Source organism: Gossypium hirsutum, chromosome D06 (genome assembly GCF_007990345.1).
Source record: "Gossypium hirsutum isolate 1008001.06 chromosome D06, Gossypium_hirsutum_v2.1, whole genome shotgun sequence".
NCBI lineage: Eukaryota > Viridiplantae > Streptophyta > Magnoliopsida > Malvales > Malvaceae > Gossypium > Gossypium hirsutum.
Genome location: NC_053442.1, coordinates 21,011,492 through 21,067,014, shown reverse-complemented (window position 1 = coordinate 21,067,014; position 55,523 = coordinate 21,011,492). Strand labels below are relative to the sequence as shown.

General features: G+C 31.8%; 2 protein-coding genes and 2 long non-coding RNA genes across 7 annotated transcripts; 2 read left to right on the top strand and 2 right to left on the bottom strand.

The window, feature by feature from the left end:
- Positions 1 to 3,732: 3,732 nt before the first annotated feature.
- On the top strand, positions 3,733 to 6,510 carry LOC107901534 (uncharacterized). Its single transcript, XR_001685289.2, has 2 exons — positions 3,733 to 4,014; positions 4,182 to 6,510. It is a non-coding gene; the product is annotated as an uncharacterized lncRNA (long non-coding RNA).
- Positions 6,511 to 17,488: 10,978 nt separating this feature from the next.
- LOC107901532 (probable glycosyltransferase At5g03795) lies at positions 17,489 to 21,707 on the top strand. 4 transcript variants are annotated; one of them, XM_016827584.2, is made up of 6 exons: positions 17,489 to 17,872; positions 18,140 to 18,207; positions 18,483 to 19,383; positions 19,475 to 19,605; positions 19,715 to 20,063; positions 20,637 to 21,707. In XM_016827584.2, exons 3-6 carry the CDS (start codon positions 18,598 to 18,600, stop codon positions 20,982 to 20,984), a joined length of 1,614 nt encoding a protein of 537 aa, XP_016683073.1. In that variant the 5' UTR covers positions 17,489 to 17,872; positions 18,140 to 18,207; positions 18,483 to 18,597; the 3' UTR covers positions 20,985 to 21,707. The 4 variants fall into 4 exon arrangements, with proteins under 4 accessions (XP_016683073.1, XP_040951715.1, XP_040951714.1 ...); XM_041095779.1 differs by having other exon boundaries at positions 17,512 to 17,872; positions 18,525 to 19,383; XM_041095781.1 differs by lacking the exon at positions 18,140 to 18,207 and having other exon boundaries at positions 17,511 to 17,872; positions 18,525 to 19,383.
- Positions 21,708 to 24,397: 2,690 nt separating this feature from the next.
- Positions 24,398 to 25,942, bottom strand: LOC121218513 (uncharacterized). Its single transcript, XR_005914799.1, has 2 exons — positions 25,426 to 25,942; positions 24,398 to 25,332 (listed from the first exon to the last, which is right to left on the bottom strand). It is a non-coding gene; the product is annotated as an uncharacterized lncRNA (long non-coding RNA).
- An 8,881-nt stretch (positions 25,943 to 34,823) lies between these two features.
- On the bottom strand, positions 34,824 to 36,951 carry LOC121218390 (zinc finger BED domain-containing protein DAYSLEEPER). Its single transcript, XM_041095565.1, has 3 exons — positions 36,282 to 36,951; positions 35,089 to 36,078; positions 34,824 to 34,897 (listed from the first exon to the last, which is right to left on the bottom strand). The coding sequence occupies exons 1-3, from the start codon at positions 36,949 to 36,951 to the stop codon at positions 34,824 to 34,826; spliced, it is 1,734 nt and encodes a 577-aa protein (XP_040951499.1).
- Between the last annotated feature and the right edge of the window lie 18,572 nt (positions 36,952 to 55,523).

Below are 55,523 nucleotides of genomic sequence, written 5' to 3'. Positions count from 1 at the left end.
GGACCCTGTCTGTTTTCCAAACTAAAAGTAATGTTACTAAGTAAATTCCTTATTCTTTTCTCTCTTTCTCATTTTTTTTGGTAATCATTTTTTTCTCTCTTTCCATAGTTCTTGTTTCAATTATCCTTTCTATATCGTCGTTATTGTTTACCATAGATCTTTGAGAATTTTTACTTTAGTGTTCATCTTATGGCTTTCATCCATTCATGATGCATTATTCTTATTTTTTATGAAACTATATTATTATATCTAATTATATATTTATGGTTTTATGTCGGTTGACATTTAAAATCAAAATAATAATAGATGGTAAAGACATGGAATTTTGTGGAGGGAGATAGTACCTTAGCAACAAAAGCTATTTGGGATGATGAGCTGACGTTGATATTTTGTGAACTTTACATGAATGAAGCCAATGCTGGTAATAGACCGACAACTCATCTAAACTCAAAAGGATGGGAAAATGTCATTGCTCTTTTTCAAGCAAAAACATACAAAAAAATTATGGAAAACCTTAATTGAAAAATAAGTGGGATACATTAAAAAAGGAATGAATGTTATGGAGGGAGTTGCTTAAGGAATCTACGGATATTGGATGGTGTCCATCTAAAAAGACGGTCAATACTACCGAAGAATGGTGGGCTGAAAAAATACAGGTTAGTGTTAACTTTATCATTATTTTAATGCATAAAGTTTATTGAAATTAATAATTTACAATTATAAAAATCTTAGTATAACATTTAACATTTAACATGTTATGTAGGAAAATCCTGATTTTAAAGGATTTAAGAATAAATGAATTGAACCACGATTGAATGAGTTAATGTGGCAAATGTTTGGTGACATTGTAGCCACTAGAGAGAAAGCATGGGCACCTTCATCTGGTGTTCTTCAAAATGGGGTTCCTATGGGAGATGATACACCTAATGAGGGATTTGGTGATTCAGATGAACATAGTAATGAGAATGAAAGTATTCCTCCTAATGAGGTATCATCAAACCCTTCTCATGAAACTCCTAATCGAAGAAAGCAAACACTTGGGGTTGTACACGGTAAAGAAAAAAAATCAAGTTCAAGTAGAAAATTATCAAGAAATACATTAACTACTCATATTGAGAAATTGTGTGAGAGTATGGCTAGTCCAAGGAAGTTAGTGAATGAAATTATTTTTCCTTACTCTCAATATACTATTTCAAATGCAATGGATGCTTTGCGTGCTTTGAGAGATGAAATTCCAAAAAAAGATGAATTGTACGTACTATTTTGCCATCAAAATGTTCCAAACACCGGTGAAACAAAAAGTATTTTTGAACTTAGATCCATATGATAGGGTTTGGTGGCTTCGACGTGAGTATGCTGAACAAAATCCAATTGCATCCTTTCCATCCTTGGTAGTAACATCCTCATTTCCCTTCCAACCATACCATCAATCACCTATACCATAAGCTCCTTAGAATTATTATTGTAATATAACTATACTATTTTTTTATATGTAAAACTAATGTATGATATTTTTTATGTTTGGTATTTTTATGCTATGCTTTTAATCAAGTTTCTGTGTTGTATAGAATGTCACGAAATATTAATTTATTTTCATTTGATTACTTTTTCAGGTTATGGATGAATTTAACAATATGTATAATAGTTTTGATATGAATTATATACCCCTGAATTAAGTGAAGAAGCTCAACGAGGAATAGCCACAATTGTTACCCAAGTTGAGCACGACAATTATCATGAAGAGGAAGAATATGTGTTAAGCAGTGTATTGGTACACCATGAAACTTATTTCACTATGCAACCGCATATGGATTCAAATTATACAGGTCAAATGTGGGTGGACGAAGTATTAAATGGGCATGATGATCGTTGCATGAATAGTTTTAGGATGCCAAAAAATATATTTCACAACTTGTTACATGATTTGCAAACAAATTATGGCTTAAAGCATGGGAAAGTATCGACGATGGAGAAGTTAGCATTATCATTGTACATTCTTGGAAATAGAGAATCAAATTCAAATGCAACAGAGCGATTTCAACGATCTGGGGAAACTGTTAGTCGAATTTTTACGATATGTTGCATATATTTGCTTGAATGGGAATAGACACGATTAAACCCACTGAAGGTCAATTCGAGAAGTACCGAACCATATGTGATTAAACCCACTGAAGGTCAATTCGAAGAAGTACCGAACCATATTTGACATGATACAAGATATTGACCTCACTTTAAGGTAAAATTTACACAATGTTTATATTTTTAAAATATAAATTATTTCTAACTTTTATCTCATTACTTGTATTTATTTTAAAGGATTGTATTGGGGTCATAGATGGAACACACATAAAAGCATGCATTTCGCTTTCTTGTCAAATACCTTATATCGGACGGAAAGGTGAACCAACTCAAAATATTATGGCAGTTTCTGACTTCAACATGTGCTTTATTTTTAAATTTCCTAGTTAGGAAGGAATAGCACATGATAGTAGAATTTTTTTGCTAGTACTTAGAAAACAAGAGTTAAAGTTTCCACACCCTCCACCAGGTTGAACTTTAATTTTTTAATTAATTTTTACATAAAAAATATTAAAATTTTTAATTTATTTTTAAACTTGATATTATGTTTTACTTTTTTGTAGGAAAATATTATCTTGTGGATTCAGGATATCCACAAATGACATGTTTTCTAGGTCCATCTAGGGGGAACGATATCATTTATTTGATTTTCGTCGAGGTAATCATCAAGTATCTGGAAAAAAGAAATCTTTAATCATGCCCATTCTTCGTTACGCTCTGTGATTGAACGAACATTTGGAGTGTGGAAAAAAAATGGCCAATATTAAGAGATATTCCAAGTTATTCATTCAACAAGCAAGTTTTAATAGTTATTGCAACAATGGTTTTGCATAATTACATTTGAAGACATGCTTAGTCAAATGATGAGAATTTTCGAGAATTTGAGAATATACCCGATATGTCAGTCTCTTCAAGCCATTTTGATAGAGGTGAATTGAGTTCTTTTAACAGAGAAAGTGACCTTGAAATCACGATGTTAAGGGAAACCATTGCAACTAGTTTAATGAATCCATATTTGTAAAAACATTTTGTATCATAACCTAATTTCTAGTAATAATGAAACTTGTTATGTCTTATGTTACTATATTTTTTTATTAAAAATCATCTGTTTAGATACTTCAAAATTTGATCCAAATATAATGTTACTATTTGTGAAAATAATATTTATCATTATTATAAAAAATATTTAACTATAAAAAATTAAAAATAATTATCATTTTATCTAATAAATAATTTAAATTGATTAGATAATTCATTAAAATATTGGAAGATACATTTTAATATTTTATGAAATGAATTTATAAATTCACATATTTTAATAATTTTAAAAAATTAAAATAATTTAAAAAACTTCTATTATATATCAATTCTAATCTGATGTCATTAATAATCATTTTTTATTCTCACATCACCGTTACAGCTGCGTTTGAATTCAAACACACACTCTAACATTATTTCTGATCTCACTGTTACAATATCCAATCTCACCGCTGCAATAACTAATCTCACCACTATCGCTATTTTTAATCCCACCGGAGGTAAACACACTGTCCATCCAAACTAAGGCTTCCAGTATGTCTTGTTGGGGAATAGGAATGTATTATCCCCATTTCGGTGGGCCCACCACCAAACATTATTTTGTTGGCTGTAATGGTATTACAGCCTGAATCCATTCCACCAAACATTAATTTGGTTGGCTGTAATGGTATTACAGCCTGAATCCATTCAGGCGCTATTACGGGAAAACGTTGAACAGTCATTCCCTTCCTTCACCAGTGAATAGCCATAGCCATTCCATTCCACGGGAGTAAATTTTTTGCCCTCAGCTTCATCTTCTCCTTTCCTTTCCATCTCTGCGTTTCCCTTTTTTTCCTTCTTATTTCCCCATCTGCTGCTACTGTTTCTGTTCGCCTTCTTATTGCCGTTCAGAGCACGGTAGGAATGCTGAGAGATTACCTTCTTTCTTTTTCATTTTTAGCCTCATTTTTCATCATCATCCTTTCTGCAGTTTCAACTACAGCCTCTACGTTCATTACCTTCTCCATTTATAAAGCTCTAAACACCATTGCCCCTCACCAATTTTTTCAATCTTTTCCTTGTAGCAATCGAGATCGTAGAAATTTCCCAATTAAGGGCAAAATCTTCAGCAAGGGAAAAAATCCAGACTTAATTGAAGAACACATTACATTCTGGTTTTGAGTTCAAAGCGATTCAAGATAAGGTTTCCCTTCATTTAAGACCTTGGCATCGTTCATTTCAGTTCTGGGTTCGAGCAGTTGATATTTATGGGCTATAAGTTCTCTTCTTTATCTTCTTCTTCCTTTGATTCTTCTTCTTGTTGTTAATTTGATAGTTTTGCATTGTTGGGTAATTGTTGAAATGATAGGTGTTTCAACTTCGAGTAAGTTTTGTGAAGGATCCACAAAAGCAATAAGCAATAAGCAATGTGGGATTTATTATTGGTGACTATTGTTGATTGAATTCAATGTCTAATTTGAAAATTTACTTATATTATTGGCACGATACTTCTTTATGCAAATAACTTTGTTATATTTTGGGATTTTCTGAGAGTTCCTATGTTTCCTGCTTGTTTGCTTTCTCTTTTCAAGTGCATGGTTCTTTGTGTTATTTTTTAATTCAGTTTTTAAATTATGACCTACTATATCTGTAACTAGAGTTTTAGTTTCTACATAATAACTTAATAGTCTAAAACTTTCACGGAACTGCCAAGATACTCGTACTGTCATGGTAAGTTTTGATAATGTGAAATTTTATGTTGTTATTGAGGAATAAATGTAAGCTTTTGCAAGTGATTGATAATTCAAGTAAATTTTTACATGAATCTTTAGGCAGAGCAATCCATTTTTCATTGGTAATTAGGTGAAGCCTGTTTAAACCTGTGTTTGTTGCTTCAAAATTGGTTACTTTTCTGAGCTGCATGTTGGTTCACCATTTAGTATCTGCCGCATTTTGTTAAATTTTGGATTTTCTGCTTAGTGTTCATATGATGTTCTTGTCTACATGCCCCAAAATTGATTATTTGCTTGATAGTTTATACCATGGTTTCATTAAGACTGAAGACACTTTCTTCCGTGTATGCTGATGATGTTGATGTTCCTCAGGTGCAACACTATCGGCTTTTTCTGAAAGAACATGTTTTTAAGGAGGTATTGTATTCTTGAATGTGTCTTAATGAAATGATGGAGGTTTAGACTTGGAAGAAATTTAGATCAGGAAGAAAATCCAGGAACTTTTAGAAAGAGTTCATTTTATGATATTTGATTTTTACAGGCTATTCCAATTAAAAATCCCCTCGCCCTGTCAAAGATACACCAGACATACGGAGTTCATTTTCTTTCTATAAGTACTATCATAGGGATATAATTATTAAGGTTCCAAATGCTTTATTAAGGTTCCAAATGCTTTCATCCTTGTTCCTTGCTGTGGCATCTTTAAACACTATTTGTGCTAATTCTTTTACTGAAAGTTGTTTCCCCTCCTTATATCTATAGATGAGGTTTTTCCATAATTAATTTTGTAGGAATTATTTGTTGCATTTTTTTCATTATTTATTGCATGAGGTTAATGGCTTGCTTGAGTTTTTCCAAGGTTCTTGGTAGTTATATCAATTTTTGGTAATTATTTCTGGTTTGAAGCTGGTTATATATTATTGGATCACGGTGATCATTATATGTGTGCTTTGACTAATCAAATCTTGGTGGTAATACATTCCACGCTGTGTAAGTAGGAATTTTTGTTCATTTCATCAAATCTAGGTGAAATTTGTAAATTATGTGCCCCAACTCTTTTGCAAGTGAGCTGTAAATTTGTCATTGATGTTATTTTGTATCATTAAGTTTCTATAATTTCAGGAATGATGGATTTCATAAGGTAAGTTTTTATATTAAATTTTTGCTTATGTGCCAAGAGTCAAGAGTGGCTCAGATGCCTTGATCAATGGCTGAGCCATAATAATGGTCTCTATACTGTGACGGTATACTGAAAGTGTGACTTCCAAGAACAAGTTCTATTTACTGCATTATTTTCAGGTACTTTGGATTATAAAAGAATTAGACAAATGTGGTTGCTCTTTCAGAAGCCTAAGATTGTGCTTCGGATGCACCAAAGGAAAATTTACGATGAGGAATGTCTGAAGATTGATAACAGTGAAAAGTATACTTTGAATAAGCAGTTATTCGAATCAACATCAAAGTCTCTCAATGAAGCTGAAACGAAGGAAGAGATTGATGGCGTGGATACAAAGTATACTTTGAATAAAGCTGTTATCTGGGTTCAACATAATCTGCACAATCTACGATTTATGTTATTTGTATTCATTCGATTGTAGGTGTTGAGTAGGGTATGTATGATGTATCTAGTGTAGGTCTATTCAATATTTTTGAGATTTTTATATACAAAATTCTTAAAAGATCCATGTTTAAATGTTAATAATACTATATGCTATTTGCTCCAAAAAATAAATTTAACAAAATGAAAAAAAAAATGGTAGCTCCGTATAGAACCACTAGTCCATCTCTCTAGCATGTTATAATTTTGAGAAAGAAAATACTGGTCTTGTTATTGTTTTATTTTTGTATTCACATGTACGTATTGATCCAAAATTTTTAATATTATTCCATACTAAGATTTTTTTAATAATCTTTTTACTTTTTCTATTTTTAATGAGTTTCTATAATTTTGTTGAAATATAATTTTGTAAGTTTTATAATTGATTGGACATAATATATTCCTCGTATAGATATTATGCAAAGGTATTCCTTTGAATAAATTCAATTTATATTGTAATAATAAAGTCATGAAGACTTGACTGGTAAATTTGTTATAGAAACCTTTTAAATTTTATGAAATCATAAATTAATATAATTATAAAATTATAATTTGATCTCTTATAAATTAATTATTCATTTTTAACCTTTAAAATAATTTTTTAACTTTTTCTCTGCTTTTAGCACATAAAATTGTAATGCAGTTTAAAAATAATAAAGTAAATTATATATTATTTTAATAATATTATATATTATGATTTTTTAATTCATATAATAATTATATTAAGAGTGTTATTAAATTGTATATTATTTTATTAAATTATATTTAATAATAATTATGTTAAAATATGATTAAATTATTTATTATTATTTTAATAAAAATATATTTAACAATAATTTTATTAAAATTTAATAACAATAACAATAATCATTTACCTAACAAAAATTTTGCTAATGGTATTCTAGTCATTTTAGTTTTTTTCCTTATGCTATTACAACATCATTCCATTCAACCAAACACAAGAATACTATTACAGTTCTATTCCATTCCATTCAACCAAACAATTGAATTACTATTACGCCTCTATTCCATTACAGTTCTATTCCGTTTCAACGAACCAAACGTGCCCTTAGTGTTTAGAATTGTTGTCAAAAAGTACTTTTAAAAAATAAAATATTCATTTTAGACATGGTATTATCAAGTAACAAATATGAGTTTAAATAATGTTCAAATTAGTTACTATTATTATATTTTAGTAAGAATATAAAAAATAATTTATTATAACTTATTGTTAATATTTTAATATATGAAATATAAATTTTAAATATTTTTTAAGCAACAAATATTAAATATTTATAAAATTTAATTAGAATATATAAACTATATTTTAAATAATTAAATATAACCATTAAATATTTGTAATTAGATATTAATACATTTGTAATTAAGCACTAAGAACAAAAAGAAAAAAAAAAGAAGGGAAAGTATCTTGTTGTTAGAAGGGTAAAAAAATAATTAAGCACCAAAAGTGCTTTTAGCATGGGAAAAACTAAAAATTTTAGCTTTTCCTTTTCAAAAGTCAAAATTTTCAGCAAAAAAAAAAATTTGTTTAGCACAACCTTTCTTCTAAAAATATTTTTTTTAAGCAATACTAAACAAGTTCTTACAATATTTTGTTTCAAAGAATTTTCAAATAAAAAAAATATTGTGATTGGAGGACCATCACCCAAGCAAAGAATGTTGATGCTTTTCAAGTTTGAGGGTGATTTAGGCATTTTTTTATTTAGATGGTTAGGGTGTTTATCGCTTTAGATATAGCCTGAGTCGAGTTGTGCTAGTTGGGTTGTTGTTAGGGCTTTGCCCTCATCTTATAATTCACCAAAAAGAAAAATTATATTTTAACTTTAAAACATATTTTGAATTATCTTATTTTAATTTTGAGAGTCCAAGATATAATTGTGTTGTTTTAGTAAATTTGTGTTAGCAAAACGTTCTAGATGTGTTTATTACGGGATTATTAGAGGGTTAAATTTGTTATTAGATCAACAAAAAAAACTTACATTAGCACTTCCATTACTATTCAAACGAACGACGATTAATGTTCAGTGATCAAAATATTTGATTTTGTACAGTTTAATGAGTATAATAAAAAATTTAAAAGTTCAGTGACTAAAATGAAACATGAAGAATAATTTAATGATCGTTTTTGTATTTTATCTTTTATTTAATTGATTTTAATGTTTTAAAATTTAAATTTTCAATATAGAAATTTCAATAATGGATAAACTAAGTAAAAGTTAAGGCTTTTCACCTAAATAATACAAAAAATAATATTAATAATTGAAATAGTATGCCCATAAGATTATTTACCAAAATGGTATAGTTTTACTGGTGCTGCCTATCAAATTGGCGGCACTAGACTGAAATGTAATGATCTAAAGTATTTAGGGACCTATTATGAAAATTTCCCATTTAGAGTGGCTACTAGAAGAAAAGTGAAAGGGTGGCGCCTGACGTGTGCCGGAACCAAACTTTTAGAAAAGTGAAAGGGTGGCGCCTGACGTGTGCCGGAACCAAACTTTAAATATGGTTAATTGCCTTGTAAGCCCTCCTTATTTATTATTTTCTTTTTATTCCCCTTCAATTCACTATATTGTTTTTAAACAAGCCCTTAACCTATTTTTGTAGTTAAATAATCCATTAACTTATGGTTTTTACTCATAAAAGCCCTTTATTTTAATATTAAAGTAAATATATTTTACCCAAAGTAAAACTATTTAAAAAAATATAAACTAATTCACATTTTATGTTGATTTGAATAATTTATTAAATAAAAAATAAAATTTTAAAATTTCTTGAGAGTGCTTATATACATGATATTCTTAGCTACTCTTTTGAAAATTTTGATTATTTTTTTAGATTTTATATTGATGTTAAAGTGTATATAATTTTTATTGTATTAACAAAAAATTAAGATAAATTAATTCATTTCTCAAATATTATTTATTTAATTTGCCAGCAATTCGTGATTAAGAATTATTTTTTGGCACCTCAAAATTTAAGGTTAAAAATCTAGCAACATTATTCTCTCTCCCAATTTGTAATGTATCAAAAAAAAAATGTAATGTGAACCACCTTAAACAATGTTGGCATTGTATATAAATAGTGTTTGTAATTGTTTATCTAGTATTTAAAGGTGTTCATACGTCATGTTTGGGTTTCTATTTCTCAATCCAAAATCAATTCAGTCTAGTTTATTTTATTATTTAAAAATAATCCATATATATATATAATTTGCATTAATATTATATATTTTTATAACTAAACTTTTATCAGAAAAATTGATTATTTAAGTAAATCAAGTTTAAGCTTGAATTTTTTAAAAAAATCTTACCTTAATTTGATCCATTAACACTTCTATCCAAACCTATAAATATAGTGTAAAAATTGAATGTCGATAATGATAATATAGAACGGTCGTAAAAAAAAAAGAAAAAAAAACGTACAAATTTTATGTGAAAACTCTTTTGAGAAAAAACCACGAGTAAAGAAGAAGAAAATTAACTAAGGTTGAAATTTGAATGATACAAGAAGAGTCTTAACTACTTCTATTTATATATTGAAAAATTTATTCTAATAAATTTCAAATAGAATGAGAGAAGTTTAATACGGATTTACGCAGCTCTAACACATTATAAGAAATTTTCTCCTAAAATTACTCAATAACAACTCAACTATAAAGTAATTCTTAAAAAAATTGAAGCATGTTTAAAATAACTCGAAGAGTTCAAAATCAAAGAAGAAGAAACTGAAAATGCTATGAGATTGAGAAATTAAAAACGCGAACCTTGTGGTTGGAACGTGCTTGTAAATGATAGTGACATAGAAAATACAAAATTTACCCATCCAAAATTGAACAAAAGGTTAAACAAGCTCGTTATTTTACGAAAGAAATTATTTTATGTTCCTGCCCACTAAATAGATCATGATCCAAAATTAATGAAATAGGACTAAAATTAGGAACACTGTGCTATAAATTGATGGGGAATTTTTCTTTTGATGATGATGGAGTCGTGTAACATCCTCAAAATCCCTTTAGTGAAAATAATATGAGAGACTTTTAATGAAATAAGATATAAAGAAAGTAAAGGATAAGGGATGTTAGAGAAAAATGAAATAAGAAGTATGTTGTGAAATACAAATTTAAGTTAGAGACTAAATCGTAAAGATATGAAAAGTTTTGTGGTTCAAGTGTAAATATTAAAAATGTGAGGGGTTAAAGTATAAATATAGAAAAGTTAAAGGGCCAATAATAAAAATATCTTAAGGATGGAAGAGTCTAGGAAATAAGGAAAATGGATGAATACGGACTAAATTGAATAAATAAAGAATTATGAGGGACTAAATCATAATTTTATTAAATTAAATGATGATTTAAGGATGAAATTTTTAAGGATTATAAAGGGCAAATGATCAATATGAGGGACTAAATCAAAATTTCATTAAATTAAGTAGTGATTTAAGGATGAAATTTTTAAGGATTGTAAAGAGCAAATGATCAATTAGCATGAGAGAAAATTTTAGAGTATAATGATGACATGCCAGATATTTCAAAGATATTTTAAATTAAATAATTAGATAAATGTTATAATATTAATGTTATAATTAGATTTTTATTAATATTTTATTATGAAAATATTAGTATAAAAAGGGATGAAAGATGAGAAATTATCATCCTTCCATGCTCCAACGTGAGAGAGAGCTAGAAAAGGGAAAGTTTTATTTTTTTTGCAATTTGATCATTTGCCATGAAAATCCACTTTTTCATCCAAAGTTCTTGAAAAATTCCATAGACACCAAAGAGAAAAGATAAAGTAGAGATTCTATAGAATATTTTCATCAATTTAGAAGTAAGAAAATAGTAGATGAAAGTGAAGAAAATGAGAAGAAAAGGGAAGGAAAGCAGTGAAGATGAGAAAGGAATGGAATGAAGAAGAAAGGAAGAAATTCTTGATGAAGGAGATAAGTTTCATACTAACCCTACTTGTATCTTAATAGTTGAGTTAATTATGTTGTGAATGAGGAGTATGAAACATATATTTTAATCTAAATAGTAGAAAAAGAAAGTATTTGATGAAGTATAAAGACTTAAAACAATAAATTGATAAGTAGGAAAGAATGTGATTTGTATTATGAAAGTACTAAGATTAAGAAATGAATATGTAATCTACATATAAACATAAGTTATTAGATTGAATAGTAATCAAAAGTATGATGATTCTGCATGATTGAATGAATGATAGTGCAAAGAACCATGGAAAGAAAATATTTTCATTAAAATAGTTTGGATAGTAGCAGTAGCTTAACTTTGAAAATTCACCGAAAATCATATAAATTTAGTTAGAGGTTGAATTAAATATTAAATTAAATATTATTGAGTCTAATTTTTTTATGAAAGAAACGGTGTAAACAACGAAATTATAAATTTTGAGATATATTAGTTTTTGTAGGACAAGGTCAGAATGGATTAGGGTTCCCCTATTCTAACTTTGAAAAATCATAAAAAATTGTAAAAAAAATATTTAGGAGATGGAATTAATATTCCAAAAATATTAATGAGTCTTTTTCAATTGAAACAAATAGTAACATGATACAAATCCCGAACTAAAATATAATTAATTTTTAGTGAAGAAGCGTCAAAGCTGTTAAGTAGCAGAACATGGGCAAATTTGAAAAATGAACTGTATTAATTGGCTTATGTGGAAATTCTGAATTTTTTATGGTGAAAAGTTCATTGAGTCTAATTTCAAATATAACAAACAGATCATAATTTCGAATTCTTTAACTCAAGATATAATTAATTTAGTGACTATGACACAAATTGACAACTTTGATATGAACACATAAGTAAATAGTGAAATTATAGTTAATGTTACATATAAGCATATCATACTAAAAGCTAAAGATTCTAATGTATATACATAAAGGGTGTGGAATAGAGAAGAGGAGGAGGGCAAAAAATAGTAGATGAATTTCAAATGTTACAAAATGGTTACAAGTGATGGAATGATTAAAACGTGTGATAATGTTTAAACGAATTGATAAAATAATAAGTGAGTAATTGTTAATTGATATGATTTTGGAATCTTGACTAAAACTTTATGAATAATTAAATTAATTGGCTTAATTTGGAAATAAATATGAAATATACATAAAGTGGGTAAACTATTTTAGAAAGTGCAAGTCCTCCTATGGACTTATTTGTAAAACTTTAATAATTGTGTTAATTTTATAAACTTTGTTATCTTTGATTGAATATCATGTTTTAATGAGCTCCTTTAACTCATAAATAGTTCTTTTAAAAATTCATTTATTATTAAAATGAGTAAAATAATTTTTTATAATCAAATAATATGATAAATCGATTTGAAATTTCTATAGTTGCTTCAGCAACGAATGTGACATTCTGGTACCTTGACCCGATGACCGAGTCGGGTATGGGGGTGTTACAAACTGAGCCATGTTCTAATGAAGATCGAGGCACTAAGAAAGTGCAGTTCAAGGATGGTATGGTAGTAATAGCCATAGATATAGCCGTCGACACACCGACTGAAGCAACACTATTGTGGAAAGATAAGTTATTGGGGTAAGGTATTGTTTGAATCTAGGAAGTCAATTAACCCGAAGGGGCTTGACGATGATGATGATTTTGAACTTTTAAAAGGGGATGTCACAAGGTCAGTTGTTAATGGGATCCCCTAGATCAAGTGATAGGGTGCTGATGTGTCACTAAATCAACTAAAAATACAACGAAGGTAATTACACCTATCGATAAATAGTATAACTATGGTGAATAAAGATATCGTATCCACGAGGACTAAAAATATTAGTAATTACCGTTTTCCTATTATTTACCTCTCGTATCTCAAGTTTTGATAAATGGCATCACTCAACGTATTGAGTATGGACTGTTACCAATGGTGTTTTTGTTGCGGACGTTACATACACTTGAAAGAGTTGTGTCTAAGGACTCCCTTAGTATCAAATCAGCAGGCAATGAGGTTTTGCCGAATGACAGGTCGTCGATGAAACCCGGTGTGACGGAGAGGGAGGAGGCATACGGGCCTTAGATGTTAGATGTTGGTCGAGGGAAAATCGTGAAGGAAATCACGAGACTCCAAAAAATAGGGGCAAAAAAAATCAAGAGGAGACTTTTCTGGGATTACGATTTAATGCGTTAGTTTTTTTTTTTTGATACAAACACTGGTGAGCTGGTTTCGATTTCTGGGAAGGAAATGGGGGTTTCTAATAAAAGTAAGAAAATCATGTCAAATTTGAGTTCGAAAGGAATTAATAGAAAACATCACCAGAGTTATGGGCCATATGGGAAGAGGCCTGTTCAGAATAAAACTGCGAAGCAAGGGAGACTGGCTTGGGTGGGATTAAGATTTTATTTTCCAAAATAAAATTACATTTGGTAGTCAAATTTTTATAATTACAAAAGAAGAAAAAATTACTTAGAAATTACACATGTGATGTTACATATGGTTCAATCATGAATCTAAAAAGTTAAATATCTTAAGGGTGCGTTTGGTTCGCTGTATTGGATTAGAGGTGTATTGGATTAGAGGTGTATTGGGATTAGAGGTGTATTGGATTAGAGGTGTAATAGCTAATCCACTGTTTGGTTGAATGTAATGGAATAGAGGCGTAATAGTAATCTTGTGTTTGGTTGAATGGAATAGAGGTGTAATAGCATAATGGAAAAAAACTAAAATGACTAGAATACCCTTAGCATAAAATTGTTTTGGTAAATGATTATTGTTATTGTTATTTAAATTATAATAAGATTATTATTATCAATAATAAATAATTTAATCAGATTTAAACATAATTATTATTAAATATATTTTAATTAAAATATATAATTTAATAAAATTCTTAATAATTAATATTCTTATATTAATTTACTGAAATCATAATATATGATACTGTAAAATATAAATTAACATAATTATTATTAAATATATTTTAATTAAACTATATAATTTAATAAAATTCTTAATAATTAATATTCTTATATTAATTTACTCAAATCATAATATATGATACTGTAAAATATAAATTAACATAATTATATTAAATATAATTTAATAAAAATATATAATTTAGTAAAATTCTTAATATTAAATATTCTTATATGAATTTTCTAAAATCATAATATATAATACTATAAAATATAATTTAACATAATTATTATTAAATATAATTTAATAAAAATATATAATTTAATAAAATTCTTAATATTAAATATTCTTATATGAATTTTCTAAAATCATAATATATATAATACTACAATACTTACAAATTCTATTAATCTGGTCCTAACTTTAAAAAATTCAATAAACTTAACCTTCAATTTTACATATTATATAAATTTAACCATTATTCTTAAAATTCAAAAATAAAAATTAAAAAACTAAAAATTTAAACATTTATTTTTCGATAAAAATACATACAAAATTCTAAAAATATTTATAAATAAATGAATATCTATTTTTCTCATTTTTTAACATGACATTTATTTATTAGAATAATAAATTTATAAATAAAACAATTTAAGGAGAAAAAGCAATGAAAAAGAATTAGACAAATTTAAAAAAATATTAAACATTAACTTGGCTGGATCTTGTACAAGGAAAACAAAGCCATTAACTTGGCAACCATACATCTGAAATAAGCATATGAAATTGAAGTTCAAAATAATCAAAGAAAATGAAGCTTCAAAATGTGTGACATTGAACACATAATCAATTACAGAAAAGTTGCTATGTTTTGGCACTAAAAGCAACCGCAAGCCACAACTACCAGCATGTCAAGGATTAAATTTGTTTTGGCACCAAAAGTAAACCACAAGTCACAAGAACCAGCATGTCAAGGATTGAATTTGTTTGGGCACTAAAAGCAACCGCAATCACAAGCCACAAGTACCAGTCCAACCCCTTAACCTACAGCTTAATTGTAGAAACCTTATGAGCCCTCAAACTGATATATATTGCCGAATCTTGGTAAGAAGAAGCAAAGGAGAGAAAAGGGGTTTTCCAGGAATGAAAGAAAATGAAAATGAATACCTTGAAAACGGCATAATTAGAAAACAACATGCTCAGTTAGTAAGCAATAAAGAATATTTAGTTTAAATGACAGGAAGGAAGTCTAATTCATTATGCACTCCTTTGTGCTAATAGGAACCATTTCATAGTCGAGCATACGAACAATCAGAAACAGAAACTTATATAATATCCAAGGCAACACCAATGTTCGTGAAGAGAATTCAGAATTACGAACAGCCAAAAACAAAACTTGAAAATAACCTACATAAAAGCGTTCAATGGTATATTTCATATTTACTCCAGGCTAATGTTATTTTCTCCACCAATTTTAAAAACATTGAGCATGACTAACTATCCATAGAAGCAAGTAAGAAAACGAAATTCTAAATTCCACAAAAGAAACCAACTACTGCAAAACTTGAGAGCATCAGGAATAACCATTCTCTTGTCTTGTCATATGGTGCAAGAATCCCCTCATAAGCCTTCAATTCACACCAGCGAAAGCTGCCACCCCATGCTTAGTCTTTGCAAGGAATCATCCTGCAATCAAAGAAAATATCAATTACCATAAGGACAGTCAAAATGAAGCCCAGTTATATACTCCATATATGCTGAAGCCAAACACATTGCCTTTGCACCATAAGATTCATAGACCTTGTCAGCTATTGGTTTTCTCTCAATCCAACAATAATAACCTGAAGCACACTCATTCTACTCTCTTTCAATTCGTCCCTACATTTTACCTATAACCAACTATAACAAACACACAGATCTCTAACAAGAAAAACCAATAGCAAACTCTCATTATTAAACATAAAGCCAAATTGATTAGGAAACTACTTTGGAGGAAGATTGGCAGTAAGTTGCTCAAGTCAAGACTAGGAAACGGATCTCTAGATTCAATTTTGTAACACATGCAAGTTTACCAAGTCTACCACTCATTTCACTACACAAAGACACCCTGAAAATATTGCATTCGATCATTTCACAAGAAAATAGATTGATAATCTGAACATCCATCAGTATTGCAAATGATAAGCTAGAATTGGCAGAGATTTACAGGTCCACGATAGAAAGTAAAGCAATCCAGTATAATAGAACCAGAAAGCCTTACATAGAAAAGAACATATATGATATTAAAATCAATAAAAACCTGGGAGGAGTTTGTCCCAGCGAAGAGTCCTCTTCATCACCAATCGAGTACAAATTAGTAAAATTTGACTCGAACTTTTCATCATCCACATCGACTCGTGGTTGCACCTCCAATTCATCCATCAATTCATCATCGGTCTCCTTATGCTTCCCAGCCAACTTTCTCCGCAAAATGGCCTCAAGAACTGAAGGGAGTGCCTCTTCATACCCTTCAAAGTACTTCTTGATTCGGGTTTTCAGCTCTGGCACCAAAGAACTAACAAAGTTTAACAACATAACAAAAAAACAAATTAAAGACTTGTTCAAAGTCGGGCAAGTTTTAGGGATTCTGATTTGGGGAAAAGGGGAAACGGGAAATGGGGAAATGGTTGTTAAAGACTTGTTCAGAGAGGGAGCTGGAAAGAGTCGAGTTTTCAGCGTTGGTTGAAAAAGACTGGGAGGGTAAAACAGGGCATAGAAATTGGGAAGACGTCCGTAATAGCTAATCGTCGTTTTGGGAAAGGAATACAAAAGCAGAGATTTTGGGGAATAGGCCGGTAATGTAATACGCCTGTAATAGGCATACAGCGAACCAAACGCCGGATTAGGTGAGGCGCGCGGAATAGATGGGTAATCGCATACCCATTACAGCGAATCAAACACGCTGTAAATTTTTTAGGGCAATCTAGATGGGTCAATAGTAACGACTAATTCCTTTATTAAGAATGTAGTAACTAGGTGATTGATGGAAGAAGTTAGCAAATAGTCATGGTATGTTAAAGGAATCGGTTAGGCACAGCGAAGTCAAAAGTTAGCTGCGGTAATAACGAAATATAATAATAAACGACTGTCCTTTCTCGTCCAAAAACATTTATCATTTACCAGAGTAAAAATAAAAGCCGACCAGGAGAGGTTCTTTGTTTCCAACTTATTGGTAAAGCCAAAAGAAAAAAAAATTTCTCAGTAACAAGGAAGCTGCAGGGCATTGAAGCTTTTAAATTCCCATTCAAATTCTCAACATCTTACGGTTTGGCTGCTCAAGAAAAAAGAAAAAGAAAAAGAAAAAGAAAAGAGTTCATCAAAAGCAAAAGCAAAAAGAAAACGGAGTAAAGAGGAAGAAGAATTTGATCTCTCTAGTTTTACAACTGCGCGCCTCTTGGAGAAGATTCCTTGCTTCTTTATTTTCCTGAACTTTAGATTTCTCGCTTTCATCATTAGCTTCTTTTCCACCAAACTGAAGAGCAAGAGTTCGACGAGCGAAATTCGTAAGCATTTTTTTCTTTACTTTCTTGTTTTAGTTGAATTTTGTATTCCTGATTGTTTCTTCGCTTCTCTCTGTATTTTCTGGATTTGCATTTTGATTAGTGAAATAATTGGGGTTAGATCTGCATTTAATGGTTTAAAATACGAACCGGTGATTTGTACTCTCTACATCGTTGACTTCTTTTTGCTAGTTGATTAGTTGACCGCTAAAACAGATGTACAATTATAAGTATGCTGATTCTTTGCTTCTCTATTTTCTTGAATTGTAGAGTTTTCGTTTTCTTAATTGGATTCTTTTCCACCTAACTGAAGAGTGAGAGTTCGACGAGCGAAATTCGTAAGCATTATTCTTTTCGCTTTCTTATTTTAGTTTATTTTTCTACTTCTTGTTGCTCCGTCACTTCTCTCTATATTTTCTGGATTTTGATTAATGAAAGAATCGGCGTTAGATCTGTATTTAATGGTTTAAAATATGAACCGGTGTTTTTGTACTCTCTAATTTGTTGACTTTTTTTTCCTACTTGATTCATTGACTGCTAAAATAGGTTCAACAATTGTTCATGTATGCTGATTATTAGTTTTTTGAATCATTTTACTCTTTGCTTGAGTTAGGTTCATTAATCGGTGAAGGACTTTCATTGTGACTAAATTCAGGGGCTAAGGAACAGAATGCAGGGATGATATTTAGCATTGGAACTGAGCTGACAAGTAGTCAAGTTGTTACTCAATGGGGCATGAACTTAAATCTTGGTTTCAATTAGATGCGAGGAAATTGATATGGCTTATATGTGCGATCACGGTGATTATAACATTCCAGTATCTTGAACTTTTGAGCGAGAATGTGTTTTCGGCGGTAGTTCCTTCTGGTAAGATCTCTGTTGAGGGACAAAGTAGTTTCTTAGCCAGTGCTCCATCATCGACTGAGCTAGATGGGACAATACGTTACGTGACTCATTCAATTGGTTTGGAGTGTAATGGAACATATGCTGGTAGTGAGACAGTTCATGGTAATGAGGTCTCTGAAGAAAGGGACATGGATTCTAATGATGATGTTATATCAGAAACCGATGTGGACTTGAATAAATCTTCTACATTTGAGGAAGGCAGTGAATCTCCAAAAGAGTCTTTAAGTGAGGAATTGGTAGATTTAATTAAGAATTCTACAGTGTATGATGCTGAAAGTTCCAAAAATATGACTACAGCAGAGGTGGAAGGTGGTCTATCATTGGAGTTAAGCAAGGAAAATAACATGGCAACTCTAGATAGCTTGAACCAAACTAGTGCTGTTAATGAAGCAACTAATGATTTTGGGACCTATGAAGTAAATGACAAAGATCAGAATAGTGATTCCATATTAGATAATGATAACAATTCTGGTAGGAAGTCTTCATCAGAGGAATTTGAGGACTATCCTGAAAGTTACAATAATAAGACTGTTGCAAAGGAGGCACCGACTACTATAGCTGATATGAACAATTTGCTTTATCGGAGTCGTGTTTCATATCATTCCACGGTATGCTCAAACATCTATTTTCCATTCTTGTCAAGGAATAAATTTGTTTCTGTACTTCAATGTTCTTTTTCCTCTGTCCATTTGTTTGTAGACACCAAGATGGGCTTCAGCAGCAGACAAAGTGCTATTAAATGTAAGATCGCAGATTGAGAAAGCACCTATTTTAGAGAACGATCAGCAACTTTATGCACCTCTTTATCGGAATGTTTCTATGTTCAAAAGGTATATTCTGCTCGCTCCACTAAAAAACTCTATTATTTTGTGGTAGCACAAAATTAGTTACTTCTACTCAAGTGCATAATATATAAACAATTTTCATCATAAATTACAGGAGCTATGAATTGATGGAAAGCACACTCAAAGTATATATCTACAAGGAAGGAAAAAAACCCATATTCCATAAGCCGGTTCTCAAGGGTATTTATGCCTCTGAAGGATGGTTCATGAAACAACTGCAAGCTAATAGAAACTTTGTTACTAAAAAACCAAGAGAAGCCCAACTGTTTTACTTACCTTTTAGTTCTAGAATGTTGGAAGAGACATTATATGTCCCTGATTCTCACAGTATCCAGAACCTTGTAGAGTATTTGAAGAACTATGCGGACACGATTGCAGCAAAATATCCTTACTGGAACAGAACTCAAGGAGCTGATCATTTTCTGGTCGCTTGCCATGACTGGGTATGGTTTTCATGCTTTCTTGGGTTTTACTTGGCTATTTTTTCCTGGAATTTGAAACCACTTGAGCTCTTACTTTGTTGCAATTTGCATGATAAAACTGTTGATTTTTTCTTCAGTAGTAAGTTCTTGCTACGATTTTCAGTTTTTTTCTTAGGTTAAACTATCTAGAATCCATATATTCCTTGCATATTTAAATTTTTGAGCAAATAATTAAACTATCTAGAATCCATATATTCCTTGCATATTTAAATTTTTGAGCAAATAACCATAAGGTTGAACGTTAAAAAATGCTGATTTGTTGCGTTTTAATAGTATAATGAAAAAGGATAGCAAATGTTGAATTATGGTTTTTCTTTTAAAAAAAATTTCATATCATTTTAAAACATTACACTTGAGCGCTTTTTTTTTTTTTTAAAGATCAAGTTAACTGCCATATAAAATATTACCTTTTTGCTTCAAAATGATATGTATAATAGAGAGACTAATTTATTCTTCAAGGCATGGTATAAGGACATGTTAGGTAGTTTAACAATTTGTTCTTATACTATCTTCTAATAATCTCTACTTTCTCAGGCAACATCTGAAACAAAGGAATACATGGCCAATTGCATAAGAGCCCTCTGCAATTCCGACATTAGAGAAGGTTATATTTTTGGGAAGGATGTCTCTCTTCCTGAGACCACCATTCGGAACCCTCAGAGACCCCTCCGAGACCTCGGTGGTGAACCTCCTTCGAAGAGATCAATTCTGGCTTTCTTTGCAGGAGGCATGCATGGTTATTTAAGGCCAATTCTATTACAACAGTGGGGAAACAAAGATCCGGACATGAAAATCTTTGGTACAATGCATAATGGTAAGGGGAAACTGAACTACGCCCAGCACATGAAGAGGAGCAAGTACTGCATTTGTCCTAGAGGTTAAGAGGTTAACAGTCCACGCGTGGTGGAGGCCATATTTTATGAATGTGTTCCGGTTATCATATCTGACAATTTCGTTCCTCCTTTTTTCGAGGTTTTGAATTGGGAATCATTAGCAGTCTTCGTTTTGGAGAAGGATATTCCTAATTTGAAGAAGATCCTCTTGTCAATCCCAGACGAGAGGTATAGGCAGATGCAGCTGAGCGTTAAAAAGGTACAACAACATTTTCTTTGGCATCCTAGACCAGTGAAATATGATATATATATGATTCTCCATTCAGTTTGGTACAATAGAGTTCTCCAAATGGAAAAGCCAAGGTAAGTTCCTTTTTTACAAACCCACAGAGTCATCAAGTTTTCAATTAATATCAATTTAAATCCTTTTCACAATGTTTGAGAGAGGTACTTTTTGAGTACAAAAAATTGTTTCTTTCACATTATTTTAGGTGTACATAGATTTGAGTGAATAAGGTCGCATCGACTAGTGGAACCCCGTTGTTGGGTAGGGGAGTTCACTTTAAAATTCATGTCCCAAGTTTGAGTTATAGTGATTACTTGTGATGTTTGGGTGTGTCGGTAATAATTTGTTCCTACCTGGAGTTATAAAAATTCTTTTCACAAGTGGTTGTAGGCTTAGCAACCAGTTCTTGAGTTGGCGATGTGGCCTGTTCATTTATTTATTTATTAATAATAGTAGTTTATGTAAAAAAAAAAATTAATGTTGAAATTTAAGTATAAATTTTATTGATTTTTATTTTTAACAAGTTAAACCTCAATAGTTTTGTTGGATAGTGCCAATTTGTGCCTATTTGGCCCGTTTTTCTTTGGATGATCAGTGTGATTAATTAACTTTGGTGAGATTAAAAATAGAAGTGGCGGTGAAATTAGTTATTATAGTGATGAGATTAAAACTAGTGATAAGATGTGTTTGGATTCAATTGTAACGGTGATAATGAAGTAAAAGTATAAAATGATTGGTAAAGACATTATATTAAGATATATGTATATATATATATAAAATACTCCATATTTATATTAAACGGTGAAATAAATTTAAATTAATATTAAGTAATAGTATAAATTTTGATTAGTAAAGGATTAAATCGCATTTTGGTAGTAAGAACATTATATTGATTTTCTTGGTTTCTTACTCAACCCTAGATGCGATGAAATCCAAAGGGGCTTACAATCCAGTTATTTATATTTATATCTTTTATATATAAAAGAGGAATTTATGTATCTTTTATATATAAAAGAGGAATTTATGTATCAAAATGGGAAAAAAAATTTAAACCCAAAATTCAATTTTAAATATTTTATTTCACCATTTCAATAAAAGCCTCATTTATTTACTTAAATGGGAATTATCATTCCTTTTTAACTAAAGCCTCGTTTGTTTACTTAGTTGAGAATTATTTTTTTACAGTTGGAAAATTACCATTCTTTTTACATTAGAAAATAAGTTATATTATTATAAGAATTTTTTTTATATTTTCATAAATCAATAAAAATATATATGATGAAATTTAAATTAAAATTACTATAAATTTCAACTTTATTATGTTAACTAAAATATCATTTAGTTTATATAATGTAATTATATATTTTTTCACTGAGTGTTCCGTAAGTTAATTTTAATGGAAAAACAGTATAAAATATAATGTCAAAGTAGTTCAAAGTAATTTCAAGTCAAAAGTCCCCTATGTATATTTATAGGAAATCTTTTCATGAGTGACAAAGCGGAGCAGATTATAAACTCAAAAAACAGGTTTCCTTTTATAAGATTCACTATTATAAAAATAATATTTACCTAAGACTTATATTTAACGCCTCATTTGATTATTAATTTAATAATTTAAAGAAAAAAAATTATTTAATATGCATGTATTAATAAATAACCCATTATTTGTTAAGTGGATTGAAAATCATGTACTAAATATATTTTGCGATGTAGAGGAAGTGAATCGTACAAACATAGTGCTTATTCCAAAAGTGGTGACGCTAAAGAATATGAGCTAGTTTAGACCTGTTAGTTTATGTAATGTAATTTACAAAGTGATTTCAAAGGTGATTGTTAATAGATTTTGAGGGGTCTTTAGTGTATGTATCGATGAAGCATAAGAGGCGTTTGTGGTAGGAAGGCAAATCACTGATAATATAATTGTGGCTTACGAAATTCGACATTCTTTTAATAAGAAAATGGGGTTCAACTAGTTCTTTTTCTCTTAAACTTGATATGAGCAAAGCCTATGACAGGGTTGAATGAGGTTTCTTGAAAAGTGTGATGGGTGCTCTAGAATTTTACGAAGCATGAATTTCGCTTGTTATGAGATGTTTCTTTAGTGTGTCGTATTCAGTGGTGTTTAATGGGTTTCAGGGAGATAAGTTTCGGCCTACACGAGGGTTCAGGCAAAGAGACCCTCTAAGCCCTTATTTGTTTATACTTTATGCTGAAGGCTTTTCTAGGTTGCTTAATATGGCTAAAGGGGATAGGAGGATTAAAGGGGCCTGGGTGGGCAAGAGTAGCTTATCAGTTACTCATTTATTTTTTGCTGATGACAACATCTTATCCAGCGATGCTTCAGTTGAAAGGGCAAATATTATGAAATCAATGGTGTTTGAGTATGAAGGAGTTTCGGGGTAGGTTGTTAATTATGATAAGTCTCTCATATATTTCAGTGGGAATGTGGAACATGGGGTAAGGGAACAAGTAGGAAGAGTCTTGGGGTGTGGATTTCAAATAATCCAAAAAGGTACCTTGGTTTGCCAACGATGGTGGGTCGTAGAAAAAAAACATGCTTTTGTGGATTTAAAGAAGTTTATTATGAAGATGAATAGCTAGAGTGTGCGAAACTTATCGTTGGAGGGGGGTAAAGAAGTGTTCATAAAGTCAATTCTGCAAGCTATCTCGTGCAATGTTTCATGCTGCCTATTTCTTTGTGTCGTGAGTTGGAAAATATGATGATTAAGTTTTGGTGGAGTAATATGAAGACTACGAAGGGTATACATTGGTGCAAGAGCACTTTGTGAACTCCTAAATCGTAAGGAGGGTTGGGTTTTAAGGAGCTTAATAAATTTAATATAGCCCTGTTAGGAAAGCATGGATGGAAATTGCTTACGCAGCCTAATAGTTTGTTTGCACGAGTAATAAAGGCGAAGTATTTCCCACGGGGGGATTTTATGAGTGCATGCTTGGGATCTTACTCTTCGTATACCTGGCAAAGTATCTGGGGAGCCCGTAGGTTGCTGGAAGAAGGTTTAGGTTGGAGGATTGGGAATGGCACAGTTGTGAACATCTGGAATGATGTGTGGCTGCCAGGTCTTGGAAATGGCAGAGTACATGTTCAGAAATCGACATTAGATATAGTACTGTTGCAGATCTAATAGATGCGGAAATATTTATCCGGAAGAGAGAGGTAATTAAGAATTTATTTGGTGATGAACAATTGGAGAAAATGTTATTGATTCCACTGGTGAATAGCGCACAGAAGGACCAAGTGGTTTAGAAGGGAGATAATATAGGGGAATTTACAGCAAAGAGTGGTTACGGATGGCTCATTATAGAGGAGGACAATTTGATGGGAGGTAATCATAATTTACAATCGATTAATCTATCTAATTTTTACAAAAGACTGTGGAGCCTAAATATTCCTAGCAAAATTCGTATACAATGCTGGAAGGTAGCAAATGAATTTGTGCCTACGTTGTGTACGCTGAAGTCACGTAACCTTGCTGTGAACACACTTTGCCCGGTCTGTAAGACGAAGGAAGAGACAATGTCCCATTTGTTCCGATACTATGTCTTTTTGAGGCAAGTCTTGGAGGGAGTAGGTGTGGTTTTCTCAACAACCAACATGGAACACAATTGGAAACAGTGGTTAGCAGTGGAATTTATAACAGAAATATGGTGGTATGCATAATTTTAGCCATTTCTTTTTGGGCTTTATGGTATAATAGGAACAAAATTTATCATGAAGGGATTAAGGAACGAGATCAAGATATAGTGGGGTTTATAAATGCATATAACCTAGAAATTGAGCAGTTGGGCAAGTTGTCGATTACTTTGGATAATCCAAGCGTTTCTGTTTGGGAGCCATTAGAGGGGGAGGTTATAAAGTTTATCTTTGATGCTTTTTATAATCACTAGGTACGAATTTCAAGCTCGGGTATTATAGCACGTGACAAGGTAGGAATGGTAATGATGTCTTGTACCTATCTGTAAGAGAATATTTTGGATTCGACCATGGCAGAGGCTTGAACGTGCTTGCAGGCAGCTACCTTCATAGAGGAGTTGGGTTTTCGTGAGGTTTGCATCGAAGGAGATGCTTTAATTGTTATCAAGAGTATAAATGCTGTAGAAGAGGACAAATCTAGAATTAGCAATCTGATAATAGAGATTAAGGGAAGAACACCCAATTTTAGAAGTTCATAGTTCAGGTTTGTACCCCAAGCGGCGAATGTGTTAGCGCATGGAATGGCGATGGAAGGTAAGAGGAACGACTACCCCATGTACTGGTTGGAGGAAGTCCCAAGGGAGGTGGAAAAGCTCGTTGACAGAGATAGGAGAGGATTTGTGGAGAGCGAGTAACTGTGAAGGCTGAGTCCAAGCTCGGAAGTGATTGATAGTTCGAGGAACTCGATGGCTTGATGAAGAGGCTGATTACCAGTGTGATCAACCTGATATGATGTAAGGATCTGGTGGCCTCTATGTTTATTGATGCACAGGGGAGGGTTGGAAGGCTTTTGGAGATGAAGGGATTTTCAGATCTGGTGACGTTTCATTTTTTATTTTTTACTTGCTTTGCTTCAGTTACTATTTTTGTTTGTTAGGACTTGATTTGTTTTTAATTTTTTAGGCTGTTTTGTGATTCCCTAGGCACCGTTTTCTGGCCTTTAGTTGAGCAGCAAATGTATGGTGAAGATGTAACTGGTTGTCTCCAAGCATTTATGGCATAAGTTGGCATTTTCAAAAAAGAAATTTAGTATTTATAAGCATAATACAAATAAACATATATGTTAGATAAATTACAACATAAAATTAAATTAGTACAAAACATAATGGATGAAGAACCAGAACAAACTCACACAAAGCATATGCACATGGTAGGATTGTTAAGGATGACAATGGAGTGAGGCAAGAGTGGATGATGTCATATTCATTGTAACGACCCGAATTCCAATGGTGTCAGAAAATATGATTTCGTAATCACATTTTTGTAAACTGAGTTCGTAAATATAAAATAAGAATATTTATGGAGTTAATATAAAAATATATTAAAGTTCGATTAAGTAATATAGTCGAAAAAGTAATTAATTAAAGGTTAGGGGCTAAATTTAAAAATCCAATCGCTGAGAGAAAAGCTTTGAAATTCTTAAGCATTCGACCACTATTACAAGTAAGTCCCTAAGTCATTTTTTTTATAGATTTATGATCATGAGAGCTTGATTTAGTTGGCCCATGTATCAACTTGTTCAATTGTTGAAATTTTAGCAAGTTGTCATTGTTGAGAAATTGACGAATAAGCTTGAAATTTATAGAAATTAAGCTTAGATTATGATAATGACTAAATTGTAAAGCTTAATAAGCTTGGTCGTTAACTTTCTTACATTACGGGTCAAATTGAATAAATTGAAAATCTGTCATGAGATTTCATTATAAATTGAAAATATAGGGTCCTTAATGAAAGAATATGGAATTAGATTTTGATCCGAAGTTATAAATCGAAAGATATACATATCCCGAGTTAGGAACTAAATTAAATAAAATGCAAAATATGCTTGACTTTGAATTTAAATGTGAATTTGATGAAAATTGATATTGTTTATTTGTCGTATTATTTTACGTAACTAAAGACAACGTCAAGCCATTGAGAGGGAAAGGAAAAGCGAGCGTCGTTGACGAGTGACTCGAGATTTTAATTTGTACTTTTATTATTTGAGATCAATCTATTTATTTGCATATTCATCTTAAATTGCATGATTGAGTATCGATGTGAGTTAATAATGGTTGTACGAATTCATTTGCTATGATTAGTATTGAGTATCTAAATAATTGACTAAATTGAATAAAATAGAAAGTAGCTTGATTTAGTTGAGACATGAAAATGGATTGAAACATACTATATGATATGGGATATTTGTGTATTGATGTTGAATTGTAATGAGATTATGAAATTGAATGTGAACTTATATATGAAATGGATTGTATAATGAAAACTGGATTATTGATGCCCTATTAACTGTTCAGGTAGAGCCAAATATAGTTGGCATGCTATAGGATAGACTGAGTATAGGTTACCTTGACTATATGTCGATGAGCGCTGGGTGCATTTTCCTTTAGACGTTTCGATGAGTGCTGGGCACAACTTTTACTTTTGATTATACCGATGAGCGATGGACTCAATCTATATACTTCAGACGTTCCAATGAGGCACTAGGTGCCAAATTGGTGTGTTGGTTGGAATCTGTGCATCTATTCGAGTCATGTTTATAGGGAATATAAAACATAAGTTGATTAAATAATGCTCATATTAATTTGATAATAAGTAATGATACTACAAATGCATATTTGCGATATACAAATATTGATAGCATGTGAAAGACCATGGGAACTGGTTCTACGAGCTCAGAGGACTGATATGGAAATATGATGAATCAATGGATTCGATACTGAATTTGAATAATGAAATGAAATAATGGTTGGTATTGAATTAAAATTGAATGTATTGTTGATAAATAGATGCAAAAGTATGATATGTTACGTTGAAATGGTATAAGTGATTGATTATGGAATTGTATTCAAATGTGAATGTACATAATCTCGGATTTGATATATGATTTGTAACTATTTTGGTTGGAACTAGTTGTAGCAATGAGTTGTGTTCTATATATAATGCTATTGATGTTTAATTGACTTGAATCATAGAAGTAACACTGAGCTTTATCGCTCAACGTACGGTTTGTTTATTCTGTGTGCGAGTATAGGTGAATCTCGAGGTTACAAGCTTTATCGCTTAACGTACGATTTGACATATATCCTGGATTCTAAGTTGGTGAGGGAAGACTTCAGACATGTACCAATTATGAATGAATTTTCTAATGTCTTTCCAGAAGAATTTTGGGGATTCCACCAAACAGAGATGTGGAATTCTCTATTGAGGTGATGCCAAGAACTACTCATATCTCAAGTGCGCCTTGGCTCCAATAGAGTTGAAGGATTTGAAAACTCAGCTGCAAGAATTGTTGGATAAGGGGTTTATCAGACCAAGTGTTTCACCTTGGGGTGCGCCAATACTATTTGTTAAGAAGAATGATAGAACCCTTCGGTTGTGTATTGACTACAGGCAGTTGAATAAGGTAATCATAAAGAACAAGTATTCGTTGCCCAAAATTGAGGACTTGTTTGACCAGCTTAGTGAAGCTAAGGTGTTTTCAAATATTGATCTGCAGTTTGGATATTATCAGGTAAAAATTAAAGGGGATGATATTCCAAAGACTGCATTTCGTATGTGTTATGGTCACTATAAATTTTTAGTGATGTTCTTTGCTTTGACCAACGTGCCAACAGTATTTATGGACCTATTTGAACAGAGTATTCTAGCCTTACCTCGACCGTTGTGTTGTAGTCTTTATTGGCGACATTCTGGTTTACTCAAAGAGCAATGCAGAGCACGAGAAACACTTGTAGATAGTTTTAAGTGTTCTTCGATAGAATAAGTTGTACGCCCAATTCAACAAGTGCAAATTTTGGCTGAAGGAAGTCCATTTCTTAGGCCATATTATCTCCATAGAAGGAATTAAGGAAGATCTTGAAAAGATACAGACTATACTTGATTGGAATCCGCCGAAAAACGTTACCAAGGTGAGTAGTTTCCTTGGATTGAAGGGTTATTATTGAAGGTTCGTGAAAGGGTTCTGTATAATGGCAACACCATTAACATGGTTGCTAAGGAAAGATGAGAAGTTCCACTAGTTTGAAGAATGTCAACATAGTTTTGATGAGTTGATGAAGCTCTAGTGTTGAGTCAAACAAAATTGGGAGTGGAATATGTTGTGTTTACAGATGCATCCTTGAATGGCTTAGGTTGTGTACTTATGTAGAAAGGAAATGTGATTACTTATGTGTCATGCCAACTCAAGCTTCATGAGAGGAAATACCCAACTCATGATTTAGAACTAGTAGTTATGGTAGTCCTAAAGATTTGGAGGCATTATCTCTATGGGGAGATATGTCGTATATTCTTTGACCACAAGATCTTAAAATATCTGCTCACTCAGAAGAAGCTGCACGTATGTCAATAAAGATGGATCGAGTTGTTAAAATATTATGACTTGACCATCGAATACCATCTAGTAAAAGCTAAAGCGGTATTACGTGGTCGGATCGTAATACGGAAAGACAACTTGTATTAGTAGATGAACCTAAACATATCCTTAGTCTAATCGAAAATGAGCAAACCATTTGAACAACTAATATTCCGTCTATCAAGTCCAATTGGGGAGATTCTTTGTCTTGGACATCGAAGCGAATGACTCCTAGAAGATAGTGACATAAATTTGACTGACTGGACTAACAATACATCGAACATGACCCAAGCAAAATATATCCTGAATCTGTTTATGGATTTATTCACTTGTGATGTTCATAGTGTGGCATACCTAAATACTGAATGGATGGTAGATTATGTATGCATGACTTGTACACTTTGATGTAAGTAAAATCCTGAGTTCAAATAGATAAAGAACCGAAAGCTGGTGTGTTGGGTGTATGACTTTTGCAGTACATAGCGTCATTCACAATAGTAGAATTCATAGCTGGAGACATGGGTAAATGATATCCTATCATTGACATTACATGGTTGATGAAAAGTAAATGTGGCCATGGGTCGTTCGTCTTTCTGATGAACGACTTGATTACTATTTAATAGTAATTGACTTTTCATGAAGGAAGATGTAATGGTTACCATGAGATAAAATAAGATCATATTGGGAGAGCAGATATTATCCTAAAGAGATCAAGTGTATCCAATAAGGGTAACGCACTTATGACAAGGTTATTGGACGAGCACTAAGTAGTTGCTTTCCTGATGATATGTCGTTAGGAAGAGTTTAGTCACAATACTATAGTGGAATGAGTTCATGACTAAATGAGTTTATAATTAATAGACGAAAAGTCGAAACTTAATTATAAATCATTTGAGCCCTAATTATATATTTCCAATCGGTCCCTCAGTTAACTCGTTGAAACTAGAAATGAATTGCGACTTTGAATAGAAATAAACAGAATGAATAAGAAAAGAGAAATGGAAAACATTTAGGAACGATTATGGTTTTTTTCGAAATGGAAAAATGAAATCATTTGGAAATGAATGTAGGTTTCAGAAAATGAAAATTGACATGATCCATTTGGAATTCTATATGGATTACTTAAAAATGATCAGAAGAATGAGTTGATGTTTTTGAGCTATTTTGAAGCCCGAAAATGAAAATAAATCATTCAGTCATAGTGAACATGTTGAGTTATGAAATATTGAACATATTTTCTAAAAATTTTAATAAGGGTAAAATTGTAAAAAAAATTATCAAGGGTAAAATCGTTAAATTTTTAATAGGGGTAAAATAGGGATGAAGAAATTGTTTAATATAAAATATTAAAGTTTATTTTTGGAAATAGAAAAACTAAATCGGGTTGGATTACGTTACAGAGTACTAGGTCAAAAGGCCCAAGAAATACTCGTAATTGGACCTGATGTGAGTGAGGCCCAAACATATGACATGAAGGGGGCAACAACCCTAGTAAGAATATTAGGGTGTGCCATCCACCCCCTTCCTACTTTAAGTAGGAAGTTGGTTTTCTATTTGAAATAAACCACTACAACTCAATAAGGGTTCTACCTTCTTTCCTTATAAATAGATGGCATTGGTAGAGTTATTTACGTAACTTTGAGAGATTGTTACTCTACCGAAAATAGAGAGAATTTATTCTCAACTATTAGATATATTTTTTTCAGAATAACAAATCTATTTGTTTCTATTAAAAAAGAGAAAATTTTCGTTTTCACACCAAATAAAAGAGAGAAAACTTTTTCTAGTTCTATTTTTCAATTCAATTGGTTCGAGCCCATATTCAAAGTACTTTGTGGTACGAGAATAGCAAAGAAGATCATTTGATTGAAAGTTAAGAACAACAAACGTTCTCTAAGACAAAAACATAAGTATGTCGGTTGGGTTTATTGTTATAAATATCACAAACCGGGTCGATTTTCAAATTTTCAATTTTCCACAGTGCAAGAAGATTGTTTTCAAACTAGATTTTTTTAAACAAGCTAGTTGGCCCAGATCTAATTCACGAAATGGAAGAAAAAGTAATGGCCATGAAGAATCAATTGAAGTTGGCCCAAGACTGCCAAAAGGTATACATGGATAAAAGGAGGAAAGATATATATTATTAAGTTGGCTACAAAGTGTTCCTTAAAGTTTCGCCCTAAAAAAGTTTATTCATTTTATATTAAAGGGGAAACTTAGCCCAAGGTTCATTGGACCTTACGGAATCTTGAAGTGTATTGGGCCAGTAACATATCATTTAGCTCTTCCACCAGAACTATCTAAAATTCACGACATATGTCATGTGTCAATGTTACGGAGATATTGCTCTGGTCTAGATCATGTAGTTCAATTGGAGATGTTGGAGGTGGAACCAAATTTTCCCTACAAGGAAGAACCTGTATGTATTATAGGCCGAGAGATTAAAACACTCAGGAATAAAAAATTCCTTTGGTTAAGGTTTTCTAGTGGAACCATAAGGTAGAAGAAGCTACATGGGAGAGAGAAAGCACCATGATAGAGCATTATACGCATATTTTGATAGGTACGAAATTACGAGGAAGAAATTTTTTTAGAGTGGGGAGTTGTCACACCCTGGTTTGGTGAACTGAATCGGTTCGAGAGACTATGCTAGTGAAGACCGCCTAAGTTACAAAAGTTAGACCAGATAAGGTGAGTAACTTTGTGGGGGAGTACTTCGTAGAACTTCACTAATAATGAAAAATTCTATATCGCGGGATGACGAGTTCTAGCTAATGGTAAGATTATAGTTAGGTCGAGAACCTTATTAGGCAGACTTTCCTGCAAATAAGATCACCACCCGTGTTTTTAGTGTCGTTACTAAAGTAAGTACGATGACTTGTAGGATACGTTTAAGTCACCTAACATCCTTGTAGAGGCAACGTGTCAGTAACTAGGACACTTGGAGAGCCTTATAGGATGTAATTAGAGGTAATCTTGATTGAGATTTGGACGTAAATTACCTATAAATAAGATAGCGTGATAGTAGAGAGAAGATTTCTAACGTGATAGTAGAGAGAAGATTTCTAATTCATCTTCTCTACTAGACTTTGTTATCATCGAAGAAACCAAGAGAGTTCTTCTTTACTAATGAGGGTGTTAACGAGCGAAGCTTAAAAGAACTTTTGTGCTAGTAGTCTGCTAGTAAATTCTTAACCTTCCTTTAACCTTTACTAGATAGATAGAAACTAACATAAAAGGGTTTGGTAGGATTTCTTTGAATGTTGGGTAGGAAGGAAACTTCTATTCATAAATTGTTTGCATGCTTATAGATTCTTGTTATATCTTAAGCTTTTGGTCATTTTTTATGTTTAATGAAGTTTTTTTTATTGTTTTAACTAAAGAAATGGGAGAAGGTCCTAATATTAAAGGGAAGAAACCAGTAGAGTAGGCAAAGTTTTTAGTAATGTATTTTGGTGAGTTCCTCTGTACCTTGTGTCTGGTATCTGTGTTAATTCATTTACTTCTAAACACTGTACAACTAGGTTAGTGGCTTTTTCATTTGTCTCTAATGTTCATGTCTGAAGAAATTCAAAGATTCAGAGCATGCATGGTTATTTATGGTCAAACAAACCTGGTATATAAATGGTATAAGTACTCATTCCTTTGTGCACAAGCTCTGTATCTAGACTGGTGTAAGGAGGCAACAGAGGGATGTTGTGTATAATGATAAAGAAGGCGCAGGATAAAATGTTTTGCCTCTGGTATGACACTTTGATGCAAACCGTGATTGGTGAAAACCTGACCTTGCAGGTGACCACCTATGTGTTTAAACAATGGGGGGAGTTAGGAGGATACAAAGGTGATGTTGTTATATAGCTCTAATGAGCGGATATGAAAATACAAGAAAAATTGGTTCTTCGAGAGCCGGGATCAGAAGCTAGCACAAGGAAGGGAGTACGTGAGAAAAAGGTGCATGTTGTAGTGCATGTTGCATGAAAATGTAAACAATGAGCATGTCAGTCATAAATGGTAGTCCACGCAAGTGGTGTATTCGCGAAGTAGCCGTCACATACGAGTTTAGAAACCAATGTGATTCGCCAATACGCTGAGTTTGATTCCAATAGTGTCTGCAAACTGATCTAAAGACTAGAGTAATTTATTCGTAAAATATGGAAAACTAATCTGACAGCTTGAGTCCATTTCCTTAATGTCTGATAGTAATTATGGTGAGATTGTTCTTCCTAGGAACTCACTAAGTTCATGTGAACTTGCCGAGTTTCTTTTTCCTCTTAGGTTTTTATGTTGAAAGTGGTGATTGGAAGGATATTTTAACACCCCTAACCCATCTTCGTTGCTGGATTAAGGTTACGGGATATAACGATAGTTAACAAGATCGGTAATACATTAACACAATTTAAAAATTAATTTAAACATTATAAATTAATAAAAAATCATCATTCATAGCATACATTCTAAACTGAGACTTAAACCAAGCATTAGGAACCCTAAAATTAGTTGAGAAATGAAAATAGACTAATCTGAAATAGAGGTGTGCATGGGCAGGGCCCCAAAAAATTTTCGGCCCGCTTACTAGGCCCGGGCTCGGCCCGGCCCGAAATATGGGCTTAATATGTTGCCCAAGCCCGGCCCGTGGAAAGAATATGAAGCCCGGGCCCGGCCCGTTTTTTTAAGTGCTTAAAACTAATATTAAAATTAATTGTTATTAAAATTATATCAAATATCAAATTATATTTTTTTTGTATATAATGAAAAAAAATTAAAATAAAATTACTTATTTAAAGAACAAAATGCATAGCTTTCATGTTATCTATAAATTTTATGTTAGAATTGATGTACTATTATATTCTAAGTTTTGATTCTTAATAAATAATGAACCTCATGTCCACTAGAGTTGTTTAAAAAATTACCAACTAATTGAATTTAAATGTTATTTAATTGTATATAATTACACATTTGTGACATTTAGGTAACAATCAATTCTTAAAAAAAGAGAATAAAAATAAAAATGATTATACAAGTAATTAGGACTAGCAACATATTATCATTGGGCAATAAGTAGCATATTATCTATGCATAATAACATAATTAAATTAATTAAATATTTTGTTATTGCTTTTATGCTGTAAAAAAGTTCAGAAATTGAATGGAGAAGCAAAGCATACAAATATTTGCTCAACAAACTTTTTTCTCTTTGAGAATTAGATAGCGAACTCAAAACTTTCCCTTCAAATCACATATACATATAGATAGCACATCTATAAGCATATTAAATCATATTAAATCAATTTGAGCTTTATCATTCACTAATTCTAGTCATTATATAAATCCCAATCTCTAATTTTGCTTCAAACCATCTTTGAGATAAGAACATAAGTTAAACCCCACAAGTACACATACCTTCAAAGTCCAAAATGACTTCGGAAAATTAAGCAACAAACCATAATATTCATACATTAATCCATCAACATATTTAATTTCATAACAAAATATAAATTGTAAGCTAAATTAAATTTTAAACATTTAGAAAGAAAGTATCTTAAAAAGCTACCGAAGAAACATCATCATCCTCATCGTCCTCATCGTCGTCATCGTCCTTTTTGCAACCAATTTCTAACATTAAATAAGAATAAATAATTAGATAATCAAATTGATGAAAAAATAATATAAAATTCGAACAATAAAATGAGAATAACAATTACCTGCTGAAAATCCCTTAGCTCACATCCAATCATCCAAGCAAACAACGGCTTGAACCGTTTTTGGCTTAAGTGAACTCCTCAAAGGTGTGATAACTTTCTTACCCATGCTAAAAGCCGATTCAGAAGCTACAGTCGATATTGGAATTGCCAAAAGATCACGAGCCAATAACGAAAGCTCATTGTATCGAACTGAACTTTTGCTCCAATAATCTAAAACATCTATTTGACTATTCAACTCAAGCTCTGGTTCTTCCAAATAAATGTCCAACTGTGACTTCTCACTCCTAGTGCTGGATTCATTTAAATACCGTTTATAATCATCACTCTCATCAAAACATCCCCCAAAATCAGCACTATTATCATTGTGTTCATCCAAACCAGAATCAATAGGATTTTTATCTGAAACATTAGAACTCCCAGCCAAAGAGGAAGACGTGGATTTGGATTTCTTAACATACTCATCAAACAAGAGTCTAAGATTGCTAAGAATGGTCTCAACAAAATCTAAAGCATGAACATCATAGATTGTATTAAAGCAATACTGCACATAATTCAACTTGTAACGAGGATCTAAAATTGCAGCACATGACAATATCAATGAATACTCAGCCCAATACTTATTAAAATTTTCTTGCATTTGCTTAACCATTGGAGTTAAAAACGAATAAGGACCTTTAACTGTATCAAGCAAGAACTTGTAAACCTTCCAAACCCTTCTAAAATAAAGATTAGCCGTTGGATAATTAGAACCAGAAAAAACACAAGTCACATCATAAAAGACTTTCAAAAATTTGCAAATAATAGTAACTTTTCTCCACTCCTCGTCAGAAAGTGCAAACATTTGATAATCTTTATCCCGTTGGCCCCAATAATCTAGCACATCTTTATAGTAAAGAGAAGATTCAAGCATCAAATAAGTAGAATTCCATCTCACACACGCATCTTGACGCAACTTTTTGGTCACATTCAAATGAAAACTTTTGTCGGCCACATCATAAAATCTTTTCCTACGAATTCCTGACTTTTTTATGTACCTAATCCCATTTCGAATCTTACCAACAACATCATCAGTAAGTTCCAAACCAGCTTTAACTATAAGATTCAATATATGTGTACAACATCTAACTTGAAAAAAAGCACCATCACACAAAATAGCTCGGTTTGCACGAAAACGATTTTTAAGACAAGAAACCATAACATCATTATAAGAAGCATTATCCAAAGTGATGCTAAAATTTTATTATCTATGCCCCATTGAGATAAACATAAAACAAGTTCATCCGCTATGTTCAAACCATCATACGGAGGAAATAAAGCTCTAAACCTTATGATTCTCTTTTGTAGCTTCCAATCTTTGTCAACCCAATGAGCAGTAACGCAAATATATTCATCATTAGTATGCTCCAAATTCCAATTATCAGAAGTTAGACAAATTAAACCAGGTGCTTTAGCCAACTCTTCTTTAACATGATCTCTCTCTTTTGCATAATACATTAGGACATCCCTAGCAGCTGTATATCTACTTATATTCTTAAAATTAGGACTAACAATTCTCATCATGTATCTAAATCCCAGTTCTTCAACTATCCTAAATGAATGCTTGCCACACACAAGAAAAGTGGAAATAGCTTTACGACACTCATCAGCATCAAACTTGTAGTTTTTTATAGATGGAACACCTTTTGGTGATGGTTGAATGCCTATGGTGTATTGAGTGATGTCCTTGTTAAATTTTTTCAAATAGCTATTTAGATGACGTCTTAAATGAGAGGTTCCACTAGAAGACTTAGCAGAGAAGATAGTCTTACAGTGATTACATTGTGCCTTCAATTCATTTTTGTTCTCGCATTCAAGCTTTGTCATTTCATCCCACACCTTTGAAGTGGTAGACTTTTGACATTTGATAGCACTTTCATACTCATTAAACCCATCGTCCACAAGTATATGAGTGTTTGAACTAGCCATAGTCATAAAAATTCAAGTCCTGAAATCCAAAAATAATATTATTTATAACTCAGTTATTGAATATATTATATATATTCATTATTAAAATTATATTCATGTAAGTAATTTATACATGCAAGCATATATACGCTCATTCTAGTATTTTATTAAAAACGGTAAGTAATTATTTTAAATTTAAATTGAAGGCTAATGTTTCTTTAATCTTTTTCTGACACATCATGGGCAGGTGTTTTTGGACCCCAAGGAACGAAACAACACCGAGTATAAGCTCGAGACCTTTTTTGCAGTTTACCGGAAGCTTGCTAGGAAGGATGTTGTGTTTGACTTCCCTGTTATAGAGGCATAGATAAGTCCTTTTACAAGTGTTGTGACATCTTTCTGGTCTTATTTCATTTCTTGTTTTCCCTTAGAAAATCTGCATTTTTGTTATTTAAAATTCGACATTATTGAGTTGCCTGAACAAGCAGAGATATATAAATATCATGATGGATTTTATTTTATTTTCTTTGATAATGCGGTATGACATTTAATATAGGGATATTATGATTTTATTAAAATGTTTTTTGTTGGCTCCAAATTTAATCTTTTCATTCATTTTTACTTTTTTCTGTGCCGACATTGTGATAAATCTCCCAAATATATACAGAAACTCTGATATAATATGCAATTTGATAGCCAAACATTGATTTGGTGTAATTTTATTTTTATTCAGTTTTTCATCGCCTACATTATACTATTCTAAATTAACATACTAGTCATATCGGCTCACGATTGCTTGTTGGAATCCCTTTTACATTGATTATAAAAACAATTGTTCTTTACACTGGCTCTGGTTCATGGTAGAACATCTTGGGTCTCAAAAATCTCTTACATTTCATACAAGCTTTATATTTATTTTAGTTTTGAAACTGGAAGGGTTATTCTACACCCATTCCCCTTCTTTCAACCCCAAGTCTTAACAAATATTAAGGTTAGGTTATGGATACCGGGGGGGGGAAAGTAAAACAAAATCATTATTCATACACTACTGTACTGGATATCAGAGAAAGAAAAAATATATCAGAGAAAGAAAAAATAAAACAAACTTATATTTACAGCAACTTCAATAGATGAAACTTATATTTACAGTAAATATCAGAGAAAGAAAAAATAAAGAGAACTAACCTGTGATTTTGGAAAGAAAAATGACTGGAGGTGGACTAGTGGTGGAGGACTGCTGCCGGAGTTGAAGGTGAAGGTTGAGAAAAAAAATGGAGGGCTAGGGATTTGAGGAAGAGGGAAATAGGGGAAATGGTTTGGGAAAAGTGACAAGTTGGGAGTGGGGGGACGGGAAAAGAAATGTGGGGGGACGGGAAAAGAAATATGTTTAAACAAATTTTAAATATATTTTTAAAAAAATATATATTATATTCGGGCCGGGCCGGGTCGGGCTCGGGCCCAAAAAATTTTGCTCGAGGCCCGGCCCGTTTTTTTAATGGGCCTCATTTTTTGCCCAAGCCCATATTTCGGGCCTATATTTTTACCCAAACCCTCTCATATTTCGGGCGGATCGTCGGGCCGGGCCGGGCCGCCCGGCCCATGAACACCTCTAATCTAAAACAAAGCAGAAAAATATGGAAAAAAATGAAAACAAGAGTCACACGGTCGTGTGGCCAAGCCATGTAATAGAGCCCAGACCGTGTAGCTCAAAGACATGGCCGTGTGGCCAAACCGTGTAATAATTTGAGTCTGTGTAACTTAGGGTCACACGACCATGTCGCCAGGTTGTGTAACTCTCTAAGACCGTGTGGACAAACCTGTACAAAAAATCAATAAGACACACAGTCGTGTGAAGTGGCCGTGTGTGGCATACCGTGGTGTGGTAGACCGAGTCCTAGGCCATGTGCACTTAAAATAACTTCAAAAACAAGTCATTTCAACAACCATTTCTTCGGTCTCAAGTCAAACCATTTCCAACCATTTTTACCTATTCAAAACACATTTAAACATACCAAAAACATTCAACCTAAGTGCCTAACCAATATGCTCTCATTAGCACCACAATTCAAATGTTTAAACATAGATTGTTCAAACATAAACCATTAGTTAACCACACCTTCCATTCCATGAATTCACACTTTCCATTCCATGAATTCAATACCCAATTAAACACATAACACCATTGCACACATTGCTAACATAATATCATCCAAAGTTCACCAAGTTACCTAAAGCAAAATGACCATATCATCACCAAAGCACAACACAAGCATACAAATCAAACATTCCTTACTTATTCAACTATTAAATTTATTGTCATAAAATCATGTTCACATTCATAAACTAAGTTCACCAAATAACCAAAACTTATGCGCATTTCTTTACTTAAATAGCATGAACAACACTAAATAGATTTACACCATTACATTCATCAACACAACCATTAAAACTTACCATTATTACATTGTTTCATATACCAAAAGGATCAAAACATAACCAATTACTCATAACATATATATCAAAACCTTATTTACATGCCACTTTTAACTAGACCAAAGGGAACGATTAATTACCGAACAAGTTTTTGGATAATGTGATCTCCAAAAGTAATCCAATCGACAACTCAAAATCGATGATCTACAAGGAAGAAAAACCAAAATGAGGTAAGCTTGCGTAAAGATTAATAAGTTCGTATTGAATGTAAAATTTAGCTTACTGTAAATGACTTAACCTAAACCTTTCATAATAATAATCATAATCAAGATCATGCATTCATTTAATTGCCTATACACATCATAAGTCTCACAAGATTAGTAAATTCACATATACAAAAATGTGTAACTTCTTCATGTCATAAAACATATATAAGTAAATACATTCAAAGCTCAATTCAATCATCTCATATTTGCTTAAAATTTCACATTTTCGTTCCCAGTATTCATTTCAAATGTCCCTTTTTAAATATCTATCCATATAACCGATTTATATAATCATTCCATATATCATTTCCATATAACTAATTCATATTACCATTTTATATATTCATTTTCCATATAATCGATTCATATAATCATTTTATATATTCATTTTCCACTTGATCAACCATAATGAAATAGCATTGGATACACGAGAATAATACTAACACAAGCTGTAATTGTAATTGATCACACGAGCTATAACTGTAAATGCTCACACAAGATATGGAATGGGCCTGCTCACATGAGTTGTGGGTCGGAATGTTAGGCTACTTGATGCTACTCACACAAGCTATGGAGAATTCATAACAAATGCAGGACCTTAGCCATCAGTAAGGCATCTAAGACCAACACCCGAATCGGTAAATAACCCTAATGACATGCCATTTTTATCCTAAGCATTCACGAGGTTCATACGGGCCGTGTTTCATATCTATATCATTTATTAATATACACATTATTTCATTAGAAGAATTCATCCATGTAGTTTCTCATTTTCAAACATAACCTTTAATTTAATTAACATTACAACTTAGCCCATTCCATCTCTTACCATTTAATAAGTAAATGAACTCAATCACAACATATATAGATAGATATTATATCACATAAACAACTAATTATTTTAACTAATTTATGAACTTACCTTGTAACACCCCTAACTTGTCTCTATCGTTGGATTAGGGTTACGAAGTATTATTAAACAATCAAAAAAATTGAATCTTAAATCATTCAATATTAAAAACACATAATAAACCATTCATACACATGCATGTTGTCCCTAAATCGAGCTCTCGAGACCCTAAAAGCAACCTAGAAATAATTTGGGACCAATTTGAAACAATTTGGAAAGTTTAGGAAAAAGATGCAAAATTTTCAAAATAGGGCTCACACGGCCGTGTGCCTCACACGCCTGTGTCTACACCCGTGTAACTCACTGAGTAGGGTCACAAGACCGTGTCATGCGCCCATGTGCCAGGCTGTGTTAGACGCCCATGTGCCAAGCTATGTCACACGCCCGTATGTTAGGCCGTGTAACTCTCTGAGTTGCCCTACACGCCCGTGTGCCAGGTCGTGTAACTCACTGACTTGTACCCTAAAGAAATCATCAGATGACACACAGGTGCATTGCCAGGCCATGTGTCTCACACGGCTGAGTCACACGCCCGTGTTTCAAGCTATATGGACCCAAATGAACCTTAAATGACAAGTTTATCATTTCAAGCTTACTTGGACCCTAAGTAATCCATTTACTAGCCAAAATACCTATTTAAAAAGAATGGCATTAAACAAGCTCAAAACATGTTAAATCAACCATCCTAAGTGCCTAACCAATGTACCCTCATTGGTACCACAAGTATATACAGTTCCACAACAAAATGAACGTTCACTCAAAGCATGTTAATTCACACAATTAACATTCAACCAATATGCCAATTATAGGCACCTCAATCACAACATTTCATTAAGACAAACAATAAACTTACACTAAAACATCTTCATTAGTTCACATTATCATATTAGGTTAACTACTTGCATTTAATATCATACATTAAAGTTTCATATATAAAAATAATGGAAATGAAAAACTAGCCTATTACATGCCATATAATCCAAAATGAACTTTCCAAAAACTACCAAAAACATGAGGATAGTGTGACTTGAGTGCCAATTCGACCGTCCAACCTTTAAAGAATCTACAATATCAGAAAATAACACAAATAAGCTCATTGAAGCTTAGTAAGTTGACGTACAAAAAGATAAATCTTACCGAAGTAAGAAAATAAATCATTCAATAATAACTCAACTACATGTGTTCCTTGTCAACCAAAATCTCTGGGTGAATTGCATAGTTCAATTCAAAGCTCAAATACATGTTGTAACAATCAAAATTACTAAACAAGTTATGATTCAAAGATTTACGATTTGATGAACGACTTACAGATATGAGTACATGGATATTCCAACCAAAACATGCCAATCGCTCATAAGAGCTAATCCACCCGATAACACGCCAGATGCTCATAAGAGCTAATCCACCCGACAACATAGCAGATGCTCATAAGAGCTAGTCCAATAGAAAACACGCCAAAACAAGGAGTATAACATGAGAATTTGCAACAAATGCTAAACCTCGATCTACTAGGGAAATATATATCACTCTACAACAATCTCCACTCCAATCCCTTCATAACACGCCATAATTCGATTGTACTCTATCTCGCGTTCATCTGATTCAAGTATTGAAATTCATCAATATTTTTCAAACAACTTTACATCAATGATAAAAACAATTATAAATATTATATCATCACACATTTCACATAGATATTAAATTATAAACCGTACAACTTACCTAGACTAAATTGTAATAGTTACAGAAGTTTAGGGACTAATCCATGATTTTTCCTTTTCCACATATGTCAACAGGGTCTTGATCTAACATGTAAAATCTCTCAATTATTAGCTTAAATTTCACCTTCCAAATCACTTTGCATTGTATACCCTTTTATTTTTAAAATTTACACAATTACCCTTAACTTTTACAACTTTTACAATTTAGTCCCTTAACCCGAAAATTATCAAATTAACCATTTTTCTCAAGTCAACATTATAGAAAAATATTTCGAGCCCTTAAACAGTCCCTATTAAAGATCAAATTCACTATCAAACCTTGTAATTTTAACATTTTCACAATTTAATCCCTAAATCAAAATCTAATAAAAAAATCAGTTCACAGAATCACCAAATACCACAATCAAAGCTTCAAATACATAGTTATCATAAAAAACATTCAAGATTCATCAATGGAAACTTCTAAAATTTTTAACAGATTCAAAAACAAAGGTGTCGAAACCATTTTTTTTATTTTTAAAAAATGGGGATCGACTTTGGAAAATAAAGTGGGAGTCGCCACCAATCTTTCATTAGGGTGTGACCGGTTCACCATTAAAAAATGATTTTGGTCCGTGAAATTTCAGGAAAATATATTCGGGAGTCGATTACGCAGAAGGAAGGGTTAGCACCCTCGTACGCCCAAGATTGGTACTGAAATGATTGTTTGATGTCTTAATGTCAAAAATTTGAAAAGATTTTAAAATGCGATACTTTGGTGAGAACTTGAATAAACTAAATTGAATGATAAGACGCACTTATTTCGCAGAAATAAATTGCCACACTCAGTGAGTTAGTGTGCAACAATTCAATCATCGAAATTAAATTTGTCTCTCTTTTTTGAAATGCATATGTTTTAAGAAGGTTATTCGATTATTTAAGTCAATCGAGAAATCAAAGTCCAGTAAATTAGGGTTCAAATTCTCGAAATTCCTAAACATAAAACATTGCCTTTATTTTAAAATTGAGGTAACAAAATGTTGTATTCAGTAAGTTAGGATCCAACATTTTGAAATCTTAAAAACTTTATTTTAAAGATTGTATGGTTTTAATAAAATAAAAAAATTGGCTATTTAAATTCATCGAGAAGAATTGAAACCCAGTTAGTTAGGGTGCAATTTTCTCGGAAATTAAGAACACCAAGCCTCTTTTTTAAAACTTTTAAAATAAAAGGATTGTAGTGCTTTAATGAAATATAATTCTTACAAATATAACATATTTAACTGGTGATGTACGACATAAGAGATAATATGTAATCCAAACACATACTAAAGAATAATGAATAAATAATAAATTAATACTGACAAACATAACAACAATAATCTTAATTGTACATTATGTCAATATCAATATCAACGTTCAAAAACTAATAAAAAAAGCCGATTAATGCAAATGCAAACCAAATGTACAAGTTTTGAAATAATAAAAAAATGGCATAAAAGAAATGGAAATTGTAAATTAATAAGGTATATATACGAAATCTTTAAAATAAATTGTATGTACAAAACAAATTTACATATAGAAAATATTATATATAAAATAAAAAAATTGTATATATATAAAATGATATTCTATAAAACATCTTTATATAAAAACGCAAAATTATATAAAAAATGAATTAAGAGAAATATATTAAAAAATATATACATACATAAAAAATAATAATATTATGTAGAGTATCTTCAATATATAAAAGAGAATAAAAAATGAATTAAAGAATTATTATAAATAGAAAATATTAAGAAAGTAATAAAAAATGCAATGATATATTTACAATAATAATACATATATAACAAGTTTTAAAACAATAATACGTAATTAATATAAAATGATAATACATAATAGACTTATAATACCAATAATAGTACATTATAACTAAAAAAAAGTATATAATAAGATTAAGTACTAATATATGATAATAACTTAAATTATATTAAACCTAATCATAAAAAGAATGTTAGTTTTAATAAAAATAGATATATCTAAAAATAAAAAAGAAAATTTAAACAAAATAAAAATACAATAGATTTAATTAAATAAATATGGATTAAAATGTATTTAATTTAAAATTAAAAGGAGAAAAAATGAAAGTAAAGCAGAATGGAGGACCAAAAAAGCACACGCAAATAACATAGGGACTAAAGAGGACAATATCCCCAGGCCCAAAACGCTACGTTTTAGCGTGGACCAAATCGAAACAGACAATGAAAGCATGTGGCAAAATTTAAAAGGCGTAAAAGGATCAATATAAGCATATTACAAAAGCAGAGGACTAATTGCGGAAATAAGCCATTAAGCCAAAACGCGCGGACCGGGAATTTAGTTCGGATCGGGTCTCTGGTCATGGCCTGTACGGCACCATTTTAGAGCCATTGAAGTTGGCCTAAATGACGCCGTTGCACAATTGATACAAAACATAGGTTAAACTAACATCCGACCAGTTTAAACAAGGAAAACCCTAGTCCCTTTTGTTCATGGCTGCGCCTTTTCAAAATCTCTCAAAGTCATAGCCTCCGTCTCATGCTCTCAAGCTGGCTTTCCAAGATCCCTCACTCGATCTCCGATTGCAACGGAGTAAACAAGGAATCGATCGCCAGGTAAACTCTTCGCTCTCTCCCCTTTCTTTCTTTTTTATTTCTATCCTATTAATGAACAAAATAACTCAAAAACAAAAACAGAGAAAAGTGAAGAAATATTTCCAATCACCTTACGAATCTCTTTTTATTTCGATCCACTTTCAATCTTTTTTGATTTTCTTGTATTCAATATATGTGTGGAAAAAAAAGGATCTTTACAGATTTCAAATCGGCTCTTTTATAGCCAAATTGAGAAGAAAAGGAAAATAATAATAAAAAATCAAAATACATCTCTTTTTTTTTGCTATCTTTTTTCTCTTTTTCTTTTTCTGTTGCTATTTTTTTCTTTTTCTTCCTTCTTTTTTTGCTGTTGTCTTGTTGTTTGCCGCATGTACGGTCGTACGAGGGCCAGCTGGGATGTACGGATGCCAACGTAGCGTGCGTGGCGGTGTGAGGAGGCCACTGTTGCGGCGGTTGGAGGGCAGTGATACTAAAGGCTAGGGTTTCGGGGTTTGGGGAATATTTTGGGCTAGGTTGGGCCGGGCTAGGCTTAATGGGTTTAGGTTTGGGCTGTATTGATTTTGGGTTTGTAAAAAAAACTGGACATTGTTTATTGTTTTTTTTTGTTTATTTAATCTACATGGGCCCGGGCTAAAATTGGGCCTTTCAAAAGGTACAGGCTAGTTGGACCTAGTTGCAACGATCTCAAAAATATAAAAATTACAAAAATTGGGTAAGGAAATCACTCACATGCAAAGAATTGAATTTGGTTGATTCTCCAAGCTTAAAAGACCATGGATATTCGGTTGAACATGAAGAATTTATGAAGAAGATGACAATTCCATGTTTTTGTTTTGTTTATTAGATATTTATTTACCTTTTTAACCTTTAAAATTAATTAAAATTTCATCAAAACCACACTTGACCGTCCACTTATTTTATATCAGGACTAATTGCCTTTTTGGCTCATCCACATTTATTAATTAAGCTATTAAATCATCTAAATGCAATAATTACTAAGTTTTGCACATTTTATAATTTAGTCCTTTTTTTCTTAATTAGCTATCTAAACGTTAAAATTTCTTAACCAAATTTTAATACGACTCCAATGACTCCGTAAATATTCTATAAATAATATTTATGAATCAAAACGATGGAAATTTGTGATCTTGAAACCGCTGTTCCGTCGCCACTGAAAATCGGTCTGTTACATACCTAATCACAATAGCTATGAACACTTTAATGTTAACTACTCAACGACTTTTCCTTTCCCGTGGTTATCAACCAACTAATTCGATTCTAGATCTAAACATAATATTTCCATTCAATTAATCAATTCAAATACTTCAAAACACTTAAATTCACATATATAACTCATTGTCAACATTTTACACTTTTACCCTAAAATTTTACCTTTTATTCAATTTAGTTCCTAAACCTGCAACTTTTACAATTACCACAATTAGGCCCAAAACTAAGCTAGCCAAATTTTTACTTATACTTATACAAACCATAATTTTTGAAATTTCACAATAATTTCATGCTAAATTTATTATTTTATCAATTTAGTCCTTAAAATTAGAACGAACCAAAATCACTTTACAAAACAGTTCTATTTAACAACCAAGCTTATAAATATATCATTAAAATTCAAAAATATCACAAATTCATCAATGAAATAATTTAAAATATTTAATATTTTTACGAATTAGTCCCTGGGTTTGCTAGATTAACTTATAATGATATCAAAAACATAAAAATAACTAAAAACGGACTCAAAACACATACCATGCAAGAGATTTGAAGCTTAGCCAAAAGCTTCCTACTACAACAATGGAGAATTCAGTTTTTAAGAGGAATATGGTGAAAAAATGGTAATGTTTTTCTGTTATTTTATTATAAATTAATTAACATTTTAATATAAAAGCAACGTATATATTATTATTTTCATTCACAACCGTCCATTATACAGTAATAATCTTTATTTACCATTTAAAACCATGAAATTATGTTTTAGAATCAATTAACCCTTTTAAATTAATAGCGATTGACTTTTGCGACTTTTACAATTTAATCATTTTTCTTTGATTAACTATCAAATCACAAAAATTTCTAGACCAAATTTTAATTTACCTATATAACTATATAAATATATAATAAAAATATTTACGAGCTCGATTTATGAAAATGAGGTCCCAAGACCTCATTTTCTAAAATCACTTGACTTTAGGGACAATCACTTGAACTTAACTATTCGTTCAATTCGCAAAAAAATATTAAACCAAAATGTAATATAATTTTATAATTGACTCATAAATATTAAATAATAATATTTACAAACTCACTTATTTGATTTCTCGAAACCACTATTTTCGACACCACTGGAAAACGGGTTGTTACAGATACAGCCAGATTTGTAGCCATTTGTGAGCCTTCTTATTTTTGTGGGCAACATGTATTTGCTAGAAGTGTTAGGAAAATTGTTAGATATCATCATTTTAAAACCATTAATCTATATTGAATCGTTATTTTGAAAACTTCGAATGTTAATCGGAAGCCTTGTTGGCATATCGTTATTTGTGATTTATAAATGTTGTTTAAGAGGCCGCCAAAAACTATTTCTTGTATCTTTAAATATGGCATGGTACCATTTTTAATATGTTTCCAAGTAAGTGTAGTCTTAAACTAGTGGAATACCGCTCTGATAACGGGGGTATCTGCCAAAATGGATAATGGTTTTAAAAAAGAAAAATAACTTGTTTTCTAATGGGTTAACCTGTGGCGTTCCATTCCGAATCAGAAAATCGAGCGGGCATGGGTTGTTAGCCTGTTACATATATTGAGAGAAACAAAAAGGGGAAAATGATTTGGGAGAGTTTAAAATTGTAAACTAAGAGAATTGGGTGATTTTAGGGGTGTTTTGGCTGTTAAATAGACTAAAAGACACCGGGTCACGATATTAAAACCGAGTCTCTTACATACCTGATAAGGGTGTCGCAACATTAAGGGCCTAGTGCCACGATACTAGAAGTAAATTGTCTTTAGTGTCACAACTTCCACATCTTGATGTAGTGACATCCCTGTACTTTTGAACAAAAATTTTTTTCTTTGCGTCTATTTTGCATGTCGTAACACTAACAAGTCAATGTCGTAACACTAAAAATGTTTTAGGCCCTGCCCTAAAACTACCAACGGTGGCCCAGCACCCAAGGTTGGGAGTCACGACACCACTGTAACTTTCACACAAATATTAGTTTTTCAACTCCAAAATTCCCTGCTACACAAAAATTCCTATACTAGGTCTTAATCCTAAACATGAAATAACTTTTAAAAATAAGCAAAAATAAATAGAGTCTCGTCTCCAATAATTTAATTATGTACACAACGTTCAAATGCCAATGGCATACAAAAACTATTATTACGGAAGCCTTTGGTAGCATTAAACCTAGATGATAAGACAACACACCCTTCAGTGTCGTAATCCTTCTCAATCATTTGGTCATCTATTTCACTGTAGGGACTACAATCTAAGTATTGAACTTCTTTAAACGTGTCCATTGTGCCCTCTAGGTATGGTTTCACCCTTTCCCCATTCACTAAGAATAGTTGATCGTCTTTCGTTGTGAGCTCAATAGCTTTATTGGCCAATACACAGTTGGCAGTGTATGGCCTAGATCATTGTGACCTTAGTTTTCCAGGAAACAATATAAGGTAGAAGTTGAAAAGTAACACTGGTTGACCCGGCACAAAGTTTTTCCTTTTGATCATTGCATCATGGAAAAGTTTACTGGCAAATCAAATTTGATGGAGATTAGAATCATATTAATCAGATCAAATTTTCAAGATCATATCAAAATTGATAAATCTACTTCAATTCTAAAGTACATCTAGGTATCTACCTTAGCCTCCTTTAAGAGAGCTCTATTTGTTGAAAAAGCTTTGACTGAATGATACGGTTTATTGGTTGAGTTCTTGGAAACTTTGATATCTCAAATTCGAGTATCACATTATATGAATGTATTTGTTCTTCTCCAAATTTATTCTAGTTATAGTTAATTAGTTTGAATGTAGTTTAGCTATTGAGTGACTTAATTAGTTAAGTGCTTATAATGATTGAAAGTTTTGGTATACACAACGTTTTACTATAACAACTAAGTTCGTTATAAAACTTATAAGCTTTGAGGTATGTTCTTTATTAAATTAATTCTTTATAACAATCTTTTTTAGGGAAATTGGTTATAGCCCTAATTAAAATAAAGTTTAGTTAAGATATCAATTCAATAAAATATTTAAATTTTACATATAGATTTATTAATCATATTTTATTAATGAAAATAATCTTTAATAAATGAAACCACATTAACAAAATTTTATTAAAAATTTTATTTAAATTTTAGTAATTAATAATATTAAAATTTAAAATTTAAAATTTAAAAAATAAATATAATTTACGTATCAAATGTTATAACATTCACCTTTTTATAATTATCAAAATTAGGCTTTTTTTACTTTAATAATATAAAAAACAAAAGAAAAATACCAAAATGGTATTCCACTCACATTATTTACCAAAATGGTATTTCGTGGGTAGTTGAGGGTGGTGTAGAGGCGGCACCAACTGTGTATTTTCAACCTCAGTCATTAGCCTTCTGTTTTTAAAAAAATAATATTTTAAGGGTTGAGGGTGGTGTAGAGGCGACATTGCTTTATACGGGTAAAAAATACGGGATACAGTGGGGATTTGGTGGTGCCTTCCTGATAGGCGGTACCAGTTGTGGGGTTTTGAAGTTTAAAAATAGTTTTAAGGTGTTGAAAAAAAAGGTGTGCTTAGAAGGTTTAGCTTGGTTGAGAAATAGAAGAGAAAAAAAAGGGTTTGAAAGGAAAAAAGAAGAAGGTAACAAAGTGTTTTAGGGTTTAGTTTAAGGCTTTCTAAATTCTTTGCTTTTTAAAGAAAATTTTTAATTATTTAATTTTTTAGAGTAGTGTTTATTGTTATTTTTTAATTTTTTTTGTTTAAGGAGGAGAGGAAACAACATCTAAATTTTTATTTAAAAGTAAATTTATTTTTGTAGTTATTTGTTAATATTTTTTGTAATTAATTTTTTTAGTACTAAATATTTGTTTGATTTTGTAGTTTTATTTGGTTTGAAGGTACATTTGTAAATATTTTTTGTGGGAAAAATTTAATATTTGTTTGGATTTGTGGCATTGTGTTCTTTATCACTTTTGTAATACCTAATTTTAGCCCGGACTTACATATGGAAACATAATCTTCGAGGATATGCAATCTTAGATATGATATGCAATCTTAGATATGATATATGCAATCTTAGATATGATATGTAATCTTAGAAGATATGATTTTGTAATCTTAGAGATTTAATTTGTAGATACCCTTTAATCTTCGCCGTTGATGTAATTGATTTGTACCGTTGGATTTGGGGAGGCTCAGCTATAAATAGAGGCCTCTCCCTTCATTGTAGAAAAAAAGAGAATCAATAATAAAAGGGAGAACGATTGGCAGTTTTTTAAAGGTGGCTTACTATTTTTTTCTTTTTCGATTATTTTTACTTATTTACGATTTTAAAAAAGGGAGAAGGTGATACCACTACGAATTTTATTTATTTATTTTATTTAGCCCTAATAAAGTGACGCGTTTCAAAGGATGAAGATATTTTCCCATTCGAGCCTTATGAGTTATTCGCGCCTTTTAATTGGGCCCTTCATTTTTTTTAATTCTGTTGATTTTCAATTTAATCCTTAATCTTTCATTTTAGGTTTTTAGTCTATTTTATTAATTTTGTTATTATTATTATTATATTATATATTATTATTATACCTACATATATGTGCGTATATGCATGTTAATATATATACACATATATTTTAAACGTTTTAATATATATACATATTATATACATACTTTATTATTATTTTATTTTCATAGTTTTTTTATACATATATATATACACATTTATATTTCATAATATTTATACGTTTGCCCATATTCTATGATTTTTATATGTTTATACATTTTTGTAATATATACACATATATTTATACTCCATTCAAAGCTTATTATAAATATTTTCCACGTTTTTATATTATACTTATATGTTTCATTTTTTTTGTAAATGCATGAATATGTTTTATATGTATATATTTATATTTTCCTTGTTTTCATAAATGCATTATGTATTTTATATATATATAAGTTTTATAACCCAAAATTTTATGAGTAAATTATCTTTATGTCTTTTATTCTTCATAGTTTCAAATGTATATATATTTTGTACCTTTTTCTCTTTATATTTTTTGTTTATTTCCTTCATTTGCTTATTGATTTATGTTTTCATTTATATTCATTAGATATTTTACATGTCGTTGTTTATGTACATTAATTTCATTTATTTCTATGCCATTGTTGTATTTATTATTACATTTTATATTTAATGTAGCATCACATCATTTTTTTTTCGATTTTAAAATTTTCAAAATTGAGATAACACTCGTATTTAGGATTTTCAAGGAAATTGAGCCCTAACGTATTGGGTTCTGATTTTCTTCGTTAAATCCAACGATCGAGGGTTGCTCATTAATAAAAAATATATAAAATAAAAAGCTTGTTGTTGGGGAGTTAAATATGTTGTATCCTAACGTATTGGATGTGACGTATTGATTTCTCGAGACAAAGATTTTTTGAAAAAAAAAATAAAGGAAATATTTCAAGTTTGGGATTTTGAGGAATTGTGCCCTAACGTATTGGGCCGCGATTTCTTAAATCTTAAACAAATGAATATTCTTTTAAATTTTTATTACTTGAGTTTTAGACTAATTCATTTTTGAGGAAATTAGAATGTTGTGCCCTAACGCATTGGGTGTGACATTTTTGTTTCTCTGAAATGATAAGGTCTTAATAAGTAACGTTTTTAAGTTTTTGCTAAGGATTATATTTTTTAAATTTTCGACATTAAGACACTAATTAATTAACTAGGTACCAATTTTGGGCGTTACGAGGGTGCTAATCCTTCCTCGTACGTAACCGACTCCCGGATCCGTTTTTCTAAAACTCGTAGACCAAAGCTGTTTTTTTAGGTGATCCAGTCACACCTCAATAAAAGATTGGTGGCGACTCCTAATTTTCAATTTTTTAAAGTCGACAACCTAAAATTTTTGTTTTTCAAAAAAATAGTTTCGACAGCTTGGCGACTCCACTGGGGACACATACGAGAGTCGAGCCACAAAGTTGATTAATTTCTATCTTATTGTCGAGACAATAAATTTTTTAAAAATCATGAGATCGTTGTGCATTCATTCATTTTCTTGCTTAATTGATCTTTGCATTATTAATTACATGAGTTGAATGATTTTACCCTTCTAAGTGGGAGTGAGAAACTATTCCTTCGTGAGGTTTTCACCTCCGTATAGGATAGTGGATCGCTTTCGGAATACATCGGTACCTATGCCTCGTAAGATTTTCATCTCCGTGTAGTCATAGGGAAAATGTGTTCCCCTGAACTGAACTTGATCTATATGAGCCTATAATGGGTAAAGATCGAGGAATCTGCAGGTTCGGGTACCCTTACTTTAGAACCGAACCGCATATAATGAGCCTTAGGAGCCTACCCTATGTAGAATCACACCGAATACCTAGAGGTCACCCGAAAACTTGGTTTAAATTTACGATCATTTTGTTGTATTTTGTCCATGTTTGTTACGATTATAATTACTTCAGTTTGTAATTACTTTATTGCTTTGAATTTTGACGTTTCTGCATATTACATTACATAACCACTCGATTATATCCTTTTAAGTGGGAGTGAGAAGCTATTTCCTTCGTGAGGTCTTCACCTCTGTGCAGGATAGCGGATTGCTTTCGGGATACATCCGTTCCTATGTCTTCGTGAGATTTTCATCTCCGTGCAGCCATAGGGAAATGTATTCTCCTGAACTGAACTTGGTCCGTATGAACCTATAATGGGTGAGGATCGAGGAATCTGCTAGTTCAGGTACCCTTACCTTAGAGCCAAACTATATATAGTGAACCCTAGTTGCCCACCTTAGGAATAATTACACCAAACCCTAGTGGTTTCCCGAGTAGGTACTTTATTCATTTGCTTTTACTTTGTACTAACTTGTTTTTTTATGTTGTTTTTATTATGATTGCATTGCATTTGCATCTTAAAAAAGAGGTGTTGATTCATGTTCAGTTGCTAAATAGAGAGCTTGTCATAAGGAAATGGGTTTCTTGATAAAAGGGATGACAATATGGTTGTCCGAATATGGTCCAATAACATGTGATAAGAGAAAGATGATAATTTAATGGAGGACTACACGACTATGGCTCCGTTGCCCAAGGATTCAAGATGACAAAGATTATTCGAGAGCTGCTGAACCTTCTTAAAGAGAAGCCAACGAGCATGTGAGCAACAAGTTACGGCCCGGATCGAGCAAAAAGGAGATAGAAGAGACGTTTTTTTGAAGAGTTCGTGAGATTTATCTTAACGCTCGAATGAAGAAGAGGATCGAATATCTTCGCCTATGAGGGCAAGGTCGTATAAATATCCACTTTATGTAAAGAGATTTGTTTTCTAGTAAAGTTTTCTAAATGGAATTGAATCAGAATCAACATCTCTTTATGCATTCATTGCATGCATTCGCGTTACATGACATCATACGCATTAAAATCCATTAAAAGAGCCTAATCGATTAAAATCATTCTTCAGCTAATTTGGAAACCAACCAACCTGTCAAACACCGTTATAGTACCCGAGCAAAGTTAAGAGGCATGGACCAAAGATTGGAAAGAATAGAGCAAATGCAAATACAGATGCAAGAGCAATTGACCAAATTTCAACAAAATATGAAGGATCAAATGCTAGGATTCCAAAGCAATGTGATAAACCAGTTAACCCAGTTATTGGCTAGAGGGTTAGAAAGAGAGGAAATCCCAGTGGTCCACTTTGGGGAGGATAAAGAAGACCCTAATTATCCCTCAAATTTTATCCCGATAAGTGTCCAGCCAGATATGCACCCACAAGGGGCACCCCTTACGATCAAATCCCAGCAATATCAGACCAATACCTTAACACCAATGAATCGCCCGACAGGCTCAAGATCCAATCTGAAGAACAATTTAGTCAATCCTATTGCTCTTGATAATCCATCAGAAATAAAACAGGCAAGGGTAGAATAATCAGATACTATAAAGGCCCCAAAGAGAAAGGGGAATAAGGGGGATAATGCAGGCCGATATAACAAGGGCCACTCAAAACCAATCGCTGTGGGCCGACCAAAGACAGAAACCACCAGCCATCAGAGTCCTTTAAAGCGAGAATCTTACACGAAGACAAATACAGAAAAGCCACAGTTTACGCCTATACCGATGTCATATAGCGAGTTATATCAAAGCCTATTTAATGTGCATGTGGTGTCCCCTTTCTACCAGAAACCAATGTTGCCTCCATTTAATGTGAATACCACGCAGGAATTATGGGGCACTCAATAGAGAATTGCACCGCCTTCAAGAAACTGGTTGAAAGACTCATTAACATGGGTGTTGTTAGATTTGATGACTCATCTAGCGCAAAAAATCCACTACCCAATCATATTGATAATGGGGTAGACGTGAGGGCAGGAATGGGATTAGTTATTTCTGATTCAGGAGGAAACCATGGAAAGACAAGGAACCATTGTGAGTTCCATCATGAGAAGGGGTACGAGACCCAAGAGAGTGTGAAATTGAAGACCTTGATTCAGGGCATGATGGACGACAAGAAGATGAAGCTTTGTGGGGAAATTAAAGAGGAGAAAAATATGCACATAATGATGGGAAGTGTTCACATCAATGACATATATGAGGACACAAATGAAAAGGGACCTTGTTAGATATCTGCCCTTATAAATCTGGAGTGTTTTAAGCAATTGAACTGCGAAAGAAATTCCTGTAGTTTTTAGAGCTTATTTAGAGTAATGTTCAGAACATTTTTGTTGTTTTTTGCCTAAAAATGATAGAAATTCTTTTGTGAAAAAGGTTCATGTCTGAACATCATTATTCTAATAAAATATATCTTTGCATTTATTTTTGAGCTAATATTTTTCATTCTTTTTGAATAATTATTCTTTCATTCTTTTGGATTTTCTTCCACAATCATTCTTTTCATGATCATATTGTATAAATAAATTCATATATTCCTTTGTAAAGTCTTTGGTATTTACTATGGGTCCCTGGATATCAACGGCATGAGTGACGCTGCTACAGACTCAGAATCTCCTTTTGAGCGAGGCATGTGTTTAGAGGGATCTCATGACTTTGAAGATGACATAGATTGTAACCTATTTCTGAACTTGTTAAGGATGGTAGAACAAGTCGAGAAACGGATCTTACCCTACAAAGAATCATTGGGATACATAACTTCTCCTTATGTGGGGCATGAAGGTCATTTGGTCGATCTCACCAAAAGAATCTGACGGTCATCGATTCATCTTTGTGGTTGTCAATTACTTTACTAAATGGGTGGAAGCTGCTTCATAGGCCAATGTCACAAAGTCGACAGTTAGCAAATTCATGAAGAATCATATGTCAGTATGGAACGCCAAAAGGATCATATCTGACAATGTACTAAATTTGAACAACAACACAATATCA

Excerpts from the sequence above, each read along its gene's own strand:
- LOC107901532 (XM_016827584.2), top strand. The coding sequence starts at position 18,598 with ATGGGGCATGAACTTAAATCTTGGTTTCAATTAGATGCGAGGAAATTG. Across the intron at positions 19,384-19,474 it reads GTGTTTCATATCATTCCACG|ACACCAAGATGGGCTTCAGC; the intron begins GTATGCTCAAAC and ends ATTTGTTTGTAG. Across the intron at positions 19,606-19,714 it reads AATGTTTCTATGTTCAAAAG|GAGCTATGAATTGATGGAAA; the intron begins GTATATTCTGCT and ends CATAAATTACAG.
- LOC121218390 (XM_041095565.1), bottom strand. The coding sequence starts at position 36,951 with ATGGCTAGTTCAAACACTCATATACTTGTGGACGATGGGTTTAATGAG. Across the intron at positions 36,079-36,281 it reads TTTATTTCCTCCGTATGATG|TTAAAGCTGGTTTGGAACTT; the intron begins GTTTGAACATAG and ends TGAATCTTATAG. Across the intron at positions 34,898-35,088 it reads TGAATCGGCTTTTAGCATGG|AAATTGGTTGCAAAAAGGAC; the intron begins GTAAGAAAGTTA and ends ATTTAATGTTAG.